The sequence below is a fragment of the Brachionichthys hirsutus genome, chromosome 22 (genome assembly GCF_040956055.1).
Source record: "Brachionichthys hirsutus isolate HB-005 chromosome 22, CSIRO-AGI_Bhir_v1, whole genome shotgun sequence".
NCBI classification, from domain to species: domain Eukaryota; kingdom Metazoa; phylum Chordata; class Actinopteri; order Lophiiformes; family Brachionichthyidae; genus Brachionichthys; species Brachionichthys hirsutus.
This window is the reverse complement of record NC_090918.1, coordinates 7,799,038-7,859,985: the sequence shown is the minus strand read 5'-3', so window position 1 is coordinate 7,859,985 and position 60,948 is coordinate 7,799,038. Positions and strand designations below refer to the sequence as shown.

At 45.0% G+C, this 60,948-nt stretch overlaps 1 protein-coding gene across 1 annotated transcript; it reads right to left on the bottom strand.

Annotated features, from left to right (window-relative positions):
• Positions 1-218: 218 nt before the first annotated feature.
• On the bottom strand, positions 219-25,386 carry sema3aa (sema domain, immunoglobulin domain (Ig), short basic domain, secreted, (semaphorin) 3Aa). Its single transcript, XM_068755236.1, has 17 exons — positions 25,281-25,386; positions 14,675-14,835; positions 13,041-13,103; positions 9,859-9,978; positions 9,393-9,483; positions 9,180-9,299; positions 7,216-7,358; positions 6,953-7,067; positions 6,787-6,856; positions 4,578-4,722; positions 4,265-4,484; positions 3,720-3,811; positions 3,564-3,605; positions 3,202-3,359; positions 1,545-1,612; positions 1,299-1,447; positions 219-938 (listed from the first exon to the last, which is right to left on the bottom strand). Exons 1-17 carry the CDS (start codon positions 25,384-25,386, stop codon positions 219-221), a joined length of 2,583 nt encoding a protein of 860 aa, XP_068611337.1.
• Between the last annotated feature and the right edge of the window lie 35,562 nt (positions 25,387-60,948).

Below are 60,948 nucleotides of genomic sequence, written 5' to 3'. Positions count from 1 at the left end.
GAACGAAAGCTCTATTTGCCGCAGCTCACGTTCCGTATTTATACTTCAAAGTTTCTGCTCGTGAGTTTTTTATTTTAGTTCCGCCGTTGTTGTGGCGAGGTCACTGAAACATTAGACGCTATAGAATGTGTGTATAAATGTGTGGACGCATGGGGTTTGTGCTTGTGTGCGTAGATCTGGCTGCACGTGTGCCTCTTTGTGCTTTATTTGTTGTTCCCTCAAACGCTACGCGGGGGTCTTTGAAGCTCATGGGTCCTCCTATTGCGTCCCTTCTTATTTTCCTGCAGCCGTCGCCACTTGGCCGCATGCTGGCTAGTCGCTCGAGAAGCCCCAGCAACCTGAGATGCGGCCGAGCCGCCCTGCCCCTTCTGGCCGTTTTGTGTCTTCTGGTTGTTTTTAGGTGCTTGGCCGCCAAACATACCCAGATTCTGCTGACCTTTCTGGCTATTCTGGTTCCGTGCATGCCCGTCCCCCGTCGGAGCTCCAGCTTGGAGCCACGGCCTGGTTTGAGGAGGACCGGCTTGTTGCCTCTGGGTGTTGGAAGCTCTGGGCTGTAAAGCAGAGTTGGAGCCGCTGTCAGGTTGACCCTGACTGTTGCCGTTGGGTGTCTTCACTCTTTTCTGTTTGCGCTCCTTCTTCCAAACTCGATCGCAAAACTCCTCCACGCTGTTGAGGTCTGGGTGGTCCAAGAGAGACAGGAAATCTCGATACCACAGCCTGTGCTTCGCAGAGTGACCTGCCCCGCCTCCTGCACTGGAAAGGCTCGGCAGGATGTCACCCAGTTTCTGGGCGGGGATGACCTGGAGGTGGAGGCGCAGCAGAGGCTGAATAAAGCCGTGCTCGACAGCCTGGCAGTGGTAGACGCCGGTGTCGGACTGGTTTAGACTGCGTATGAGCAGACCCTGGTCTGTCCGGACCACCCTGTCATCTACTTTGATCTGTAAAAAAAAAAAAAAAAGACGGGGACTTAAGTTACCAGCTTACCTCCAGTTTTGATGCGGTGGCGATGTAAACGAACTAAAGTCTTCCTCGTAAAAACGTTCAGCTCTTAAAACTCGACCTGGACTTTCTTGATCCTACTCTTCCCCCCAACAAGCCCCTAAAATCCACATACCCTGAATGCCTGGTTAGAAAAAATACCACCACACCCATGTCGTTGCCTCCCCTTTTGAGTCACTGAGGTTAAATGTCAAAAGGTTTCAGCTGCCATTACAGGCGGTGAGAAGGAAAGGTCTCGCCTCTTGGCGGAGCGATGTGAAAATGGAGTGACGGGTTTTCACACACACAAACATACGCACCTCATGCTTGCGATCATCGTTAGGCTTCTGCAGCTGCCAGTAAATGAGCGCCCGCTGAGACTTGGGGCTGCACTCCAGGAACATGCTGCTGTTTTCCACGCCGTAGACACTCCTGTCCTCCACGCTGCCTCCTAAGCCATCCATGTCTTCTATACTCATATCAAGGGGAGACAGACGGGTGGGAATGAGTGTGCCAGCATAAGAGCGAAGGCGTGTTTGTGTGCGTCTGTGTCGACGCTCATGTACCGTGATGCTGAAGGTCTGAGCACTGGGAGAGGGGGTCTCCATTTCTAATGTCCTGGCGTCTGGTTCGCCTGGGAAGAAACCATTGTGAAAGTTAATGACGATTAAAGATAACTTGATGACAAATATATGACAATTTCAAGCAGCAGATGTAAAAAAGAAGACAATAAATGCACCTATAACAGCTTCTATCCACTGTAATATTTAACTTCAGCCACTAGGGGGTAATGTTACCTAAGATTATTACACATTTAGCTTCAGGAGAAGAGCATTTGTTGTCTGTCATTTCACCTTCAACTTTCCTGCTATATACCATCCATCCATCATCAGAAAAAAAAATAAACAAACCTATAAATCCCCTAAACCACGACAATTAAAGAAACGTAAACCTGGCAAGCAGTGAAAAGGTGTGCTTCATTTCTCCTCCGATGACTCAATACCATGAAGCACAGAGTGATTAGTAAAAGCTGGACCATTTCTATGTGCTCGGCTCGACCGACTAAATGTCCCTCGCCTGTTCCTAGTCGTCATGGTCACATTTAAAGTCTCTGATGAGCAAAAAAAAAAAGAGTAGGGAGAGAGGTGGGGTAAGCCAAAGGTAAGGCAAGTGTTGGGAATAAAGTTGGTGGAGGAACAAATCGTAATGGTGAGAAGCAGAGAAGAAACAGATGGAGCGAAACGGTCAGCATGTGCGTGTGAATTCTGCGTGCACAACGTGGCCGCTGACAGCCGTCCCTTACTTACTCCTGGCGCGTCTCGATCGGTCACATCTTTCTGTCTCCTCCGCGCACATGTCCCTCTTTTGTATGTTTCCTGGACTAAGCATTCCTGTTTGGGGGGGGGGGGGTTGCCATCTGAGCACGTGCAGGGCCAGGAGTCTGGTTCTCATTCCGGGAGGGAAAATATTTGCAGTGCTGAGGAGAATCCCAGAGGTGCCAATCCTGGCCCTCACCGCGGGGTGTGCCACCTCTACTGTAAACCCGCCAGCGCTGGAGTATACCCACTGGTGTGAGAAGTTCTGGATGCAATGAGGTTGTGTGTGTGTGTGTGTGTGTGAGGGCTGCAGTGGTCAGTAAAATCCCGCTGGATACAGTAGAGGGTAATTTGAGGGTGTGCATGTTCATACATCCTGACTGCGGTGTGAAGCGGTGAGAAAGCTCCTGTTGGCTGTGATTTTGTGTACATGTATATTCACGAGTGTCTCCTTACAGCTGCATTTGTTCGTCTCCTGTGCTTTAGGATGACGGGATCACAGCCAAGTAAGTGCCAATGGCAGAAGGTGCAGCCCAGGGTGCCGGCTTGCGCCTCTCGGATTGAGCCTTTGTCTCCGCAGACGTAATAACTGTACTTTGTTCCTGCGTCGTATTCCAACTCCAGATTGCTTCCATGTTTGCACGTTTTTGGCTTGTACGACTCGTGTTTTTTTTTTTGATTCGCGGCGCTCGCTAATAGGCCAGAAGAGTTCAGAGAAGGTTGGCCTCGAGCGAAGCGTTTAAAGCCTACTGCAACAGCAAACTGCCGCTGTGCGAATAACTCCCAGGTGCGACTCCGTATGAGAGCATTCATACACAACAACAAAAAAAACCCTGAATGCAGCCTCAGCAAAACCTCTGAGGATAAATAAAGGACGAAGATCTGCTTTGTTTGTGCGTGTTCCTACCTCTTGGCAGTCGGGAAGTATCTGGAGCACTCGGTGCCGTCCCAAGCGCAATAAGGGTCTCTGGCCAGGCAGCACTCGGCACAAGCTTTCCCATACACCTCGCATCGGTGTAAAGACATCTGCGATACACCCAGGGCCGAGCCAAGGTACAGCTGTTGCTGTGGGAACAAACAAAAGAGCACAGACATAAAAATGTTATATTCCGATGTCGTAAAAAGACATTATGGGTTTGGTCCTCAATGGAAACATTATCTTTGCGCTTGCGTGTCTGTAATTTCTCTCTTTTTTTGTGTGGTTACATTCATTTAAAACTCTGTCAGCAACTTCGGGATGAAGGATTATGTGCGACAACAAGTTTGTACCTGCTTGGTGGACAGCTCCATGGCAGTGATGGGAGTAGGCTCCTGTGCAAAAGAAATCAAACACAGCTGCTTTAGCGCCACATCTGTACACACCACATGTGTTTTTACAGGCACCGGGTACTTAAGCTGTTAACATGTCAATAGTCAATGTCTTACCCTGAAGACGGTCATCTCTTCCAGGACCACCTCTTCGAGGTCGTGCCAGCTCTCTCTGGGGATCATCACCACCTTCAGCACCGTGCCCACGTCTGAAAGAATGCATATATAAAGTATATAAATAGTGCACGTGTATAAAAGTCTATTTTGAGCATGTATGGATAACCGTTGTTTACTAGGGACGCAACTGACTATGTGAAGTTTCTATCTGTAGTCACCAACTTAGGTTAGAGTTCAAATAAATACTTTGTCAGCTGTAAATGTGTGTTTGAAATATTTTTTCTCTGTCTTGGTATTTATAATACAAGTTATTTCTTATCATAAAAGTAGTTCCGTTCAGGTTTTTACTAAATGTCAGTTGCAATTTAACATTTCGAAATGCAACAACACAACTTTGGAGAATAAAGCAGATTAAGAGTTTTATCGAAAATAGATCATTTTTTTAATATTAAACTTTAAATACCATGTAACTACGACTAAGATCAGAAGAAAAAAAATCTGAACTCTCTGCGTGTAACGGCTTGGGAAACGTTGAAGCTGAATACCCGTCCCGATGAACATGACATCGTACTGTCCATCCTCTGCTTCCACTCTGTCCACCACCAGCTGGGAGAACTGGTAGTCCACATCTGTCCGCACCATGATGGGACGCCCGCCTATGGGGTGCACTGGGTTGAACATGGCTGGATGTCCCCTGGCGAAGGTGATGACATCATCGGGGAGGTCCTTGGTGGAGTCGAATCCTCCAAATGTCTTACTGGGACACTTAAACAAAACACAAGTAGTGTCGAGCAATTTCTGGGTGATTTAGTGTTTAGAATTTACTGAAATTTGTGGACTGTTTATTTGGAGACTCACGGTTCCAGGGCGAGGGTAGGGCACCCTCCCTTGGAAAGGCACCCACTGGTAGTTGGGTCCATCTCTGTGGGCGTAGGGCCCCAAGAAAACTCGTCTTATGTCTGGCATGTTGTACATACACACTGCTGAGCCTTTGAAGATGTTACTGTATGGAAAAAAAAGAGAGAAAGAGGGTGTGAGGGACAAAAAAAGAGGTGTAATGATGAAGAGGCACGGAGTGAGAGGGTGGTGAAATGAAAAAAAGATGACAGAGACAAATGAAAGGGATTCAGAACCCATCGGTCACACGGCAGGGATTAGGAGCTTGTAGGATCCCGAAGAAAGACAACAAAATGACCCTTGATCACACAAAGACGGAGGGAAGCGAGGTTGTCTTTACCTAAGTGCAGGAATAACAGATCGGAGCTTCACTCCGACTGCTTTCCAGCCTCATGAGAACAGACAGGAATTTGGGCGCATCCCGGCTAGAAACAGCAGACCTGGTTCAGAGCGTATTTGAAATCCCTTCCAGAATTTTTGTTTGAGCCCTTGCTCGATGCAGATGTGAATGGTTTTTCTCTCAGTAAGCCGGACAAAATCCAAAAGAGTTAAAGTTGAATCAATCATGGCAAGAAAGGAGATTTTCTTTTATTTTTATTTCAATCCATGTTCTCTGTTCCAGATTAGGCAGGAGAAAGCAATGTCAACGGTGACTCACTGAACTGGAGAATGTATTTTCCAAAAAACGGTCGTTAAAATCTTTATGTGGAGATCAAGTCAATTAACCTCCAACCACAAGGGTCAGTAATTTTACAGTATATTTAATCAGTGGTTTAATACAAATGGCATGTTTGAATTTGGACAGTAAATCTCTCGCGCTTGCAGAACGCAAATGCTTCAATAACATTTAGGATGTCCCTTTGTCTTGTCGATGGCAGCGGAGAGTGCATCAGGCTAATTAAAGATGTGGTTGGCGTACATGCAGCAGACAGCGCTCACTAAAGCATGGAAGATGAATGGATTAGCATTTGAAAACGTTAATTACGGAAAAAATCGATTAAATCCTGGGGCACACACACACACACAAAAAGGAGCTCCGATATCTTCGCTTAAGAAGCATGTGTGTTTGCACAGATTCACAGGGAGGGGCAGGCAGATTCGGTAGAACGTGTGACGCACATATACGTACAGGAGGTCGCTCAATCATCGATCTGTCAGGTGGCAGCGTCTAGTCTGTGCCTCATTAAGCAGCGGCAATAAAAGCAGATCCCTCTGAGTCGCTGCTCTATTTATCTCTGAAAACCAGCCACTTAGAAAACCAATTAAACCACTCTAATTTCTCAGTGTCTCCATAATTCAATTTTCAAGCACGCATGCATGTGTGTGTGTGTGTGTTGCAAGCATGCACATATATGTGAGTGTGCACACCCGCCACGGCGCATTGACCTCTTGATTTGAATGCATTCCAGGGAGCTGAGAAAAGCCACACGGGCCGAGAGACGCAAGGCGTCTGTCGCTAAGCGTTAGCTTGCACCGTCCTTCTATTCAGCCCGTCTTATCGTTAGCGGTGATTGATGGTGAAGTGTTTTTCGTCCTTTTAGAACACACCGAGCACCCCCCTCCATTTCCCAAATGCAAATTCATCATAATCACCATAAGTGGCACCATCTGTGCCATTTCCACTCACTTATCTGAATTTGTCCCATGCCTTCACCTCTTCCCATGCTTGAATAGAGCCACACCCGGCTTAATATGTATATAAAAAAAAAAACGATTCAAGGCTGGGGCGGCGGCCAGGGGAGAGGCATCCGTTCCAGCTGAGTGAATATCATGTTTCCCTCGCTCCCCACTGCCCCATAATCTGATTTCCCTTCCAAGCCCCTGCGCCAAGGTTTCAATGGAAAAAAAGGGGGGGACAGGTAGGAGGGGTGCTGGAGAATCAGCTAAAAGCAATGCACCATCCGAGATGTGTGAGAGTACCATGGCAAGGGGGAAAGCAACCATAAGAAGCCTCAGAGTGGATTACAGGACAGAAAGCGCCGTTTGGGAATTGGACAGGGGCGCATTTGATCGGCCAAATTCCTCTTGCGTCCGTCAAAGTGGTTAAAAAATTAGAGATTACAGATGTGGAAAGGGAGGAGGAGAATTCTGAAAGTCAAATCTGAAATATGATTTTCAAAATACAGAGAAAACAGCTTATGCACACATAAAGATCGGGAGAAGTACGAACCTGGATGTGGTAAATAAGGCGTAGATAACCGGATTCTTCGGGTCCTTGGAGCTCATGAGAAACACATCCTCTGCAAAAAAATAAAAATAAAAAAACAAGAATGGATGAACATTGCAATATGTGAGGTCAACCGCCCGTCACACACTAACAAAGAGAACACACTCACGTAGCTCATCGAAGTGCGTGTCGATGCCGTTGACCCCGGGGACCGAACACGTTAGCCTGGCCTTGAGGAACGTGGTCCACTTGTTCACCAGACTCCTGTGCCCTCCCATGTCATTCTGTGTTGCAATACACAACAACAAGCTCAACAACATTTCTGCAAACTCGTGCAAGATAGCTTTCAGTCAAAAGGCGAGTGAGAAGTCGTGAAATGTTCAGATTAAAACAGGGTGAGGCTTTTTGTTTTGTGTGTGTGTGTGTTGTTACCTTACACAGTTGTCCTATCCTGGAAATGGTGGCCTTGCCGGTGTGTTCTCCATCCATGGCGTTCTCTTTGAAGAACAGGAAGATCTTGTCGTCTTCAGGGTTGTCACTTTCTGGAATTAGGTGCACGCCGACGAACCTCGGGTCTGGAAGAAAATAAAGACGCTTAAAGCGCATGTTCTTGCTCCCCTTACATTTATGATCCGACATCTGCCCCAACGCCAATCCTCTCACCCCTATTTTACACCTCTGAAACCAATCCCCCGGCGATATTCTCCAGTCACGGCTCGGTAATAACAGCCATTCACTTTACGCCCGTCTGCTACAGTATCTGACTTTAACCCGAGTGAGCGCTCCAAGTCCAAATCCCACATAACCCCCGTCTCGAGACCGCATCCTCACAAACACATGGCTCTGATTGCCCGGGGTAAAACATGAATGCATTTGACCTTCCACTTTAAACGCAAGAGGAAATCAAAGGCAAACGGGCGAGGCCGAGGCCCTCGGGTCGGGATCGCTCTCGACTCGACCGAGGGCGGGGACTGGAGGAAAAAGTGGCCGCAGACATTAAGCCGTCGTCACGCCTAAAGCAAGCCTGCGTCTAAAAGCTCCGGGGGTTAGCCGGAGAGAAACAAGCAGTGCCATGTTACCCCTCAATGGCCATTTAGGATATAGAGTAGCTGTGAAAAAGGCAAGTGTGGCCAAAGTGGGAAGCAGATTTATAAGTGCTGTGTGGGTGTGAGGCCTCTGGTATGAATCATGTGTACCCCCCCCACACGCACACACACACTTCGTACCTCTATAGTGAATATACCATTAAATGCACACATTCATAAACTCAACATTGCGTGTGCTCATACAGAAACAGTCTTCCACCGCCGCCGCCGCCGAACAGCGACGTCATACGATTCATTCTGGTTGACTCACGCACAAAAACTAAAAGCCACTTTATTCTGCGGGTTGAATCCAGCCTCAATGTTGAGTGTGGGGGCTTTAAAGTGAGAAAACATGTGCATTTACATGTCGTGAATCAAAACCAGAGAAGCCAAAGCTACCGTTTAACCGGGAATCCTTTGGAGACTGGACTTCCAGGATTCATTCCCACTATTCACTCGTGTTACATGTGAGCACCATGCATCCTTGTTGATAAAGGCTCAAAAAGAATACCCCCCCCCCCCCACATCCCCGTAATCCATACACTTACAATCCCTCCTTTGTGGTGGAGGAGCTGGATTTTTTTTTCCCGGGGTGCCCCGAGCGCATTTGTTTGAACAAGGTGAAAGATCGATGGGGATTAAGGCGCGAACAATGGCCTCTCCTTTCTAAATCACTCTTTATCAATATGTCAGAGCAATCAGCACCGCAGTGAATAGTGTGCGTGTGTGATTTCCGATGGTGCTGCAAGGAGGCGCAGGGACGGTTTTAGCGGAACCGGGGAGGAATTTGACTCCGCTACAGGAAAACAGCTGAGAATGGATTAGGTCTGTGGGAAACGGGGAGGAAAAGCCGCGGCACAGCTTGAGGGAAAGGTTCAAAAACCGACCTCGGTGGTGCCGAAAGACAGCCAGACAGGCCGAACAACCCTTACTGCCCAGCTAATCTTACTAGCACGGGCAAAACCAGCGACTCTGTGAATGAGCATTGATACCTGATGCCAAGAAGGGGCATGAAGGGGAATAATTGGATAATGGTTCAAAGTCTGTTTAAAAAGTGGTCAATAACAAACTGGTACTGAACAGTTGAGCATCCTCTTTGGCTTTAATAGTTAGGCCAGTTGGAGTTTGTGAGGTTTGCAAATTAATGTTCTAAAAAATAAATTGGCAATTAGCATCGCTTGTAGACACAAAGAGACAATTTAAAACCCAGGAAAAGCATCGACATGTTATTAAATGGAAATTTTAAATCAAAACAGCTAGTTTTTTGGAGTTTTTTTTTTTAGATGAGACTAAACAAATAAACCTTTTTACCATTGAGCCATCTTGAATCGTGCTGCTCTGTTCTGATTGGATGGTGTTCTCCCAGGGTACGGAAAATAGCAAAGTCCCTCCCCATGAAATCAGCAGATGTGCCGGAGTACAACTCCCCATCTGTGTAGGAGAAAGTATAGTTAGGAAACTAATGACCAGTTCTGAAGCTAATGTGGACTTCGTGGAACTAATCAAGGCAGAGATCAAACTCACCGATCAGAAGCGAGGCAGAGAGCATTTTTGGGTCATAGGGGCTTTTCCCGCGGCCGTTCTCAAAATACGAGGCCAGTCGAAAGACGTTGTCCTGTGTCGGAGAGGGTCAGAGTTCAAAATGTCGCCAGCAAAAGCCACATTAAGCCGAGCCGACGGCACAATTATAGTCTGTGTTTCAAATTACACCAAACTGTCGTCAGAGGACACTAATATGCCAGTCATGTGCAACAGCATGTAGTTTGTCTTAAACTGCAGCACCAAAAAAAAAAGGAAAATTAGGAATAAAATACAATCAATGCAGCCACACTGATTAACCCCCAAGACATTTAATAAGATAGCAAATTAAAGCTTTAAAGCAAAAGATTCATTTCCTCCAATTACTGCCTCGCAAAGAAAACACGGCGATGCTCAGTAATGACTCCGAAGCATGAATGTGATGGATTAAACATCTTTGAAAGGACCTCACCTCTGCCCTCTTGCCCATTTCCAAAAAAGAACAGATGGGGTGGAAGGCTCCGGTGCCACAGATGTACAGATGGGTCTGGTTGTAAGGTTGAAGCACCCGGATGAAGTTGTTACACTCTTTCTAAAAAAACAACAACAACAACAACAACAAATCGGGACAAGGAATATCAAACCTGGACAAATATAAAATGTGACACAACGAGACACGTAGCTGGCAGAGGTTTAAACACACTTGTGTATTCATGACCCTGCAATATATCTGTCTCTGTTTACGCAGTAACCCTGCAAGTGTAGTGTATTAAAGGCGTGTGAGACATTTGGGGTTATTATGAAAAAGACTGTATATGTTAGCATCACAATGTAGAAATGAAGGTTCATCCTTTGTGAAAATAATGCAAGACAGTTTCAATAGAAACAGGCACCTTTTGCGATTCGCTTGAAAATAGAGACTAACAGAAAGCAGAGCGTAACAGAAACGCTCGGCTGGATTTCCCTCTGAAGCAGCGGCTTTCCAGCTGCTCTGGGAACGACTCGCCGCTTGAAACCGAGTCTCCTTCAAGGAAATCCCACCTGTAAGTCGAATCAGGCAGATCGGCCTCGGCTATTTAATGATCCGCATGTTTGAATTTACAGGAGACGCTTTGAGTCGGCCCTCCAGCGCATGCCGAGACTCCCAGGGGGTGGGAGACTGTTTATTAGAGCGCTAATCAGCGGGATTGGTTAATGTAAGAGGGTTGTTAGCAGCCTGGGGGGGGGGGGGGGGGGGGGGGTTGATTTGGGCACATGTGTTAAAGAGATTAGCCGGGGTTTGCTTTATTATAAAAACACGCTGAATATCCAACCTTACAAATTTGCTTGGGAATTTGGAAACAGCTCACACATCATATTCACAAGCAGACAGTTAAGTTGTCCTTCTTTCCTCCTGCTTCTAATGCGGCGCCTCAGGCTTCCGAACCTGACAGTTCAGTTTAAGGAGGAGTTAGAAATTGATGATAGGCTTTTCAGAGTTCGGGCTTCAGTCAAGGCATTTTACCGCGCAATTCCTGCGATTCTTTTCTTTTGTTTTTGTGTTCAAAATAATGCTTTAAGTAACATCTTGACACCTTAATGTCGCAAAAAATATATATTAAAAAGAAGGAAACATTTAGCCAATTCTGCCCTAAGGTGACAAAAATCTACTTTTATTCTCTGTTTTTTATGGAGTATTTCTTTACCGGCTGCAGTGACTTGACAGGAAATCATCGAGCCGAGCCAAGATATAATATCCTCCCTGTATGATTAAGCAAACAAGATACAGAAGGTACGGGCCGAGCGCGTTGCCTTTGAACAGATGGAGGGTAAGCCATTTCCTCCTTTTCCCACATTTTATGCTAAGCTATGCCAAACGGCTGCCAGAGACAGATTCAAACGCAACAAAAACTAGGATCACGAGAGCGGAATCGATCCTCTCCCCGTGCAAATATGCACTATATATATATATATATTTATGTAATTGTTTTACCTGAAATGTCTGAATCCAATATTTCAATAATAAATATCTAGATTATTTTCCACATTTTGTTATTCCGTGTCTCTCTATTGGTAACGGATAGGGATTCATTAATGCACCTAACACCTTTCAGCTGTGCATGCTATCATTATCCCGCTACGTCTCCATGGCGATCACCGAGTTCACACAGGATGACTAAACCATCATGACGGCTGACCTAAACGCAGTCCGTCTCTGTGAGTCTCTGATTGTGGAGGATAATGACTTTACCCTCTGTGTTTCCTACTTCTGAACAGCGGGGGGCACACACAGCCCCCCCGACCACCACATCATTCTAACGGCCTTGTTATAGGCATTTCCCCGACTTCAACAATCCCCGCTGTGTCAGCTCTGTTTAGGATTTTGCATAGCTGTCTTCGGGATAGACTAATTTGCAACGTGGTAGGTAGGCTACACCCTCGCACTGACAGACACAGGTGAAAAATGGTTTCCACGATCACAAACCATGTCATTATGTGAAAACCGCAACGGCCGCCGAGGATGAATGGCTCATTATTGGATCAAATGAACGACTCTCTTCGGACTGCGAATTGATGACGACTTTCCTTTGGAGGAAGAGGCGGACAGATTTGTGATGGGTTTGTGTGCATTTGGTGGATTACGCCGATGTAACTGAATCTGGAAAATACATCGGAAATGTCGGATGAATCTACTCCACGCTATATTACGAGAAGCGCTGTGCTCAGATACTTGACCCGTGCAGTGTCGCCCACTTTTTCAGCCGAGCAGAAAGCTACAGCCCTCCTGTATTTCGGACGGCAGCTGTTGCATTTGCTCCGCGCCTGTAAATTATGGTTTGAAATCCAGCACTTTGGAAGCTCCGAATGCATTAGGAATGTCCTAATCAAGGTCTTTTCTGTGCCGCACTCCATTTTTTGCCCTCCCTCATTTGCAAGAATAAACATTTTTCACAGCACGCAAATACCTCATCACTGGATTTGGTGTGAATTTGCAATGCCGGAATGCTCTCTGTTTCTAGCGTGAGGATGGGAAGTGCTGCTTGTGTTCATGAGAGACCCCAAAAAGTGAGTGGTGAGTTACCGTACTACTGTAATCCTAGAACTCTGCGGATGTTTTAATCCAGGTTCCTCAAGCCGTAAAATTACGATCAGATACAACACACAGAGACGACCTATGAAAACAAAGATGGCGACGTGCACATATGTGTTGAGCAAACGTGCAGAATGGCACATGTGAGCAAACACAGTGCCAGATAACGGGAAGTCAAATAATACACTCCCAAAAATAAATAAATATGCACATGTGTGCACAGTCTGAGGCAGGAACACAAACCCACTCCCATCAGCGCCAAACAGCCTCCGAGGGGAATGCACTATTGTCCTCGTGAACACAGCGTACACCTTACTGTGACTGAACATCTGCTGTGCGGCGTGTTTAGTTGTGTGTGTCGGTGGGGGTTGGCCCACAGAGAGAACAGTGTGCTGTGGAACATGTCAGATGAGCTTGAGCTAATGTTCTTCTTCTGCTGTGCTTTTTTTGGGACTCAGGCAACCGTTTCAGTGCCTCGATGTTCCTGCCAAAGCAGTGATCCAAGACGCATTTGCGGAAACACGCAGTAGGACCATTTGTGGAACAATAGATGAATGATGCCATCATAACCGGCGTGGACTTACCACAAAGTCTTTCCCCGCCCACTTGCATTCGTCCCTCTTGGATGGGGTGGCAGGCCACGCAATCTGTGCAAATTGAGAGAGAAACAGTCAATCGATGTTGGGGGGTGGGGGTGGTGGAGAGAAGAGATCTTGCGAGAGGGAAGGCAGCAAGTCAATGCAATGAATCAGCTGAAATCAGGTTGTGTAATCCCAAAAGACTCCGACCTCGCTCACTTCCTTGGGCTTTTGGTAAAGTCAAAAGAAAAATATGAGATTAAATGAAAAGAAATGTGATGTTAGATTTGTTTTCTTTCATGACGGTTCAGACAGGAGAAAAAAGACTCGGCAAGAGTGTCGCTATTATTTTTCACAAAATGTTTTGGGAAAAAAGTCAAAAACTTTTGTGCACATGTTGGAGTCAAAATCACTCTGGAGTGATGAGTCATGATGGGAGCCTTATGCCGATGCTCCAGGACGGCGTCTCCGTTGGCCTCTCGAGCACCGAGAGATGCAGAAATATGCCATGAGGGCTTTATCCTGCATCTGGCGTTGGCGAGCTGCTGCGACGCAAAAAAAAAAGCCCATTAAAGCAAAGGAATACCAAATGGCAATAAACCACTTCTGATTCTGATTCTGATTCTGAAAAGGGCCGTTTCCAAATCCAAGGCTGAACAAGATACGTGATGGAAATAAAACACAAGAGGCCGTTTTTCAAAAAGATTATCCTCCTGCACGAACAGCAAAAAAAAAAAAAAATCTAAGTCAGGCCATTCTCCGTCAGAAATCGGGTCTTAACCCGATGGAAAAATGTATGGGCGTGTCCCAAAGCCAGTTGTGAAAATGAATGGAGCAGCATCGATGCAGAAGTCTTAATAAAAGCCCTTAATAAAACGAACGCCTCAAGCAGATGATGCCTGCAATGTTGTGTGCTGCTGGAACTCATGGTGCTGGGGTCCTTTGACATAAAAGAGCAGCCGTTAAAAATAAAATACGATGTGTACAGTGTGTCTTGTGCTTTCACCCAAGAGTGTGGGAACACAAAGGATTGTTGTCCACATTTCTGGAGACTAATTGCAGGCTTTGAATTATGCTATTTAAAATGTTAAATTCCTTTCAGAGAAAATGGTTGCACTCTGCTTTTGGCTTCTAAACACACAAGTGTGCTTGTTTAGGATGAAAAATCATATAAAGCTGCTTTATGCCGATGTCCTCATCGGTTTAAAAATGTAATAAATTAAATTAATTAATTAGGTAATTTAATTAAATTTGCTTCATCACTGCTTTGTGGTCTTTATCTCATGATGTAACAATCAGAAGAAAAGAACAAATATACACATATGAGCTACTGGAAAATATGATTTTCTCCATCCCTGCATTATATGAGGATGTTTTTTTTCACAGTCAGATCCCTGCTGCCTTCAAGTAAGTCCGTGTCAGTCTTCTGTGTCCATGACAGACAGCGGAATCTGATAAAGAAGACTCTTCATCTAGTCCAGGTGGTGTAATGGAATTATGGGCAGCAGTGTCTCGACCCAGACGGCCAGTAAGAGGGAAGGGGGGGGGGTGTAATGGATTGGAGGAGAGGAGAGGAGATGAGATGAGAGGAGAGAGGAGAGCACAAACTGTACCCACAATTGGCTAAATCTGAATTCTACCTGTCTGTGGTCTCTGTTGATGTTTACGAGGTCAAATGAGAAGATGTGATCCTCGGCTCCGACCAATAGTCTCCCCCGCTCCTCGTCCAATCGGAAAGCGTCGTAGCTCGAGCTGTTGGCCAAGCCGTTGAAGGTGATGAGGTTACTGGACTCTAGCATCTCTGCAAGAGGCGGAGGAGGAATAACAGGTGTTGAAAGTGTATGAAATAAAAATAAAAATAAATAAACCCCACATATACGGCAAAATAGTACAAAACCACAGAGGACTGGTTGAAACAACAACAACATGAAAATCGATTTATACTGAATTTATACATAAAACATACAACCATTATCAATCAAGTTGGTTTTTGACGAAGCATGTGCCGTCAGCTTGAAATGTATTTTCATTGAATTGCAATAAAAACTTCACGATGAAAGTGTTGAAAAGAATATTTGTGTTTCCGTAATCAAGGAAATTTCTAAATGTCTCCTTAATTTATTTTTTCGAGCACACACACACACACACACACACACACACACACAGTAAGGTATAGCGTGAGCTATGTTTTGAGGCGTACACAGCACGTCCCAATCAGGAGACACGGTTCAGACTGTTCAGCCGTGTGATTGGTTGAATAATTCATACGGGGTCGGACGCCAGGGAAGACGTCATGTGTAAGTAAGCATGGGTGTACGTAGCACGTAGCTGGAAATGGATTATTATTCAAATCAACTCTGATGAGTGTGTGTGTGTGTGTGTGTGACCGCGCTTTCTCTTTCATCCAGGTGTGTAAGTTCTCTATTGCTTTATACATTAACAATACGCAGCCCTGCTAAATGGAAACCAGCACAAAGCTTTACATGTGAGATACAAACCCGACTTCGGTTAACGTTTAATCGCCGGCGATGGGTTCCGTCACCTCTGACATCAGCCGTCACAACAACGGTGTTATATTAACAAAACGTGAGACCAAGTTCACCCCTGATGGAATTGTATTTTCCACACAGCACACAGAAAAAAAAAATATTCATCTACATTCTCTTTTATTGGCTAATGTTTTTTTTTTTATTCTATAGAATAAATGATTCTACATATTTATTCCTGGAACAAGATTTATGTACACATTCAGTCACACTCCAGTAAACAGTCCAGTGGATTGTGATCTCCCTTGCACTCCCCACAAAGCCCTGATTGACGGGCTGCTATAGGAGCCATCTGCGCCCACTCTGTGTGTAAGATCTTGGACATCTGTGTCTACATAAAAGAGGGGAATGTCGGAAGGGGAGGTGGAGGAAGTGGTGTGTCAACCGTGGCGGAGCATTGAGCACCAGCGGGGTGGACGAGGACCGCGAGAGGGAGTGGTCGTCACCTAATAAAGACGGTTGCAGCTCATCTGCGTCAGTCGGACTTCAGAAGCGAGGTTAAGCTTGCGGCTGAAGAAACGGAGTGGGTGGGTGTGGGCATGAATGGAGGTCTGTGGATGTGTGCTTGTGTGAGAATTTGTAGCGTATCGCAGATGGGTTGCGCATGTGGGGGGGGGTTTCAGTGTTTACGGATCTTTAATTTCAAGCGAGGCCTTTGCACGGACACCGAGAGAAGGCAGCAGCACAAAGCTGAAATCAGGACGACAAAGACATTAAATGTTGTAGTTAGGAAGGCACTCAGATTATTCTTATGGAATTAATCTCAGCAGGACTTAAAAAGTTGGGTTAGGGAATTTTGCAGAGAGCAAAGATGAGAATCAAAATGGAAGGCTACTGAAAGATTAGGAGAAAAATATGAGCTGCGATAGAAATGAGACTGAGGACAAACAGCAATATCCTCTGTCTGCACCTCTGTGTACATGTAATAAAGATTTTATTATTTTTTAAAACCTATTTCCTCTTGATTTAGCTCAATGTGCTTCATCTAAAAGCAGTGCGGCTAAACCCCGGGAGCTGGAAATCGTGGCCCAAAATGTCAGCTTCCCGGGGTCGACGGACCGAAGGAGGAAAAATACGCACGCATTTCAACACGTGGCGACGTCTGACAAAGACACGGCGGCATGCAGTGCACGCAGAAATACACACAGGGAGGCTTTATCCGAGCGGGGATCTTCTACGTGTGTTTGGATAATTGGAGGAACTGGGGCGGGAGCGGCCGGGGACCTCCAACCAAAACACTGGCACGCTCATTTGGAAAAGGAGAACGTGTGGGAGGACGCAGCTCAGGGCAAGCAGGCGAGCTCACGATGCTGCAGACGCATTGAGTTAACGTATAGACAGAAAAACACTACTCTGCTTTAGCATGCAAACAAGCACACAGCCTGCATGTTTACACTGCAGCAATTCTGCATGAACACACACACACACACACACACACTTTTACTTCTTCCAAGACTAAGTTGTAATCCAATCAGTATTTCTGCTTATGCAGCATGAACTAGTGGAACAGTGAGCACACTCAGCAGCTTCTACCTCAAACACACACACACACACACACACACACACAGTCTGATCTGCCCATTACATCCCACTTTCTCCTGTTACACACATCACCTGCTCTTTTTCAGTCACACATTCTGTCTTTTATACATTATCTGGGACACACACTCACACACACACATGAATATACAGTATATGCAGATATACCTGTGTGAATCGAGAATACGGTGACACGGTATTTGATTTTTCAGTGTTAAGAATGAGATTAAAAGATGGAAGTGCAACATATGCAAATGTTTTTTTTTTTATTATTATACACAAGGACAGGCTTGAAACAGACAAATACAAGTAATTCAAATAAATAATTTTCCATGCTCCATTATGGGAAATATCCTGGCTCTTTGTCTTAAAAAGCCCTGAAAATAAATAAATAAATGAAACTACATTCAAAATCCAAAGAGCAATTGTCTGTGGAGGACCCTTCACTCCCCCATTCTCCAAACAGGCAGGCGGTTTAGACGCCCACATGCCACGCAGCAGCAGAATAATGAAAGCGAGGCGACGGGGCATTAAATGATGTTTATCTGGACGCGTGGACGCGCCGCCGAGCGAGTGCGCGCGCTTAAGTGACGTGAAACGCAAAAAAAAGCACGACTGTGGAAAACTCTTGACGAGGATTCAACAGAGTGCTGATATTCCATGAAACGAACGCAACACTCGGGACGCGTTTCGTCTCTGTATATACGTTGGAGACAGAGAATTTACGCTGCGTAAAATACACGAAAAAAAGCGCGTCACATTTTTACTTGTCAATTTCCTTGCAGTTCCCCCACCACCGATGACAGAATGAGCAGATGTGTTTCTGCGGTTTGTCAGACTCTCCCCATTACTAAAGAGCTTCTCCATTGACAGGCAGGGTAAAGGGGGGGGGGGGGTCGAAAGGAACCGGCGCGCATGTTTATCTTCTGAACGCAAGGCCAGCTTCAGAAAAACCAAAGGCAGACAGCACTATAATATCTCCAGCGGTTTGGTTTTGGCATGTCGAGCTCTTCCACGACCTTGCCTTGCGTGTTCTCCGTGTGTGGCGCGGCGCACAATCGCTCCCCACGGCCTTGGCCACAAAACACAGGTGTCAAAGAAAAAGGGGGGGGGGGAAAAGACGCAGACAGCCACCCCGTGCAAATGTGCAGAACACAAAGCGCTCGAATATTATTATAAGCTCAAGGATATCCACACATGCCTCAAAAGTTCACCCCCGCACTCCCTTCCTCTCTCTCTCTCTCTCCCCCCTTCCTTTTATCTCCCTTTCTAAGCACTGTAGCAGGTGTAGGCTGGTTTCCATAGTGACCAACGTATTTCTCTTCCAGGTGCGGCTGAGTGACGGCTCTGACAGGAAATGTGCAACCTCACACACTGTGCTGCAATTAAACGCTGAAAACACACACACACACACACACACTCTCTCAGTGTGTGTCTGTGTGTGTGTGTGTGTGTGTGTGTGTGAACAAAGTGGTGTTTTGATTTGATTATTCATTACGATCGTACTAAATAAGGCAGTGTGTGAGTTAATTCCAACAGTGTTTGAAGCATTATGTCTTACAGGGCGCGTCTTAATTCCACACCCTCTCCTGTAAATGTAAATATATTCATAAGACATGCATCCGAGAAACTAACAAAGGAAAACAAGGCCAAATTCCAAACCGCACAGACTCCAGATGAGTACAAATATGTGTTCAATTTCAACATATAGCAACATTCATTCTGTCTCGACCCAAAATGTGAGACCTCCTCGTCACCACACGGCATTCCTGTGATCCCCCGAGAAAGAGAGAGAGAGAGGAGGAATAGTGAATATGAGAAAAATCATGCAGGATAATGGAAGCAAACGAAGGCAGAAACATGAACGCACACATGCAATAATGGAGGCGGCTGGACTATGGAACCGTTTCATTAGTGTGCGTCTCCTCCTGTCATTGGACGGCTGGAGGCCCAGCCGTGCCCCTACCGCAGAGAGCCCACTCTCACACCACTAAAACACTCGTGATCAGGCTGTTGTGTCTCTTTAGATCTTAGTACTCTAAAGGGGGAAAAAAATACAAAAAATACACACGTAAACTGACTTACAATTACACATTCTGCACTTTCTTATGGAAATAAAGCTGCTGGCAAACAAATATTCAAGTTGCGTCTGCTGAGAAACTTGCTTGAATATGCAGGAATAGGGAAAACGTATCCAAACACACACACACACACACACACGTAAATCACAAAATCATTCCTCAGCAAAGCCGCGCAGAGAGAGGCAGTTTGATGGATGGACTTCGGGAGGAATAGGCTGTGGTTAGCGTGGTCATGTCTGGAGCCACTGCCTGTTAGTGCAGCCTGTCAGCTGTACCGTGTAGCCGAACGGCAGCGCTGCCATTTTATTAGGAATTAATGAGGAGAGGATTCAGATGCGAATGTGTTCACGGGAAAACTGTGACAGGAAAACACACTTGTGCCCCCCCCCCCCCCCACACACACACGCTCATTTGAGGATCTGGTGTAGCAAAGCGAGGCTGTTCTTTGCATGAGGAAATAAACAGAATCCCAAGCAGCACTTAAAGATACACAATTTGGGAATGTATCACCCCCCACCCCCCCTACAAAAATAAGAAATGTGGGCAAATGCTTTTTCAAAATCTTTCCCCATAATATTTTGTATTGACATTTATGAACGGAAGAGAAAAGAACAACTATTAGGGACAGACAAAAAAAAAAAAACTGCAGCGCAAATTGTTTCAAAGTCTTAGATGACTGAGATTTTATGAGACTAGTATTTCAAGTGGCTCGTAAATTTTGACATTAAAAACAAAAGCGGTAAAGTTGGACTCAAACCATTACCAGTGTGTATAATTACCATAAATAGCTGCACATCATTTGTGATACCAATTCTGTGTTTGTCATCTGCCCCCCCCCCCCCACCTCCAATCTTTGTCTGCGTGTCCGTCTGCTGTCTATCGGACGTTTATTCCGTCTTTCTGCAGAGATGTCCCTCATTTGTAACACGACTCTGTTCGTGAACGGTGCACCCTTTTCTCCATCTGACTGACGAGACTTAGCAGGTGGGGGGGACCCATTCATACCCGCGGTTCAGCAATCTGCACCACGCTGTAACCCAAGACTACATCCCAAACACAGATGCAAGGGGCCGCAGGATATTTTTCCTATTTGCATGTCCATGCAACGCTTAAGTACACAGAACAAAAACATTTTCATTTGGTTTGACTACATTTGGCTGAAAGCAAATCGCAGTTTAATTGGGGAACATTTCTCAGAATGCGAGGAATTGCACGGCATTCCAAAGCACACGCTTGGAAGGCAAACGTCAGACGTGTATGCATTCAAAAGGATGTAAAATATGCAAATTATCCCGTCTGATTTTGCCACATGGGGTAATGATAACATACTTAAATTGGCCCTCGTGCCTTTCCATATCAGCATAAACTACATAGAATGAGATACTTGTTGAAGTATGAAAACATGATGGAAAATAGTGGGAAATAAATTGACGGATTTCATCTACAACATGATGAATGGGCTCATTGTTTGGCAAGTGCGTTGGAGACTTTGCACAATTACCTGCAGAGAAATGAGCACCAACGGAAGAGCATACTCACAGACACACTTCACCATGCCGGCTCTCAGAGCTGTGGGACTCGGGTGATGGGACTTTACCAAAAGGTTGCGGTCAGGTATGTGAGTCAGTGTGGGGAAATGTGATATATTTTGGATGTAACATGGAGGGGAAACCAATCAAAACATTGGCTTTTGTTATTGGAATGTGTCAGTGTGGGGACAAAGATGAGGGCAGTTCAGTGCTTCTCCGAATGGAGTCGAAAAACGGGATGAACTGCAATCATCAAGAGACAGGAAAAGCAGACCAGCAATAAAAATAAAAGACAAACACATACAGGCAGCCTACTTGAAAGACTGTACTTAGGCAATGTGGTTTTGTGGTTTCTAAAGGCGAGTATTGAGCTGCTGGGGCAAGCAAGCGATGAGAAAGAAAAGAGAGTGAAACGAAGGCAGACGTCTCCAAAGTTGCCACGTTTGGGCGTACACCTAATAATTATCTACATCCGGTCTGTCAGGCCCCGGACGCACGGAACGGACAGATGCACCAGAGGGAAAACAGGAGGGCAAAAGGGAGGGAGACGGTCGTTCACATATAACAGGATGAACAGATAAAGCTACACCGATAAACCGAGACATGTTCGAACGGCCACAAACGCACAAACAACCGGGTATTTTCATCGCCAGGCACGCCCACACAGAAACCCACACACAGAGACGGCCTCATTATGGGGCCCAATCCAGACTGCGTCGAGTGCGGTTCCACACTAAGTGTCTATTTTGAAGGCTTTGTAAGCCAATTCCAGATTCCCTGTCTCTTTCCTCCTCAGTTCCACCCATCCAGCCAGCGAGGGGGGCGGCCGCAACGTCAATGAGAGTTCATAGAGAAGACGACATAATTACCCACGTCAAGGGTAACAATCAGGTTGTTTAACAAGAGCTTTGAAGTTTTACAGTGCTGCTTGCTCGACCCTTTTAAGGGATCACAATAGGGTCAAGTTTAGCTGCAAGGTCCCCCCCCACACACACACACACAAACCCATACTGTGATTGTGTTTCTGTGCGTTTCCTTGATTGGCCTATAGGGGTCAGTGTTCCTTCTGCTGAATTCCAGGAGATGGATTTTGCTCAGGTATGTGATCTGGTCGGGGTTGTGCAAAATCCTACTTTATCTTTAGGGCAAAGCTGATAGAACTGATGCCCCCCATTAGCACCAGTTGTTTGATTTGATTTTCCTCTATTCTTAAGTTACGAGTTGATGCAGAGAAAGTATGAGCTATACTCTCATCTCAAGGAGAGGAGAAAATCATTAACTCTTGTGATCATAGTTCTGTCCCCATCAAGTCATCTCCTTTTTAGCGGAATGTCTAACTGAACCCCATTGGGAAATCATTTACTCTGCACTTGCAGCGCCAGCCGTCCCCACGAGAGGTCATTTCTATCTACCTGTCTCCATTTCTCAATCATCATGTCCCCTCAAATTGCTCACTCTGCAGTCGTCCACCTGTCGTTTCCACTAGAATAAAATGACTCGCCTATTTCTGACGATCTGTCCCTGTGGGCTTGTCATCAGCGGCCGTTTGAGAATGATTTCAGAAGATAATGCTTGCAAGCTTGTTTTTTTTTTTTTACTCCACTTCCAGGTGTCAAAGACCCCCATTATTCCTGCTACTGTCCTAGTCCCAGGCCTCAGTCTCACTCGCTGGCTCGTATTCCCATCCAACTCAAAAGTCCTGACTGTTATTCCCTAGAGGATTCCTCCTCGTTGTTTATTTGACTTAATTACTATGCCGGCTTCGCGGAGGGAGAGGAGAAGAGTGACACCTCACTCGCCGATCAGCCTTCCTACCTTCTGTGTGGCAAACTGTTCATCTGCCAGTTTTTGCTTCATTAATTGAAAATCTGGTTCCACCCCCACAATAACATACACACACAGACACACACGCAACATCGGAAGGCAAGAGCATTTAGCAACGGCACAAATATACAAACACACAGCACAAAATAAGGCACTGATATGCCTGCTTATGCATTACATACACACGTTCAATGCAATGAGTCAAATTATATAAAAACAGCCAATCCTATGATGTACGCCTTCAGGTACTGAAAACAAACATAATACGCAAAAGTAGTACACACGCAGTAAATGGCAGTAGTTATTTTGCAAAGATACACCCTTGGTTCGTTGGACTTATCTCTACTCAACTGGCTGCATTTGCATTTCCATTAGCAACGCCATCGCCACTTGTAGTTCCAGTTAGCCAAGCAAGTACCGAATGGTCACATGAAACTTTATGGACCGCTGATTGGTTGATACCCAGCCAGAGTATCAACTGCACAACCGAAACAGCAAAGCTACTTTCATGACCCTAACGTGTTTTTATTGGCATCGAGGAGGATCAGATGTTCCTGCAGAATAGAGGAAGACAAATTGTGGACAAGAGCGGTTTGTCACAGCGGGACAGTTTTTCAACGGCGTCCCTTCTACCCAGATGCAGCACTACCCCGTAATGCGAGACAACGGGCAGAGCCGAGCGGTTGGTGCTACCTGGGGGGGGGGGGGGGCTTTAATGGGTCATATGCTGATCCTGAAATGCCCACATTGTCAATGTTTCACTGGTGTCTCTGAGCTGCAGCAATTTGAAGTGGGACTAGCATTTTCGTCCTCGCCCTCTCATTATTTATTAACGTTTTGCTAAACCACTGTATCGCAGTGTGCAGATGCTGCTCGTCAGTCAAAAAGCAACTTGCCTTTTTTATTATCTGCCCTATTTGTTCAGCAATGAATTTCTTACCAGGAAACAGCAATAACATCCTTTTTAGATTATTGGAACCATCAGTTTGGAGTTGGCCCATTCATGCAAAAGCTTACGATCCACATACAGAAATCCACACAGACAGTTCAAGAGAAGGAAACTGCAAGAGAGAGAGAGTGTGTGTTGAGTCCTCACACCACAACATGGCAAGAAAGGCAACACAAATACAGACACACACGTGAACACCGAGGCTCGGACGCACTTTTTTTTAGCATCTAGGAAACTCGGTCTATCATGACAGGCAACTCTTTCCCAGCAGATGACACACATCCACGACGCTCGATGACATATCTCGTTTTGTCAGCAACATGCTCACTTGTCTGTCTAGATATTGAAAGGGATCACAAAAGCGACTGGGGGGAACTGTATTCTTTAAACGTGTAAAAAAGGAAAGGAATTTCCCCACCATGCCTCAAGGCACCCGTCTCGTGTGAACTGACACGACGGAGCCCTGAGGATATATGATTGAATTATCAATGAAGAGCCCCCCCCCCCGATCATTTGATAAACGCACGTCATCAACCCGTGATTCGCCGAATGAATTGAAATGCAAAAGTCACATTTCTTTTTTTTTTTTTGCTTTTTTTAAATCACCATACACACTTGGAAGCTGACAGGATGATAAAGGAAAGTATGCCTTACCAAAATTACAAGTTTTACTTCATCGTCAGAATAAAGCATGTTATATCGGAGGCCTCTAAACATGTGTTATAGCAAAAGTCTCAGCTAAAGATAGAAAATGAATCACGTTTGCCCCCTTCAAGACATTTTCCCTCGACATCGAGGAACCAAAGCTCGAGGCGAGAGTCAAACACACCACCAAGCACACATACTTATGTGTCCAGCTGCGATAAATATTCAGGGAACATTTTTTCCACAGGGCATATGTTACGAGATAAACAGGACTAAAATAAAGAAGAATCAGGCGACCACACTCCCAGCCATATACTTTTACAAAGAGCCACAACAGCCTCCCTGACTGACACTAAAAGGCAAAGAAAGAAAAAAGAAAGAAAGAAAGAACGATCATAAAATATGTCAAAAATGTTGCCTGTTATTGAGATGAAAAGTCTGCTATTACAAAGAGCCTGATTTAGTGCAGGGTGTGAGGAGAGGACAGACAAGACAAGAGAGCAAGCGAGAGCGCTAAGAGGAGGAGGAGGAAGAGGAGGAGACGAAGCACTGGCGCTCCGCAGTCTCCCCTCAAAATAACACAGGAGGAGAGAGAATAACATGTTTGCTGCATATGTCAAAAACGTACACGTGCACGATATAAAAAAAGGCACATAAAGCGTTCTCTCATTCTCTGCTGCAAATACATCATTTGGCATGATGGAAGCAGAGTTTTTGAGGACAGAAGCCATCAAGACAGAGGCTGTCCTGCCTGTTCGGAGTGTGCAGCCCTAAGAGGAGGGGACAGAAAAAAAAGGGGGAAACTGGTACAGGGGCCAATATATACATTTAACTCCAGGCAAGAGCCCCCTTTCCTCAGCATGTGGAACCAATCTGACATTTTGTTAGAAGAATAGCGAATTCTGAGAGACAGAGAGGGAAGCAGTGGGTTCATGTCAGGGAAGAAGAATATAGAAGATTAGTTAGATGCTGAGCAATGACCAAGATGGAGAAGGAGGCAAAAAGATGTGCAGAAATAGAAGACGGGAAAAGGGACAAAACAAATTTAAAGAAGCACCATCAAGGAAGAGGAACAGACCGGCCAAGCTGTCCCAAATATCCTGGAGGCAAGGGATAATGGAGAATGGGCTTACCCTTGTATGACAGTTTTAGCCTGGGTACGTTGCGCTTGGGCTCAAGCCCTCTTCCCTGCTGCACCGTCCCGCACAGCAGCACTACAATCCCAAACAGGTAATCCATGGTGCTGGAGTGCTGCTGGCCGGCCTCCAGACCAGGTGGCGCTCACGACCCCGACCAGCGCCCGGAGATGAAGGTCTCCCTCCGGGATGCGCCTAGCCTGGAGATCGCCTCCACACGAGCCCTTAGGAGTGGAGGTTCCAGGGAGGGGAGGAAGAATCCCGTTGGTGCTCCCCAGCTCAGACTGGAACCAGTGTGTGGGGGTGGGTGGGGGGGGGGCTCTGTGGTGTGAAGTGGGTGGGTGGAGTGCCGCTCACATGGCTCCCCGTGTTGGAGGTCTAGGCTATAGAGTCCCTTGGTTTTTCTGTGCCTCCCCAGGTGAAGGCTCAGGGAGGCTTTCAGGATGAGAAGACTCTCTTCAGAGGTAAATCAGAGCACTTATCCGCTCCAGTGTTTCTATCCTTTCCTAGAAGATCTTTTTGTAATTTATTTTTATCTCCTTCTCTCTTTCTGGCTTCCTCTCTCTGAGCAGACACTCACAGCACCCCTCTAATCCTTGCGAGCGGCTCCACCAGACTGCCCGAGAGAGAGAGGAAGAAAGAGAGAGAGAGCGCTACGCCATCCGAAGGGAAGGGGAGGGAGAGCAGCTGAGAGAGAGAGAGCGAGCGAGAGGTGGGATGACTCGAGAATGACGAAGAAACCAGTGTAATGAATGGTCAGGATTTTATAGTGTATTATCTCTCCCACTTATTTCCTACTTTTATTTGTTTCGTGGTTTTTAATATCTCTTACGCCACAACTCTTGTCTCAAGCAGTTCATACGCAGGTCACTTGTCCAAACGTATAAATCAGATACTGAACTGATTGTACACAGTACATTTGTATTAATAAAGCAATGTTATTAGAAAAGAATATTACTTTATTTATACAAATGTATTGTATTAATAAAGTATTGTATTGTATTGTATTGTATCCCATAGAGACACAAGATCTCGTCTTCCAGGGGGTTCAGGAAGGGGGAAACGAGGTTAGATTCTGCATTCAGTTCTTTTTCGCTCTCCTTTTTAATAGTAAGTACTTGCGAAACATTTTGCATGCACTCGTGCGTAACAAATTGTCTTCTGGTTAGATGATTTTAACAAAATTAGTCCAGCGGAATCCGATATATTTCCGCTCACCAAAGTTACAGGGTTCATTTTTCTTATTTAGCATATTCAGTGGGGGGGGGGGGGGGGGGGGGGGGAATGCAGACTGTCCCTGATCTTGGAAGAGCACTCATGACCTTAGAAACAAATAATTGGCTAAAATATCTCGCCACAGTCACAGAGCCCTCCCTCAGTGAAGTTTTCATTGACAGGAATATGTCAGAAAATTCTTATAGAACTTTTGATCTCAACTTCTCTTCCATGTTGACTGTTCCACTTCATACCTCGCAGCTGTTGTGTGATCAGTAGCTCAGTAAAATTTCAGGAAGCATACGAAACAAGTACAGCATTCACAACCAGGGAAGGATATTTATTCTCCTTGAATTTTAAATTCAGAGCAGATCCTGTTTTTCAGTATCCCTGGGTTGAGATTCGGGATTGAAGTGAGCTCAGGAGTTTGTTGGGAAATGGACTGGATGACATGAATAAAGAAAAACAGTTGTGGTCCTTGGAAAAGTCAAGAGAAATAAATCAGCCACAGGAAAGTCAGCTCAACAGTGTCTTGTTTCTATAACAGCCATATCTGGTGCACCCGAAAAGCCACATTGGACAAAATAAATTCTAATGACATTTACTTTAAAAAAAAGAAAAAAAGGTATTTTCTCGATGCGGCTTTCCCCCACTAATTCCCGACATGTTGTCTTTAGAGAATGGGATATTTATTTGCATGGCTTTAAAAGAGTTATGAGGAATATTGCACGTAAATTATGAGTCACCACTTTCCCACAGATTATATGGCTTTAAAGTCTGCGTTTCGGCTGATCCAGATGAAATCAGCCGGTTAAGCAGAACACATGCTGCTGGTTAAACTGCGGCGTCTGAGAGGGATTCTGTATCTGGTTAAGTCATTCACATCAGCGGGGCAGGTCAACAACAGCCTCGCCTCCTCCTCCTCCCCCTCGCGACCCCTGCTAGGCCTTCGCAGGTGACTGTGCGTGATTGGGCTGCCTCTCAGAGGGTGACCATAGCAGTGCTGAGGTGATAGAAGCTTTGATAAGCAGGAGTGCTGATGTGTCAACTAAAACACCTCAGGACACCGAAGAAAACAACCTGGTACGGTGAGTTTAGCGAGCGAGCGTGAAACGTGGGTACCATCATATTCTAGTATTCCCAGTAAATAAAATCCCTTCTGGTGTTTTGTGCCTGATTGAGTGTTCTTTGAAATTTTAGTCACAGCCATTCTCTGATATGTATTTTAAAGAAAGGTTTGCACCATCCTTTTTAAAGGTTAATTCATTTTTTTCTTTTTTACACTGTGGTTCTAATTTTCTTTCTACCTTTTGGCCAATTGTTCTCATCGGTGCAAAACACTACTGAGTTAATTAATGAGATCGAGAAAGGGCAGACATGGCCAGGAAGCTCTATTAAACCAAAGTTATCTAATTAAACTAAATGAAATATTAAACAGAAGACATCAATCAGTTTATAGACCAATTTTCCTGGCTTCAACTCTTTTCCTGGGGAGTTCTCCTGTGTTTTCTTACACGGTTACAACTTTATAAAGCTACTTAAATGATCCATTTAAATTGTTGATTCGTTTAAAACCAGGAAAATCTTTTAAAAGCTTATATTTTTATTGCCTCAAAAGCATTTATTTTAGTTACGTCACCAAATCCCTGATCTCCGGAGTTGTTTTACAGAACATTGTTTTACAATGAGACCAAACTGGGCTTTTTACTTCATTTTTAACTTAGTTTTCCTCATCTCATGCTGCACCGAAGGCAGTTTGTCATTTCATACTCCTCCTGGAGCCACAAACTGTCTTTTATATTTCTTCACATGCATTAAGCACACCCAAAACATTTGGAAAGAAAACAATGCGTGAAATCAAATCTGCTTTCCTTTTAACAATCGTAGAACCTCTTTACTTGACCTCTTTGTTTAAGTTGCTCTGAGGGTGTTTTTGGATCCCGACAACGTGTCTTCCATCGCGCATTAGCTTCCACAACCGTGGCGCTCACCGTCCTCGTATCTCATCGCCATCGTCTAAAAAGCTTTTTTATCTGTTGGCCCAAAACAAAAAGACTTGTGGACAGACACAGGAAAGTACCCTCCTCTAAAACCCGGCCTGTCTCCATCGACCTCTGCCCCAATCAGCAACCTCCCTCCCATTTATCTGTACCGCCTAAACTGATGGCGGTCTGGCTACCTGCATCGATCTACGGCGACAGAGTGAGACGTGCTGGAACACGCCTTCACGGGTTGCCCTTTAGGGAGTGCAGCAACAGTACGACCTATCCTCACTGATCTATTTGCGACCCCCCCCCCAGTACCGCAGCAGCCGGAGCGGCGCTGAGTAATGACGACTTAATAAATGGTGACACGCCGTTGGCGGTGGAATGAGATGGCCATTGACAAGGAGCTTCCAGAGGCTTTCAGCGCCTGCTGGCAAAAATAGAAGAGGACATCAGACACCCTGCTTATGAGGACACGGCGGACAGGGGATAGGCGTCAAACAGGTCTGTGAGCGGCGGAGTGTCAATGTGCTGTTACTGATATGATGGCGTCTTCATCCGCCGGTATGGAGAGCTCTTTGTGAGTGTGCGCGTTGGAGAAAATGATTACGGTAACACGATGCCGGATGTTTGTTCAAGAGAGAACTTCATAAATGTCCCATCCTGAACGTAGCAAGCGCTGCCCTTTGGCTTTGCCTCGCTTTTAGCGCTTCCTTCCTGAACGACCCCAGTGTTCCCCGAGACCATCGCCAATGCCAGCGCCGGGCTACCAACGACTGTTTCAAGGCGTGACCGTTCATCGCTTCCTTCATGCATCACTTCCTATTCGCTTCCTGTTCCCAAACAGCACTTCCCGCCGCTTGTCGCAGGAGGTCAACGGAGCAGCTTCCTGACTCAGCAGATAAAGTGTCCAGGACATGTGGGAGAGGAAAAAGGTGAGCGATATAGCCACCGGTGGATGGGTGGAGGGGTAAGAGGAAGAACAGCAGCAAGTCGCGGGTGATCTCACTGCATTTCCGTTAGTTTTTCCTCGGCATGTGAACCAAGGCCAAGGTTTGCAGCCTCTTCTTCTCTGACAGTAACCCATGACCCAATCACATTTATGAAGACACAACAGCAATGAGGAGCGAAAAACTGTGAAACACCAGCACACGTGTGTTATAGTGACTGCTTTTATTGCAAAAGACCTCCTTTCGCAATAAAGAGATAACTACGCAACTCTGGACTTTTTCATGGCACATACTTGCTTATAAAACAGGAAGATCACCCAATAAATCACCAGACCTGTAAGGGCTGTGTCACAATTAAATACTTACCTGAGTGTGTCAGCATGGGAAAGAAACAAAAAAAATAAAAAATAAAGCGTTGGTTGGCGATGGCTGTGTTGGCGATCGTTATTGTAACTCTGTAAACGCCTGCCTGTGTCTGTGAGAGCTGTACAATAAGCAATATATCACAGTATAGGAAGCCTGGAAGTGCGTCTGTGTAAAATGTGAAAGTGTCAACTCAATTCTAAAATGTCCAAAATCCAGACAAAGGGAACAATTTTGACACTGTGATAGCAAAAAAGTCTGGCAGAAATGTGATTACAGACACAGACTTTGAGCTCATTACAGGTCAAATCTTCACCAAACCTATAAAATCAGACCCCTAATTCATCATCCATCCAATCAACACCTGCTTCTGCTCTTTTTGCCCCATTCCCCTCCTTCAAACAAAGTGGCGGTTGCATTAAAAAGCCATTCTAGAGCACATTGAGGATGCTTCCGCCGCAACAGAAGAGTCCTCCAACCCCGGCGGCGGGAAATGGGAGGCTTCCCCTCATTTCATCGCTTCTCAGAAAGGTCAGAGGTGAGCCTCCAGGTTTACAAAGGGGTCATGCAACCCCATCGTGTGCATGACGAAGCTCGGGTAATCTCTTTTAGCACGGTCTTCCACCTACACATGCACGCAGGCGGTTTCACATCCAGTTTCCGCATCCACTCAAGACGAGTACGGAAAGAGTGGATAAACAAACAAAAGGGGAACCATATTGCCTCCTCAGAGAGAATAAATGTTAAAAAAAAAAAAATCCCGAGATGCAACATCTGTTGCAACGAGGGAGGGCCAAAAGAAATTGATAGGCATATTTATTCATTGCTGACGCGTTTCCATCCGTCTTCCTGTAATGAGCTCTCCGGTAGAGCGTTGCCTCGCACAGATGTTGTCCAGAGGATGACTGTGTTGTGAGGCAGATCAGGAAGTGAGGAAATTTGACTGAAACATTACACTGATTCATAAAATGACGTCCGGAGAAGAATCGTAAACTCTTCTTTTGAAGGGAATGATAAAAATATACACAACGTATGAACAGGCGTTTTAAAATCACGGTAAACATCAACATGTTACAAATGAATGACTGAGTGACTTCAAACTTTGGGATGAAAGACCCCCGACTTGTCGGAGTCTAAAGGAGGATCAACATAAGTCATCGAAGCGAAAGAAACCAATAGACATTTTGAAGTGAGTGGGGGGTGGACTAATCCAAGACCTGAAGGATTCCTCTAGGTTGTATGTATATGTAAATTTTTAAAAAAAACATTTGTGACCGGCGTTTTGTTGGGGGAGGACTTAAATCCGGAGCTGGACTGAGACAAAAGCGGAGGAGCTCATTATTCCCTCTACATGGCCAAATAAGGGAGGCCTCCTCCACACCTCTAAAATGAATAGAGCCTCTGAGAGCTCTCCAAGAACATTTGCAACTCTGCTAAGTCACCAAAATGAAAGTAGAACCTAATTAGATGGGAATGTTTTTTGTTTGTGTCCCCAAGCTTTACATCGAGGCCACTTTCATGCAACCGGGATTAAGTTGGTGAATGCAAACCAAATGTAACTTTTTAAAGTTTCAAAATGGCAGGATTCCTGCATTTTAACTCTAACAAATGTGACTGATGTACACACACTTGGTTTTGAGGGTGGAACACAGTCTTCCTTTATATTTTGGAATACATGTACAGCTTTCTGTTTCTGGAACAAAAGTTCCCATCTTCAGGGCTAACACTCCGGATTGTTTTTTCAAAGTTAATGGGCTGGCATTTAGTAACATAAAAGAATAGAGCCATCCATTCCTGTACATTATGGATTTAGATCAAGATCAGAAAAGATTTCTCCTGTCGGGAGGAATTTCTCTCGGCATTGCTCTCCGTCTCTGCCTCTGTATGGCCGAGGGGGGCAGGAGCGGTGACACAGCACTCTAAGCCGGCTCTTCTATTAAATATTTACACGCTTGTGAAATATATAAAACTAACCGGCCGGTGCTCACATTACCGCCCGGCGGAGGAGTCGGCTTTAATGTGGCTCACATTTGCTTCCAAGAACACGCGTGGTTAAATAGGAAGAGGAAGAGACATCGACAGACAGATGACATCACACATGAGGACGCATATAAAGCGTCTTCTTTCTTTGTTAAGAATCGCTCTTTTAATTGATTGCATGCAGAAACGATCCCTGAGGAATCTCATGGCTGAAATACATTTATGCCGGTAGTTTAGACTTTTGTAATGTTAGGCAAATATCAACCCTCTTGACTAACGTTAGAACTTAAGTTCCAGTAGTCGTATTGCAGTCGGAAATACACATTTTTAAACATATTATTTTTTAAGTATTGCCTTCTAAAGTATACAAGCATTAAACTGCTTCCCCTTACATGCAGTTCGAGGATGAGTAAAAGCAGTTGTACTTTTACACTGAAAATATTTCCAGTCCTTTAGTTCTACCATTAATGGAAAACTGGACTTCTACACGATTATTTTATTATCTTTAATCACTCACAGGGAAATAGTGGAGAGGAAACTGAGGGGTAGTGGAAAAAGCCCGTCCGAAACTACAAAGTGAAGAAAGACGCAGAATAAATCACTATTTCCATTGATAAAGTCATAGTATTCTTTCTGAAATCGTGACTGAGGGACATATATATATATTTGAGAACATTGATCGCTCCCTTATGACCCAAGTGAAAGCACAACTGCATTTTTAGCTCGGTTGGTGAGTGTCTCCTTTTGATACGGTAGATGTGTTGTGGCATGTGGGTGACTCAGCCACCGCATATCCCTCCACGGTGATTCGCCCCAGCTGTGTGAACAGGCGAACGCGTCCACGCCAAGAGAAAATATTCCTGTGTTTTATCAAGACAGGAAAAGTCATCGCGAATACCAAGCTCGGCCGGCACCGAACTCCATCGCCTCTCATTACGAAGCCCTGTTTTTCCTCCCAGATAAAAGGCCCGACTCCTCACCAGCTATGACCCCTGCTTTCAGCGGCGTAATTACCTTTCTTTATTTATTGTCCCAGTCCTGTCCTGAAACCATTAGCACAATATTATCGGTCCAAATTTATCAGGGCTCATAATGCAATCTTGGAGAACTTGGGCAACCTCTGCGCTCTGGTTTGTGTGTGTGTGGGGTGGGGGGTCCGTCCTCTTGAACTGTTTTATGAGACCCTGTGTCATGTAACTCAGAGAACAGAACCATCGTGTACTCTATTCATTACTCTTTGCAGACAAAGCTCTCATATTCTGCTAGCTTTACTACATTCATATAGGACCCCGGGGCGAACACAAACCATCTGTGTAAATAGACTCAAGACAGGTCGGTATGGTGAGCGATGAGTCCCACCTGTACGGAAGCACAATCGCTTTGGATAACGTCCGCAATGGCTATGCAGCTTCTTCTACGCAAGCCCACGCGCACTCCTGCAGACTCAGACCAGGGAGAGGTCATCCCTGATAAAGTCGAACGGCTGAAATGACTCACTCCGATTCGACAAGGGATAATTGAAGGACATCCTGCCATGCTAATGAGTGATATATCCTGCCATCTTCGCTCTCTCTCTAGTGTAATCACCCGCTCCTAAATGGATGCTTCGCATTCACCATCCCCGAGACACCTTGTAAATCAAACGTAATTGACGGAGAGAAGTGATGAAATGCAAAGCGGTGCAACTAAATGACTCCATCATTCCGGCGCCATTAAAAGGCTCCTAGGTGACCAATTCTCTTTCACACTTGCTTGGAAAATAACAAATAACACCAAGCGTCTGCCTGCAATCTATAGACGAGCTAAAAAAAGAAAAGAAAGGTAGATTTATTTCTATTTATCTATAGCCATGAAACATTACTTTGCTACTACTCGTGGACCGGCAGATGGGTTCGGTCCAATGGGAAGGGCTTGATCATTTTAAATGCTGCCCTTAAAATTATACACTGAACTGTATATTCAGTACAACCGTAGAATGGATAGTTTCAGTTCCTCCTAACAAATCCCATTGAGCATTCTCTTGAAAGATTTACCAGCATCTGTCAAAATACATCTTTTCCCAGAGGGGGAAAAAGTTGGCCTTTGCAATGTTCATCTCATGATCACCCAGAAACTCAAATCCATCCGGAGAGGAATCCCTCCCATGAACCGTACTTCCTGACGGCAGAACGAAAGGAGTCCTGCTCCATGTCTCGACTTGAATTATTAAAACTACTGGACAGATGGATTCAAGGCATTGTCCGTAGTGTGATTAGGTTTCATTGTGGTAAATGAAACACTCCATTACTTTTTAAAGTCTTTCAGTAAAATGTCTTTATAGAATGTCACCACAAGTTGGAAGAGAGAAAAAAAACTGTCTACAGATCAGGAGAGGGAATGACGATGACCCTAACCCTAACCCTAACTTTCGAAGGCTCCAGAGAAAAGAGTTCGGAGGATGGAAATAAAAACGTCAGCAGTTTGTGTCTGCGAAACAAGCCTTGTCAGTGTGTCAGCGGCGTTCGGCTGGCGCCACATGGTAGATCTGGGGCTTGTGAGAAGCTATCAGGAGCTCAGGCAAAAAAAAAAGAAAAAAAAGCGACATTCAACAGCTGGCAACTTAAAATATCTTCTTTTTTTTTACCTTTTTTTAAACAGGAATTATTTATCTTTTTCAATAACGACCTGGACCTAAAGTTGCATGTTTTTGGTGATGGGAGGAAGCCGGAGAACCCGGAGAGAACCCACGCAGACACGGGGGGAACATGCAATCTCCTCACAGAAAAGCCGCAAGTTGGATTTGAACTCCGCTGTGAGGCAACAGTGCTAACCACTGTGCCACCGTGCTGCCAAAAAGTGAAGTTACGAGGCCAATCAATTCACAGCATTGGGTTGGTCCCACGACTCAACATCAGAAATGAAACTCTTTTCCTTGTTAAAACAATAGCAACTGATTCCCATCGGATGGACTCATCCGGCTGGGAATACACCTCGCTCAAATAACAGGCCAGTTTGTTTGGACAGTTCCCCAGAGATTCTGTTATCAGCACATTTCCAGAATTGAGCAGCGTGGGGGGGCAGCGGGAGGATGGTTGTGGTTTTGTTTGGGCGGGGACTTGTTGGAAGAACCACTTGGACGGAAGCCCCCCAACCCCAGCTGAGGCTTCCTGGCAGAGGGTCAGTTCCATTCCTCTTCAGTCGAAGACTCCGTTTCTCTGACATCACGGAGAACTGACGCAAGAAAAAATAAATGCAGCTATGAAAACAGCCGTCGGTGCTGCTGGCGAGAACCGGGCCAAGCTCGTACGACGCACTCTCCGACATCCTGCAATGACAAGACAGTCGCCGCACCGTAGGCATTCCACACTTTGACAGGAAGAGCAAACAAGATACTGTGCATGAGCGGGAGGGCCGAGTGTGCCTGTGTGTGTGTGTGTGTGCGTGTGTGTCCTGTGGAATCGAATCCCGTCATCTCATTGTGATAACTGTAAAGTAAGATGTGCAGTGCAGACAACCCAAGAAGCCACATCAATCACCTGAGCCGTGAATGGCAGCATAATGGTGCACTGTTCAAATTTGCACAGCTTTTCCTTCATCCACACTGAAATTTAAAAAATGCACCCCCCCCCCGGGGGCATTTACAGAGTTTCATTTCCAATGCTCATCTCACTGACAAAGATGCCGACTTTCTTATGCTCTCGCCCGCCCTCAAGAAGAGAACGTCTTTGTGGAGACGTACAAATGCCACCACTGTTTGCCCCGATAGCGTCAGCACAGTTACGGCTGGTATAGCACAATGGTTCCGACAGCCACCTCGGGCAGTAGAAACCCACCCCGTCCCGTTTCTCCTGTGCCAGCAAGGTCGGACAATGGCGGCGCATCGCCTGTCTGCGTGTTTTTCTTCGGGCTGGATTCCTCGTGGATGACGGATGCAGCCGTGTCCTCCCGTTTCACTCTGATGTTTGGGCTGCAGATCATCCCTCAGCTCAGCGTGGCTGTTTTGGGTGGATTCTGTTCTAATCCCATGGGTTTATGTCACGCTGCGATGAAAGACGGCCCTGTTGGTATTGGCCCGATCCTCACGGTGACTCACAGGCACAGGTGCATCGCTAGCTACAGCTTTGCGACGCACTTGCATCCTGATTCGCTGTAATTCCGAACGGAAACAATAAAGAGTATAATATGGTTTTCATCCCCGGGACGTTCACAGAGCAAATTAGCTGATTAGCACTTTATTATACCACAAGCAATAAACGCATGCTGGCATGAACTTTGTGGTCTAATCTGACAATTTACAACACGGCTCGCCACCCCCTTTCCTAATCCTTTAAAAAAAAAAAGGGTGGAGGTTTGCTAAAACAAATCCCTCACTGTGTTCTTTGTTGCCGGATTATTAAGACTTGACATGTATAACCCAGCCAGGAAAGACATTTGTGATTAAGAAACAAGTGTGATATATACGTGGGCTTATGTTAAAGCAACAGTTGTCATGTGGGAAAATGTAAAAACACGGCATGTCCTTTTACAAAATTCCTGTTTGACTCGTGTCATTATCTACACCATCCCTGTTAAATCTTACTGTATACACTGTACGGCAAGAACATGTCTGCTCACACCTGAATGCCACAGGTGCGTTTGAGTGCCTCGGCATCATTCACTCTTCTTCAGTCATTTAGTGTAGGAAATATTCGATACATATAAATTATAAAAAATGTTGGCTTCAAACCTAAACTCTTGTGCAAGCTAAATTGTGGCTCATTCAACACTTCTTTTCAATAACCGCGTTTCTGTGCAACAATATTTGAGATGACAGTTGGTTCATTTTGTCAACAGGCTTGATGTAATGCCATGATAACCTCCCAGAGGATGAGGCGGGCTTTCAACAATCTGCCGTGACAGCGTGAAGCCTCTAATCCTGCCAAAACGCCTCCTATACGTTACACGTGCTGAGGGAACGACATGTTTTGATTACAGTCATTGAACGCCACACTCCGGAGCATGCATTAATTCGTATCAGAGCGGGATGGGGGGGGGGGGGGGCTTCTTTGGCCTCCTACCTGCTGGGGTCTGATGGGGGGCTGTGATGATGGTCGGTGGTGGTCTACGGTGTTTGGTGTGTTACTATGGATTCCCTCTTCTGGGGATCAGTCCCGAGGAGGGGGGGGGGGGTTACCCCAATCTTCTTCTCCCTGCCTCACCCCTACCAGCTCCACACTTCAGACTCCAACAAAGGCCCAGGGCCTGCAGGCCCCTGACCCCCGGCGGGCTGCTAATCCCATTCCAGCTGGACAACAATCCGTCTGGCCAGTGGCCCCCCCGCGGAGCTGTAAGCCCCCCCTACCACCACCATCACCCGTAAGAGGCTTGGAGGAGAAGTCAGACAGCTCATCAAGGATGAGGACTTAATTAGCTTTGCAAAGTCAACCTGGCTAATTGAAAAGATTTGACCTGCCATATGAGCAGAGGAGTGGAAGACGGCATTTTTTAATGCTCTTTCCTGCATTGTCTGAGATGTTCTGTTGCCAGACGCAGAAAAACGCCCGGGATGGGGCACCCCTGCTGCCTCAGAGTTGCCAACATGAAACAAGGACCTGCTTGTGGGATTAATTGGGCTTGGACGCAGTGCCAAGGAAAGGTTATGGGTGAACATGTCTTGAAGTGTTTTGCTAGATCCGAGCTTAATCTTTCATGGCGGGCTTTGTCGGCGGGGTCAGCAGGGCAGTCTTAGGAGCGACCCGACATGCTGGTTTTATTGGATGCCCCGAGTTTAAAAAAAGACCAACAAAAAATATTCAACTGCTTGTGCATGTCTGTGTATTTTTCTGTTCATGGTTATACACCGGGTGCCAAATAAACCCTCGAGCGTGCTGAATCACTCCGGTTTGCTCCGGTTTGCTCATTTGTGTTTGTGTGCTCAGGTTGAGCTGATGTCAAAACTCCGTCAGCACTCAATGGGCAGACAAAGCGCACACACCTTGCCAAAATAAAGCAGAAACTCTCTCAACTCGCCCCTCTCTCTCTCGCCGCCCTCCATCAGCACTCCGTTTAAGCATACCATCGCCGCTCCAGCATAATGTGTTTGGAAATGTTGCACTCCCCTCGACGTCTCAGACTCTGTAATGCATTCTGCCACATGCCCCCCCCCCCCCCCCCCCCATCTCTCTCATCCACGTGTTTGAATATGCCACTTCTTCCTAAACACAGTATGTTTAAAGAACGCCACACACTCTAACTCTCAGGCTCGGTCGCTGTGACGCGTTTCAGAGACCAGGCTGCCTTTGTTTGACGATGCTAGCCTCTCCGACGCCACTTAGAACTAATGCGTTTGGCCGTTTTTTTATTTCTGATTCACTGACTATTCTTCCTCGGCCAAATCACCCTTCCACAAAGTTTCACTAAACAGACCAATAGCTTCTCGGTAAATCCAAGAGTCCATTTTCCCCCCAAATTTGCCTCTTCTAACAGCTTTGCAATTATTTTGTGCGTTCACACCGCCCATTAAATTTGGCTTTTCTTTCTTGCTTCGCATGAGTATTGCTAACTTTGATGATTCCCAGATATTCATGCTTGTGGAAAATAATTTTCCCATCATCCTCGGCTGCATTTTTGTGCAGTGCCGAGTAAGCAATGCTGGCATGCCAACACTAACCATGGCAGTGACCACTGTAAACAGCGCACCTGATGTTGAGCAGCATGTTAGCATTGTAATCAACCCCTAGACTGAGGGGTAAAGTAAAGACCCCATTTCTATGTTACCTTCATGTGCAACAAGCTAATGATGGTATTTTGCCGCTCCATGATTTAGCATGTGGGATAGCATGCCATCCAAAGACTGCAAGCAGAGGAGGATGCCAACACATCAACGTACGAGTCGAGTGTCTTGTATTATTATAGATGCATCAAGTTGCATGAAAACAACTAAATAACATGGATGAAAAGTACATTTCAGTTGCTTTTATTTTCTTCTTTTGGATAAAGAGCTACAAACCATATATGGAAACTCTTGGGTTGCATTCATTAAACGTCATGACAGCTTTGCATATGCGTCCTGCGGGCTCACCCCATTCATGCAGAAACCTCTGCTACCTCTGCTGCTGGCTCAAGGCGGAACAACAGTAACTGTAGCGTAATATAAAACGGCGAGGTGCAATTGAGACTCAAAAGTCCTTAAGTGACAGTGGATTAAGTTAGATTTACACTTGCATTAGATTTCAGAGAATAGTGGTCAACACTTTTCAACATGCACAAAAAAGGAAACGCTATCGACAGCTGCAAAAGTGCATCAAGTCCCAAACGTAGCGTGCCCTTAACATTCCTACAAGTCTCCGTAATTGATTAGAATTTTCAGTTGTGATGAATCGATACGTAGAACGGGGTATTTCCAGTGATCAGCCGATCTTAAATTTGCCAGAAGAAACAAATAGATCTCTGTTTGGCTTTCTTTCACAACATGTTTCCGCTTTGTCAAGTCAAATGTGTCTTTCAGTTAACCCCCCCCCCCCCCCTTTTATCAGTCTGGCTCCTCGAAAATCTTCACTTTGATCCCACATCCTTTTTTTTCTTCCGGGCTGGCTCAAAGTAAACCTCTGCGCTGACCCTGAGCTGTGGAAAGCGATCACCCGGAGCTATGATGCTAATGGTCTTTCATGGGGTGACGACACTGTGCACAATGTGATGATAAGGGATTAGCACAGCGCTCTGCACATGGTGCCATCACTCCCGGGTCCGGACAGCTGAGAGTAAAAACAGTTTTAACTGAAAATGATTTAACAGATTCTCCTCTCCCTATTGGCGCACGTGGCTTTTACTGCTGAGGCGCTGTAATAACGAAAGCTTGGAGGCTTAGCTTTATTATTTCCCTTCAAAGTTGCCTTGCTAATGTTTCCCCAAGAACTGGAGCGTATCCCATTCGCATGTGTAAATAATCTGTTGGCGCACAGGTTTGTTATCATCCCAGTAATCTCTTGTCTGTTTAATATCAAATGCAATGCTTCTGGATTCAGCTGAAACAACACCACTGGTGTTTCAAGCAATTAACCTTACCCAGCGTGGAAATGGCTCCGTGGGGGGGCGGGGAGAAAAGAGAACTCAAGTGAGAATGAATGTCTGACTGTGCTCTTCATCCACTCTGGGAGAATACGTGGCACGTTTCAGGGAGGCCCCGGCTGAGTGTACAATGTGTGTACGCATGTGTGTCGGTGTTGAAGGGCCGGACACAAATGCAAAAGAAATCAGAGCGGTCTCCCCAGCACCGCTTGGAGTTAATGTAATGGGGGGTCAGGGGGGGGAGTGCTGTGTGGAAGCTGATGGTACTGGGGGGGGAGAAGGGGAGGAAAGGTATTAATAAGAACTAAATCAGTCGGGCTTGAAATAAACACCCCTTTGTTCTGATTTGATGGCAGACGCCCCAAAGTCAGCGATGTGATACATCATTCACAGTCCCACTCCCCCCCCCCCCCCCCCGACAATGCCATCCCTTTAGTCTTGCTCAAATGAAGACCACGCATGTTTACATTCTCTCTGGTTGTGTATTGGACTCTGTAAAACACATGCAGACACTTTGAAGCGCAACATCCCTTCCACCCGTCACCTAGGGGCCGAATATCCAGGGCTTGATTATAAGAATAAAAAGGCCACGTCTGATTTGTGTGTGCTGGAAGGAGCCATGAAATTATTACCTTCCAGTGCATCACGGGTTATATAGCATAAAGCTAGACTTTAATCACCAGGAGAATAAGCCCTTTAAAGAAAGTAAGTGATCCTACTCGGGATATATCCCTTAAAAGTACCACTGTCGCCTGAAGTGAGAGGTCAATCCAGGTGTGTCTTAGAGATTGTGGAATAAACTGGTGCCTTTGTGCAATAAATGCTCTGTTCTTATGTTCAGAGACACCTAAAGGAGCACGATTTTTCTATCTTGGTTCCAGTCGGGGGGTTATCTTGCATTTGTTTTGTCGGAAGCAATAGCCGAGTTTGAGCTGACTCCCGGAAAGTCGGCGAGAGTGAACCGGATCGAATGATATATGGCACTTTGCATGGAAACAGTGGCGTTCAGTGACCCTGAGAGCTACAGGTAAAAAAAAAAAAACGGTCAGTTTCCTTTTTGTTCTAAAGTCTCTAATGGGCCGGGGGTCAGCAAGTCATGTTTGTCCTGCCTGGAGTGAATAACAATAGAGGAGGGTGGCGACGGATGGAGGCAGACAGGTAGACAGATAATTAGACGGATGGGAGGACAAAGCCGAATCTTATCAGCCAGGAACAACAGGGAAGCAGACAAAAGCGGTTCTCCATGTGCTGGTCTCTACCTGATCCACAGGCGAGCATGAAACGTTTCCTGTTGAAAGATTTGTCCTACATTTACGCTGTGACAAAACAGTTTCCTGCACCTGATGCTAGAAAGGCAACATAATTCCAGCTTTCATGTGTGTGTGTGTGTGTGTGTGTGCAGAACATGATGATGAATGATGTTTTTGGGCCATCATTTATTTTTGATTTAAAGAACAAGCACAAACCAAGAGGTTGATTAAGGACCGGAAAGCGGAAGCTACTCTCTTATAACAGCTTATTTTCATTATTATTAACCAGATCAACGTGTGGCACTAGATATGTTTTTGTCTTCCATTAAACAGATGCTGTTTTCCATGTAAATAAGTGTTGCTCAATTTGAGATAATGGCTCACAGATTGAACAAGTGATGTTTGTTTTTTTAACAATGGGAACAACTGAAGACGTGACGAGCCCCGGGTTTTCATCCTTCGCTGACCAGGAAGCTCAAATAAATGTTTACCTAATTTTCAGAATAAAAATATCAATTCCATCTGTGATTTCCGCTGGGATGATGAGTCCTGCTGTCGTCACAGGATTGTGAAGAGAGATCGATCAGGGAATGGGTCGATCCTGAAACAGGACGGCATCGACCCGGGTCCCTCCCGGTGCGCGGCCTCGAGTCTAACCGAGTCCATCTGCGCCGTCATCAATAGCCAGAGCTCTCAGGGGCAGAATGTGGCTGGATTGATTGTGGACAGCGCATGCAGAGTCTTACTAGTGAGGGCACTGGACCTCATCCAAAAGCCTGCATTCATCATTACGCTGCATGGCTGTGCTATCAATTCTCCATTATGGTTATTAAGACTCAGCAGATTTCCCCGACTGGTTCTGTGTTAAGTGCAATTGCTCACCTCTCTCATCCTTTTCTGTTTGTTTATACACCTTACCAACCATCACTCTTAGCAATTCTGTTAAAATCATTTTTGCAGCCTAAATATAACCCACATACATTCCCGACAGCCTCAGTATAACATCCAGTCGTGGGAAAGTACTAAAAGATGAGTTATAGTACTTCAAAAAAATACTACTTGCACACGTTCACATGTGTTTTCAGTTATGCTGCTGATCAGAGTGGCTCGGGTCCGACTTGTGTGAAGCTTTGCCAGGAGTCATGTGATGTCATCACGTACTGAAAGGTTATAAATTGCCCTGCGAAGAAGTTCAGTCTCGAACGCGAGTCCTGCCGCACGTCAAAATAACTTACGTTTGCCTTCGGTCGACATTTTCCCAAATTGTTGAACTAAAATAGGAACGACGGATTCCATTTCGAGAAAGGTGATGGGTGCGCGCGGATTCTCACAGCGCCACTTACCTGATCCAGGTGTGTAAGAACTCTGCGGAGGTGGTAGAGGGTGGTGTCCTTCTTAGACGTAGAATTCAATTTGGGTTTTTTTACTGAAAATGGAAAAATGAGACAATTACCTAATTAATTATTGTGAATTCAGGACATTTTTTTGTTACATTTTTTTAGATTGTTCCACTGTTTCCCCACACTCGTTTTCTTTTGTTTATTATTCTAATATATATTTTTCCTGGTTAGTGAAATGCTCTTTTTCTCGCACTGTTTTTAATTTGCCCACTGCAATGTGACAGTCTGTTCAGAGTTTAGATCCTTTCCCCTCTCTTTCTTGAAGCAACAGCCCCCCCGCCTCCCTCTGCCTCCATTCAGGGGAGTCGCTCCAACAGACAGGAGCAATTTTCTGCTAATTGGACCTCAGGAAATTGCTCCTCGTTTTAATTTACTGTCGGACAGCCATGAAGACCGCGTGATCCACCGCTGCTCCCCCCCCGCTTTCCCTCCTGCTGCAGCTGCAGGTGTGAGGATGAGAGGAACGCCGTGTTGCATTCACTGTCGTCGGAAAATGAAATAGCACACACGGGCGACAAGGCGAAGGGTTAACTTACCATAGAGAACAGATGGATTAAATACGTCACGGTCCGTGTTTGAGGGTCCAGTTATGCATTCTGCTGACGCAGAGAAGACAAAAGTGAGCCTTAAGAGAAAAATAATCAGTGTGGTCTGTGGAGGAAGGATCGGTTCCAGTCCAGCCCGGCTATTTTCGCAAACACAGACTTGTCACAATATTATCCAAAACCACCAGGGTTTAAAGTACACACCATCCAGACAGGAACTCTTTTCATTGAAAACAGCATTAACCTTTGCGATCCAGCGATGACAGGCCTGACGATGAGATCATTTGGCTCAGGTGACGATATCCAATGGCGTTTTCCAGATTACATTTATTGCCGTGTAACAAATGTAACGCGGTATTCTGTATCAGCAGCAGCAGCAAAGATGAATCTGTTAGCAATTACTGGTCAAATCTACACCAGAGCCAAAACATCCAGACCTTGATAGGATGGATAATTAAGACAGCCCTCATGTATATACAAGCAATGGCAAGCAATTTTAGCACACATTGAAATATTTGCCATCTTTGACAAAGGATTTACAAATATATATGAGGTTGTGATTAAATTACAGTTGCTGGTAGGAAACAGACCAAATAAGCATATTGTTTTCTTTTCAAAATTGTTTGTGGATTTTAAAATGTATTTGTGAAGACAGGAAAACACAGAGCAGTACTGAGACTGTAGTTTCCAATGCTTAGCTGTATGATATAATTTTATTTAGATATATTTTCCTGCATGCCCTGCAGCCCTCGAGTCAAACATGCGACTATTTATTTCCCCCGAATGGAAGTGTCAAAAGTCCCTCTGACAGAAGGCATGCTCATTTCAACTTGAAGCTCTCATAAATCAGGAAACAATCCAAGCCGTCTTTGAGAAGTCAAACAGTCCATGCAGCACTGAAATGAAAATTCCCCTCTGGTCTTGTTTTCTCCCTCTCTTATTTAGTTTCCCTGACAGCATATGTTTTTTTCAACTCCATCTATTGTTTTTGAGTATTTTTTTGCCAACATAAGCAAAGTAAGAACCATTGGAAGAAAAAGAAATGACGAGGCGTCCCGCTTTTCTGACAATCCGCAATATGAGAATTATACTTAGATGGATTTTAGCGGTTTAATTTAAACTGAATTTGAGATGCGGTGAATACAAGCCTCTGAGAAAGCCTATCCTGGTATGGCTGCGTGCCACTGAACGAATATCAGCGTAATTACATTTGTTGTGTATGCTGAGTGTTAACACACATTTTTTGGGACAATGCTATGGTCGCACAGCGGGGGCTATTCTTTAGTTTCTCAGGGAGACTCGTAAATAAGAGCTGGATTCGCTCATTATCTCACAAACTCAACTCCCTTACCGGGTACTGTGGTTTGGGCAGCAGAACCGCTTGCCACACTCTCATGTGACATGAGAGCAACAGTTGTTGGCGGTTTTGTACCTTTAAGCTGTTTGCCATCCGCTTGCAGAGGAAGGGAGCGACGCGAAGCGATGGAGGAGAGCGGGATTGTAAATGCAGAGGAGGAGACTTGAACTGATGGTTCCCATTTGGCGCGCTAAAGCTTCCACTTTGAAAGAATTTTAGTGCCACCATTTTTGAGTCTTCTGTTTTTCCACTCTAATGCGTCTCATGCGAGGTTCTCCTTTCTATGGAAGTCCCCCCCCCCCACACACACACAAAAAAGAGGGTTCAAATCCACCAGAGGTGCGGACGTGATAGGTTGTTCGCCTTCTGACGAACTGACGTCCTGTGTAATTACAAATCTAACGTGATCAGGTAAATGACGGCATGCTATTTTAAGTGATTTGTTTCTTTAATACATGGTGGAGGGTCATATGCCCCCCCCCTCTCCCAAACTGACCTTGGCTGACATTCAAACCAGAACCCCCCCTGGAGGGTTTGCTCTGAACCTCTCACAGGGTTCATCTGCATCAACCAATCAATATGCAGCCATGCTTTCCTTATCAATAGCGATATGTTATCCAGGCATCCATCAGGCAGTGTGACGCATGTGGGAGCGGCGCCCCGCCATCCATCCATCAGCGCTGCACATTTATAAACCTACCGAGCTAATCTGAATCAATAAGTCATGCTTTCCATCACTCCCCAGAGTCGATATGTAAAAGCTGCACAGCAACACCAGCAGTGACCTCCATCCGAAGACCAAACAAGCAGCCGCGACATCGAACAGCCGCTGCACAAACGTGGCCATCGTTGTGTTGAACGCAGCAGGTTGGAGTTTAAGCACGACGAGTAAAATGTTTATCCATCGTGCATTTGCCTCGAAGGGTTCTTACAAAGATCCTGCAAAGGACTCAGGCTTGTTACGCACAGCATTTGTTAAGCGGTCTCTTCTCATTAACAGTGCGTCAAATATTTTAAAAGGAGTACACAAAAAGGAGGAAATCAAAAAAACTACCAAGTACAAACACAAAATGCATTTTATTGGTCAAAATATCTCAAAGAAAATCACAAATTGCTCATTTCCAGATACATTTCTTATTACTTTGATTCTCATTTAAATATTTGTATGTTTAGGTCTTTAATATTTAGACCTGTCAAGTTCGATGCCTTCTCCCATTGACCTCTAAATCACACACACACACGCACACACACACAGGGCTCATTACAGCCAACCTGCTTCTGGAAGGCTGGTTGACAACTTAACACCTTCAACTTGCTTTCACACACTCCAAACTTTCTATAAGTGCTCAGCCTCCTCGCTCGGGCAATGCGGCTCATGCAGGCGAATCCTCAGTGGACGGAGAGAAGACAAATAGCACTTCCCAATCCCGTCTTCCCCAAATGCTCAATATCTTATCAGCTTGGACTCCTGACTTTAAACTCCTGCTTTAATTGTTCACACAGTGGCCGGATGGGGGCCGTTAAAAACACTCCACGACAAAATGGAGAATGTGCCCCCCCCCCCCTCTCCTAAAGACGATGGGGTTGTGTTGCAAGAAAAATCTCCATCCATCACGCAGATAGGTATGTGTCCCTCGAGGGGACTCTGGTGGTCTTTGGCTCTTGTAATAAAGTGGACCTATCAGTCAGGCTGGAGCAGACCTATTACTGTCTATGCGGCCTCCGAAGGCTCGAAGCGCTCTGTAAACCTCCTGCAGCTCCAACGCTTTGGACAATAAGACAACAACTACTTCTTCTTTTTCCAGAGTTCAGAGCAGGGCTAAAACATATTTATGGGTTAATTATAACTGCGGTCATTGGTGACAAATGTCGTTTTGCACACAACAGGAAATGTAAATAAATCAAAGAAGGTGTTTTCTGCATCATTAATAATGTAAATATGCTGCACAAAGAGATTTTTTTATCTGCCTGCTTTCGGCCCGCAGCTATTCTCTTTGTTTTCGATGTCACAAGATTCATTAGCAGGAGAGGAATCCATCCGAAAACTTTCTACAACCACCGGGAAAATAAAAGCATGGTCACTGCAGTAACACTGTGGCTGCAGCAGCAATACAAGGACACTTATCAGGGGGGGGGGGGCGGGGTGCAGCAGCTCCCAGGAGACTCTACAACCACCACAGAAAGTGTGCTCTCAGCACTTTATTAACTGTGACATACAAGCTAGAGACGGTTCAAATCAGCCCCTGGTTACCGCTCTGCAGAGATTCATCAATCTTTTAGGAATTTTGCAAGTGAGCCAAAGGTTAAGTCTTGGAAAATAACTAAATTATATTAATGGCACAGTTAACACCCCAAATGCCATACGCATCAGCCCAGGCTTGAGGTAATCACAGCATTCACTCGAACGTAGCTTTGAAGGCTTGGCGAGTTTAACGGTGTGGCAGGTCAACGGCATTCTGCTCAAACACCTTTGGGGCAAAGGAGAGCGAGAGCACTTTTTCAAAGACCTCCAATATGAACGACTCCATATTCCACCTGGGTGGCGAGCAGGAAAAGGTACAGTGGAAAGAAACAGAATGGTGGTGTGGATCGAAGGTAAGCTAATCTTGGTATTGTAACCTAGTCTTCTCCAGTCCAAGTGGGAAATGTCCTGCAATTCCAATCCCCAACAAAGAGCATGCATTTTGTTCAGCCATTCATATTATCAGCCATCGTATCACAGATACTGCCGGAGCCAATCTCAGCAGTCTATGGGCGAGAGGGTACAGGGTAGGGGTAGGGTTCATCGCAGGGCCAGCATGCATTTCAGGTCCGCCCCTTTCCTCTTGCATCATCAACTACAGGCTCTTTTAATTTAGGGAAGTAGAAGAGCATGGGTCAAAAGAAACAACAGCTTCATCAAGACGGCCATTGGCCGTCATTCTGCGTCCACCTGTGGAACCTTCAGGGTATTTCTTCCGTTTTAAGTACACACATCAAAACTTCTTAAAATGTCACCGAGTTCCCCCCTGAGGCTGGGCGTACCGGCAACCTTTGACCTGAAAGGTCATGTGACTAATTAGCCAACACCTCTGTGGAGTTGTGGAATGCTCCGTGCCCGGGGGGGGCAGGATAACATGGAGGACACTTGGAAACAGCTGATAATTATGCATGTACAGTGAGTCGTCGTGTCAGGAACACAGCGGTGTCAAGTGGAAAATGCCAGACGAGGAAGAGGAAGTCGTTTGGGAATGAGAGCTAGCTGTGGTTGCGCCGACAGGAAATTTGGTGCTCGCATCACCAGCAAAAGTAAAACATTGACTGTGTTTTCGGCCCTGCCTGCCATGAAGTGTGATGTCATTTGCTGACTTTAACTTTATTGAAGTTCCCAAACAGTCCGAGTTAGATGCTAAAGGGATACACTATAATTAAATGTGTTTAAATGAAGGGTATGAGCTGGGTTCTGATGACATATATTAATCTGTGTCCTACAGCAGTTTATTGGCTTTCCAAGGGCATAATGAGGGAAGGGCATTACATTTCAGCCCCCAGCCCCCCATTAGGTCCAAAAGGATCTTTCATCTTTGACATTTCTGCTTGTAGCCGATAAATGAGCCTGCGTCATTGTCAAAAATGCTGTCCCCAACTGTACAGGAATCAAACCCAGGCAACCCTGTGGCAGAATTCAACACGATTAATGATAATTGCCTTTTGTGAAATGTCATGGCTGCCTCTTTTACTCCCCGCCTCTCACAAGGCGCTGTTAAATATACTGTACTTGATCCATCTGTGGAAGCAGAAGGCATCATCAGAAATGCACATCACACCTCTCTGTACTAAATTGGTTGAATCATGCTGATAACAAGTAGCGATTCAATGGGCGATTTCGACGCGGTAACTGTGGTCAAGCAGGGCTAGACCTAGAAGGGATAGAAAGGCTATTGTCTGTTCGAGGATGGAAGTGGAAAATATATATATAGGGAAAGGCATTTGAAACTGAAACCAGATGCATGTGCATTTGCGTCTGCGTGTGTATGTATAGTACACGCGGGTGTGAATGGAGTGCCTGGCTCCACTGCCAACTATTCCATTTCTTTCCAAGTGATTTTTTTTTTAGGCTTTTAAAGGAATCTCTTCAGTACAAGAATAAAATGAGTAATACAGTAGGGTGATTGGATGGGAAATGTGGAAACAGGCAATGAGTCAAATTGGAACTAAATATTCAAAGATGCTGCAAAGACACAGTGAAATGGGAAAGCATGTGTCTTCACATCTTGGATTCACATTATTGGTTCAAATTGTGAGCTTAGATATCTACAGAGGGGAGACTACAGAGTGAAAGTCTTTGAACACAAATGACCATTCAGAACCGTTTACGGTGTCAGTACTCCAACAAAGGAAATCATTTCTTGGAGAAGCTGGTGAAAAAGCATTTTGGCATTCATAAGGGAAAATATAAGCCAAGAGACAAATGTCCCTTTTCCGTGTATCTTGACTATGTCCAGCCGGGCCAAATAAAATTGTCCCAGGTGCACCAATGAAAAGGAGAGGAGCCAAGTGGGGCCAAGGGCTGTGAAAGCAAACTTTGCAATGGCTTGGAGTACTGGTCGTTGGCCTCCGTGAGAGTAAAGCGTCCTCTCTCACCATATACAGAGGTGTTGTGGCGATAATGTTCTGCTAACTGTTATAACGCAGCATATTAATTCAGTCTCACAACATAACTAGGCAATGGAAATCTGCTGAAATGCTAAGAAAATAAAAGAGGCATACAATATCCCAGAAAAATAAAGGTCAAACTCGCATCAATGAACAATCGACAGATCGATACAGTCTTATGTTTTTAATTTTAATTACTCTTTTAGAAAAGAAACAGCCCGGTTTATGTAGCTCACCTAAATCAGCCAATTCACTACTTTTTTTATTTTATTTTACTCATTAGATTCAAATCTGGTAATTATGACAAACCGCTATAAAATCCATATGATGGAATTTAAATCAGATTATATTTATCCTGCTCAATATTTCAACTGCAAGTATGTTAACACAAAAGAATTTATTGGTTAGCAGACTCGTAGCGCTATCGGTTCAGGCCTCAACCCTTACAAACTGAGGCTCTGTCTGGGGCTTAAGGCTTGGATGATGCCCTTGATTTTATGGAGACAATTTGGCTCTGGCAGGCTGCAATGATAGAATATTTCATGTTTTAATGGGAACATTGCTCTTGAAGGAGACAATCCTGCAGAGATACACCATCCAGGTTCTTTGATGCTGGATCCTCGAAGAGATTCCAGCATGAACTGTGATACAAGGAGAAGCATTTTATTTCTTTAAAAATAGCAACTGACCAGTATTGTCAGCGGCTGTATGCAGTCACACGTGAACCGTGACGTAGTTTCGGCTGGGCGAGACAGAGGCACAAGCAGGGAGGGCCTCATTACAAACCAACAGATCACAACAAGTCTCCACAGCTCCTTCTTCTATATTGGATTTCTGTCTAAAAACCTAACAAACCCAGAGTCTGAAAGAACGGAGATTTCTGTTTGAGGTTAATCAGTGCTGGCGAGCTGAAACCCGAGCAGTTGGGAGGGGGGGGGCACCTCTATGTATGGAAAGGTTTAGGTGAGTAGTAAACTCCCTGCTACGGAACTGATGAGAACCACCTGGGTGTCTGAGCAGGAACATCAGGCAGCGGAATCAAAGCCACGGAAGATGATTGAGAGCAAGGCGGCACAAATTAAGGCTCAATCAATCCTCTTGATCATACAGACCAGAAATACAAAAACATACAGGAATGAATGAATGAACGGCGCTGTTGTGAAACTTGAAGCACAACATCAAAGAACACGACAGACCCAAAAAATGGAAAACAGAAAAAAGAAAGCAGACTGTGCGGCAAACATTTAATAAACAACTGAATGCCTGCATCTAGAACTGAGATCCAATTTCTAATCAAGTAAGAACTTTTCATACAAACACATTTGGAGGCATTAAATATGGCTGAAGCGCTAATACAATGGAAACGCTGACATCTAGGCATTGCTTATATTCACTTTATACGAGGCTCCGCGTGATCCTCTCTGATTGAAGTTATCATGGGTAAAAGCAAAACAATTCAAGGCGCTGAATGAAAGAGTTTGCCAAATCATTTTTATTTTTTTTTGGATTTCTTATGCCAAGAGTGACAATCAACGTTGTAAAAATAATCGGAAAGAATGACTTTCTGAATTATCGGACGGGTTTTCATCCTTTTGGGGAAGACGTTGCCGCTGGAAGACAGTTCTTTTGGTCTGTTTTTGGTTTAAAGTGTGCCGTTCGACGCCTCCTGTCTGTATGTGAGAGTCATTATAGATGACAGAATTTTCTGCTTGCACTTTGCTTTAAAGCCGACTTCTGCCGACTGCACCCTTCGTTTGTGCTCCTGCCCGTCTGTCCTCCCTTTCTTTGCATGTGTTGGCATCGGTACTAATACGCCCGTCAGACGAGATGCTGCTGAGAGCAGTTGTCATTGCCCAATGTCCAAACTGGCAGTATTCACTTTCCTCTTCCAGTCCCCGGGGGGACAGTTTGACCTCGTTGGAGTTACGAAACGTGCTTTCACACTGACCAGTTGGTCAGCCAGCCCTGCATGCATGCAAATGCTCTCTCTCTCTCACACACGCAGGTCACACACATTAAGAGTATTACTCCAACCTCTATTAGGAATGTATTTATTATAACACTGACCACTATATTATTCTGATTATAGCCATACAAGCAAGTTAGGCCCGAGTTTTGCAAGGATAAATAAAGATGCAACTTATAAGTTCACTGTTAGATGAAGGGGGTTCAATAGTATTTTTTAACAGTTCATTCAATATAGGGGACCAACACATGCACAACAAATATTTAAATGTCTCTTTAAGTAAAGAGAGTGTTGCCAACGCTGGTAATGGTCTCAATGGATATGGAGTAATAGATTCTAACAGTCAGAACATAAACAAAGTCTTATCAGTTCATTGATCCGCTGCTATTTTTTGTAATATCCTGTAAGGGGAACAGGATGAGATGATTTAAAAAAGGCAAATGAAGACAAAAATCTCGAGATGAACTCAGATTTCTTTTGTGTCAAGTGTGAGGAAAAGGTCATTAGAGTCAGTTTCTTCGTTTCGTTATCTCACCTAAAAATTTTAATTTCCCCCAGAAAATGTCAACACAACAATGGTGCTTCCTGCGCAGGATCGGGCTTTGGCCTCTAATATGAACAAATACGCTATTCTCACTGCGCTTGCAGAATTTAAGGTCATGCATTTGTAATCAGGAATATATATGGGACACACACACACACACACAGGCCTTACACAATGGGAGCTAGAGGACAGAGGCCTTACACAGGAAAGCAGCATGCTTTGGTCAGCCAGCAGAGATCCAGTATTATTCCAGCCCGTTCTGTCTGATCCACAACGAGACCTGTTTCGTCAACTGCTTTCATAGTAACTACTGTCTGTGGTCTACAATAACCACACCACCCATGCTTTCATTGGAAATGAATGAAAGTAGAGGCCTCGAGACATGCCACTGGACCACCTTTAAGTGAAGACTCTCAGAGAAGAGAGTCAGGGTCTGAAACAAATCTCCCCGTCAGGCGCCTGAATGCTGACACATCCCACACTGAAGCCCTGTTTTCGCATCAAGGTGGGCCAGCACAGCTGCAGAACATCCATGCTCTCTCGTGTTTATGCTCCAACTTGGAAGTCCCAGCACGGCGCTGGCTCGGCGAGAAGCTCGACACATGCAAATGTATAAACATGCACCGATCAACAAAAGGCGTGTGCGTAATTGCATGCATGCACGCACACAAACTTGGAGGCGATGAAAGCAGCCAGTCACCTCAACCTACAAAGTGCTGCAGTGGTTTTCTCCTTAAACAGCAGTTTTATAAACACATTCATGTATGGAGGGAGGAAAAAAAAAATCTTATCCTGCTGCAGCCATTTTTCAACTCAAATCAAAACGCACTGAAATCAAAATGGAATTCATCCATCTCTGTCTGAGGTTATTAATAAACTGCCGGGCTGTAGCTTGACTGAAAAAATAAGTAATAAGGAGAGTGCCTTCTTGCATTAGGGGATGTGCATGAAGCAGATTACATGTGGGCTTGTAGCTTGTAATGTCTGCAGCCCAGAGGACGAGTAGAAGGCACCCAGTTCCAAATGACTCTCTCTGTGTATCGGTGCTGGCTCAGCAGGCTTGGAGTCCGCTTCATTCAGCTCCCTGATTGCATTGGCCTTCTGTCCTCCTTCCTATCGATTCCCAGGCCCCAGGCAAGCACTTTTCTGTTTGCCGAGCTTCACTTTTCAATACCTACATGCTACAAGCTGCATCCAGAGTGGTCTCACCACCGCGCTACCTGCATCAGAAGAGAGGTCAACGGGTTTGACAGGGGCCCGGCTCATGTGTGGCGGACGAAGCGTGGACCCCTCTGCTGCACCGGTGAAACAGGGAAGAGCCCGTACAATCCCGTAGGTCAGAACGGTGCCGTTTTATCATTCCGCTTCAGAGATCTATCGCTTCAACTTAGGTTTGGTTATCGGGATTTGAAGTGCTAAGGGGAAACATTTTCTGAGAGGTTACAGGGGTTAGAGGCAAAGTCAACAAAAGCCTTTTCTGTTCATGTCCAAAAAGATCCCAGATTACATTTTAGTTGCTGAGAAAAACCTCCTAATTACCTTCAGCTACGAGCTGGATCAGAACCACGCAGAGCTAACCCGCTGTGAAACTGATATTGGGCTTACGGGGGAGTTTTCCCCAGACAGGTGAAAATACAGACCGCACATTGTATTTTGTAATCGCTCTTTGATGATAACATGTCCAATTGTACAATGAAGACGTTTCAAGACTCCGATGTGTGCCAGCCACGCCTCTGACTCGGTGAGATTTGAGCTGGCTCCACCGCCAGACGACCGATACACACGGCCCTGCATTAACGCGGTCCCCCGTCATTCAGGATCAGCTACAGGGGAGGATTTATAGCGGACAGAAATGTGAAACCGGAGTTTGAAGGTCGAAAATATTCTCAACAAAACACAAAGGAATGCAAGTAAAGCCTTTGAAGATTAGAAACCGAAGCAGGCGGGAGATAACTTTATCGAACTTGAGAGTTTTACAAAGAAGCTCTTCTGAAATATCTACTGAACCTTTTTTTCTTTCTTTAAGCAGTGAACAGCTCTCGTTAGACACCAATTATTGGAGCCAAATGCCGGTACTGATTCTAATTTTATAAGCAAATAAATTCCAAGCCTAAATGTGCATCGCAGCAGACTTGACATTTAAAGATCCCTGAAATTATAGCGCTGAAATAAAACCATCAGTCTCAATTCGTTTGGACTGAAACCAATTGCAATTGCAAAACCTTTTTTTCCCCTCAACAAAATCAGCTTTCCAGTCATTTACTTAAACTCCTTCTGACAGACCAGAACCTTATAGGACACATTAATACCGCCTGGTTTGTTGGTTTGTCTATCTGGCTGCAGTTTTACAGGAAAAACCGTTGGACTGAAACCAGTGAAAATCTCGGAGTGGAACAAAAATCAAATAAGGCAAATAATTAAAGTTCACGTTCACAGAAAGAGAAGGATTCAGTTGTATGTTGGGTTTTCTTACCTTGATCAAAGAGAGCATAGTTATAAACAACAAACAGTCAGACAAACAAACAAACAATCGGTCAAAATGTTGGGTTATTTTCTGAATGGTTTCTGATTTGGCTACAGGCATGGATGTGTTTCCATGCTATGTTGCTAAGCTACAGTATAAACCACGAGAAAAGGAGACAAATACAGAGAGAAACATATGGTGTGAAGGAAAGAGCACACCGACCTAAAGAATTCCTCTTAATTTACCGTCACCAGCGACCCGGCGATTTAACAAAAATCAATAGTGTAATTTTCTACTTAGATCACCCAATACCCCGAAACTGATTCCTTCATTTCCTCCCGGTGCATCTTCGATTCTTCAATCAGGAAGCTAAACCCCAACAGCACCTTAGCCAGAAACTTATGGTTTTGAAGTCAGTCGACTCTCACCCTCGGGTCGATCTTCTGCAAAGTTCATTATGATTTCACTCGACCGTATCAAAATCTGAAATTCAGCGACTGTCACACACGCCGCTTATTTATGACTTAATCAATGCAGACTCTCAGACCTGGGCGCCAATCGATGCGATTACATGGCAGTTAAAAATCTGTCAAGTCCAAATGCAGCTGTGCTGATTGGGCCGCTTGAGAGGATCGTCCGTCATGCAGGTTCCCGCTCGCGAGCGTCAAGGGAATTTTAAGGATCAAGTTAATCTTTGCATCCTGGTGTGAGTGAACCTGATTTGGATGGGTCCATCTGTTCCGAACAGATTTAATTGTGCGACACTGTCGAGTTACCATTTCGAGTCCCGTTTCCCGCTGCTTCTAAATGACCTAAGCAAATGTTCTTTGGGATTTAAGAAAAAAAATGTATAAAGTGATGAAATAGAAATAAAACACCAAATTTATCTTCTGCATTTCACAATCTGTACCTGGCAAATTCTGCAAAACAGATTTTATTAGGTGACGGAACTTCATGATTTTCTATCTGCACATGAAAGAGGGGCCTCTGTTGGGCCTGGGCCAAAAGCAATTCGGAATCTCGTTAAAAGGAATCAGCATCCAGATGCACTAAGCATGGGTTTCTGTTTTAGATTTGATATACGGTCCAATCGGGGACTGAGGTAAGCGTGAGCTGATTGCTACCAACAGCTGGGATGCGATCATTCCCATTGTCTGGATCATCTTCCCTTTTCAGACAGACAGAAAAGAGGCTCATGAGATGAGATGAGATGTCATGTTAGGAAAGAGGGAAAAGGTGGAAGGTAAAACAGGAAAAAAGGTGGCATGACAGGGACAAGAGAGGGATGAAGAGTGAACGTGTGAGGCAAAAAGAGACAGGAAGGAGAGAGGCCAGTGCCTTGTGATACCTGATCAAACGAGCTGACAGTGTGTCAACACACATCTGGAGCAGATACACTGCTGCCTTCCACTAAAAAGAGCTCCTCTATATTCCCTTTATGCACAGTGGACTCCATTAAAACAAGAAAGCACATTTGATAGCAGTGCCTTCCTATTTTATTATGATAAATACTAATCAAGAAAGGAGCAGGGCCAAGAAGAAAGAAATTTAGCCCAACTATGTTAATCAGAAGAGACTGACTTCTAAAAAGACTCCAGACTCCTTCCTACAAAAGGGAAAGTATCTGGAATTACTAATCACTTTTTTTATTTATTTTTTGCTCCAGTCAAAAAGTTTAATTAATTTTGTTCAGATTTTGCTCTTCTGCTGCGGATTCCAGATACATCGGGGGGTATTTATTTTGCAGCATCAGCAAAAATAAAATTGGGGGGGTGTCTTACCTCCTCTAGGTCTTTGGGAACTAGTCTTTAAATCCCAGACAATCAAATTTGATTTGCAGTATACATCGTGCTATCACGCCAACACAAACATGTCCAAACATTTACAGAAACGATTGAAGCAAAGGCTCCAAACCTTGCAGTGAGAAAGAACCCATTTCCCAAGGGCAGGAAGGTTGCATGTGGGGGGGGGGGGTTGAACGGTGACCGCGCGTGATCCGAGGCTTGTTCAGGGTATTATTCTTGGCGTGTTGGACTCATTGCATTCTGATATTACTTCCGTACTGTAATGATAAACCACTTCATCTATTTGTCAAAGGATGTATAGAGTGTTCGGGAAGGCACGGCCCTTCCTGAAATTCCATACCAGATGCTGAGGACATGTCTGCTGCCTGATGCATAGAGAAACGAGAGCTCACAGTAATGAATGTAATATGTGGCCTCTGCAGACGCCTTACCTCTCGAGCTACAACACCTGAAATGGGTCCCAAATGAACGATTAACACATGTATAAGCAAACTTTATACACGCACGCACAGGCTACCATAAAGCCTCTGTGACATACCCGTGCGTGTGCGTGTGTGCGCGTGTGTGATCATTAAGTGACTGTGGCAGGTTGTTTTTGAACCAGACTGCCCTCTCTGCATCTGTTCCCCATAGCGCCTCATTAGTGGAATTCTTCTGGGAGCTGATGGGCAGGTCAGGAAGAGGGTCCCAGACCTCGTCTGTCTGTGGAATCTGACAGAGCTGATAACGTTGAGGTCTGGGGGTGGGGGGGCGCTCTGTGTTCATGATCCTATGAGAAAGTGAAGCTAAGGAGGCGTGTGGAGAAGGCATCTCAGGTCCTTGTTGTTTCCCCATCAAAGCTTCTCTGTTGCATCCTCCAGGCTAAAGGTTAAATTTTATTTTATTGATTTTGTCACTTTGTCTTGGATTATTTCTGCTTTTCCATTTTAGTTCTTACTATTTATTACATTTTACTAGATTGTGGTCTGTTTGAATAACTTACACACACTGATATGAAGTGTCTTTGCACGCACATGGCGTAATTATTATTATTGCAAAAATAGCCATAATGGGCACTCATGAGAATCAATTTTGTGATTTTATTTTAAGGGTGACCTTTATCTATTTCTTCAGCTGTTTTATGAGCATGGTGATGCACTGAGCAAAATCAATTACCGGTACTTAGTGTTCATAAAAAAATTATAATTGATTACATTTGTATGGCTTATTCTGGTTACCAAAAAAAGGGGCCTTTGTTTTTCTGTGCTCAGACTTTCAGATGTCAGTGAAATTAATTGTATTTGCAATGTGACTTTTGAGAAGGGTTAGGGTTAGGGTTAGTCCTGAGCACCGAAAACAAAATGACTCTTCTATGTTGGATTTAATTTTGGCAGCAACAAATCTCAAAATATTAGCAGAGAAAATGAAAAAATACATGGGGAAAAATGAGTGTCGTGACCATCACCCTGTTATTTGTTCTACTTATCCCTCTCTCGAACGCGCCGCTCCCCATTTCCTTTCCCCTCGCCGTTTATTTGACTCAATCTTTTCCTGTCGGGAACTTTTCTCTTACCGACTCGTTGTCCGTCGGCGGCTCACGACTCCTTGATAGCGCCGGTGTAATCAGCGTGAGACACAGATAAATGTCAGTAAACAGTGAGTGACGTTTCCCAGCTGCTTTTGGTTTCCCCCGCTGTCTTAGCGGGTCAGTCGGCATCTTCGACCGGATCATAAAGCCAGAATATGATACCACACAAATCCCAGCAGACCACTGGGGTTTGACCACTGATGTCTCTGCATGATACACTTGAATGAGCACAAAACACACACACACACACACATTCATATTCATGGTCAACACCTTAGTGAAAGTAATGGTGTGCACATGTTTTAGCGTTCCCACAAAATCTGCGGTGCCTGGAGAGCAATTTCAAATCAACACCATATTTCTACAGGCAGCAACTGAGAATACAAAGGTTCACGTGTTCCATATTTATGGCTGCTCAGTACTCAGAGTTACAGGACATGATAGCTGTCAGCATATATTTTTCTACATGCGTGTGCAGGGGTTTTTCACCTGAAGTCAAAGCCTCCTATTTGAAGTCAATGTGGAGTCGGTTGCTTTAGCCGGGCCGGTCCCAGGGTGAGAGGAAGTTCACAGCCCATCAATGCAAATGAACACCTTTCACAAGCAATCTAACTCCTTTCTGTGTGTTCGCCAACTGAGCAGCCACAGGCTTCTGTGGGACTTGGAGTCAAGGCACCTTGGCAGCCACGTCAGCTTGACCTATTCGGAGCACAAAATAGCCCGTTTCATGAGATGCCTCCAAGTATCATGCCTTGGTGAAATAACATGTTTGATTTACAACAAAGGCTGCCCCGCAATAGAAACTACAGATGGAGTGTTAAAGAGCTGGCGCTGTGTTTGGACAGCTGTAACCGCGGCGGCAGTGAGATTGTTTTCTCGTATACATTGTATTACAATAAATTCTATTAATGTTATTATTAAACCTACTACAGTTGTGACTGTAATAACCTTCACTGCGTGACATTTCTGTGTAACGTTTAGGGTTACTGTTATTTATTTCCCTCTCGTCTTTTTTAAAAGGTAATTATTTAGCCCGACAGCGAACAACAATAAATTTGCCCAAAGTCAAAATGTATTTTTGGTAGCGTTACGCTGGTGCAAAGTGAGACATTTAACGAGGCGCTATGAGCAAAGCTACACGGTTCCACTAATACGTGGTCACTCGAGTTATTTTTAAAAGGTGAGCATATTTCCCATAACTTTTTTGTCCAATTATTGATTATTATGCGACGCTAACAGCCCAGTAGTTTATACTTGGCTTTGCATTGCATGCTCTTGCCAAGCGCTCACTACGGGACTGTGCACACTGCCTTTATTGTGCGTCGGCCACAGTCAAGAACGGTGAATAGGAGCCTGAAGGCATACATAGGACACCTATTTTGTTGGTCCCATACATGATCAGTTTCTCCATTGCATCACTCACAGACCGTGTAGTTAAGTATTGGCAGGTACTCCAAAATCTGGTCTTAATGAAAAGTTGCTGCCTATTTTAAACAGGCCTCATATACATGACCGGGTTTCCCTCCACCTAATCCCACAGGGATACGAATGTCCATATAAATATGTCACATTTGTCTAAATCTACAAATTTGACAGCCCACAGGACAGTCGCTCATGGCTGACACACATCAGAACCCACCATAAAAACACCTAAAGAAAGAAAATCAGCATTTTGGTTAGATTAGAAATCCTGCCCGTTGCCCCAGGCTGAAGAATTTCAGGAGGCTATTTCTGCATCGGCTTAAAAGGAGAACTGCTACCAGATGTGGCCTGAGCATGGGCTCGCGGAGAGTCGGGCTTAAAGAATAATAGGTGAATGTTATAAAGGGGGTGGGGGGGGCAACAGAGAAGTATGCAAGACCCCGCTGTGACCCTACAAGCAAGCGTCATCCCCGTACAGATAACTCAGGGCTGGCTTGAAATATTTCAAACTCAATCAGCTTCCCGTATAAGAGATCTGCTGCTGCAACACAGCGCCGACGCCACAGCAAGGGCCTCGACAGCTCAGAGACCACACCCGCATACCTACAGGAAAGAATCTGGCTCGGCTGCAGAAAAAGCTTGATCCTTTTTTTTCTCCCCGAACAATATCCAGCACTCCATTGCAATGGAGGCCATAAGTCAATCCCACAAGGTAGCATGCATGACTTCTAAAAGGCTATTTTTCCACCAATGCATTCTAGAGCCATGTTTTAAAATCAGCCTTTACCTCCCCCTGTGACGGAGCGCTGCGGCTTTACTTGGCTGTCACGCTCAAGTTGGTAGCTTGCATCGTGAAAACACTTGAAGGAATATTCAGATGACGCCTTGTTTAGTCACGTGTAAAACAAAACAGATACAATGTGGTATCGACTGATCACTAAAGTGCTTTTTGTTTTTAAAAAAAGTAAAACACACCCTTGGCTGGTTAGGCATGGGTTTTGATGACTCAGCTCTTTGTCCAGTCCTACCTGATAAGTCAGCACTGACCCACTTCCAAGGAAGAATGAGGTAAAGGTGAAAATTAATCAAACACAGAACAATGAAATCATATCACATTTAAATACTGTAAGCCAAAACAAAATGTATTTGTCCCCATTTGCATACAATACATTAATATACAAGGACTGATATCATTTTTGCCGGTATTATCACAACCATAAAAGTTGATATTACTCATGCGACTTCTTTCAAAAAAAGCTATTATCCAACATGGAAAAAATTACTCCTTCAAAAAAACAACCTAATGGGAAAAATGCTTTCCAATGGCATAAACTAGAAGTAATGATTATCATATGTAGTTCTACTCATTTACTTGCTGAAGAGTCTCACGTAGTTTTTAACATTTTCAGCTCCCGCTAAGCGCCCACTGCCCTTCCCAGATTCAAGTCCCTGCTGGAGTTGATAAGGTGCCCTTTATGGAGTCTGCATGCATTTCTAAAATGTTGAGAGGTCCACAGATAAAATAAAGAAATAAAGATCACAGCTGAATTAACAAAGCTCGTCACTGAATTTGAGCATTTAAAATTGTTTAATGCAGCTAAGGTTACTGCATCTGATGACTTTACTCCTCAAGAAACATAAAAAAGAAAAGAGTCTACAAATAAGAAGACAATCTAAGATTTCCAATTTATTTGGAAGATATGGTCCTTGGGTCCAGGAACTCTGCAGGACAGACTGCCTCCTTCATAAACTATGACAAAAATAAGCACAACGTCTTCCATATAGATGATGAAACACGGAGATTTCTCCACAAATGAACACTGATCCCCTTTTCCACCCCGTCAGCCAAAACCACTAATTAGACAAGTCATTCCAGCCAGCTTCCCTGAAACGAGCGCTGGGTTGAGCGTAACGGAGCCAAACAAGGACAACAGCCAACGACGTGTTGTTGCTGTCAGAGGTCACAGAAATTATCTGTCGACAAATTACTGTGTGGGCTAATGGTAATGCGAGACCAGGATGAGACTGGGGGGGGGGGGGGGGGGGGTACAAGCACAGTCAAGTCAAGTCAAGTCTCGAGGATCCGAGCCAAGGAGAGCCATCGTCAGAGCTCAGATGATCTTCCTGCGATCCTAACTGCTGACATAGAGGGACGGCGGCGGCGCTGCACAACACGGGATACACAGCCGCAG

Coding starts and splice junctions, on each gene's coding strand:
- sema3aa (XM_068755236.1), bottom strand. CDS start 25,386: ATGGATTACCTGTTTGGGATTGTAGTGCTGCTGTGCGGGACGGTGCAG. Junction 13,104..14,674: donor TCAACAGAGACCACAGACAG/GTAGAATTCAGA, acceptor CAATTTGCACAG/ATTGCGTGGCCTGCCACCCC. Junction 9,979..13,040: donor GGGCGGGGAAAGACTTTGTG/GTAAGTCCACGC, acceptor TTGTTTTTTTAG/AAAGAGTGTAACAACTTCAT.